The sequence below is a fragment of the Dermacentor andersoni genome, chromosome 5 (genome assembly GCF_023375885.2).
Source record: "Dermacentor andersoni chromosome 5, qqDerAnde1_hic_scaffold, whole genome shotgun sequence".
In the NCBI taxonomy this organism is placed as follows: Eukaryota; Metazoa; Arthropoda; class Arachnida; order Ixodida; family Ixodidae; genus Dermacentor; species Dermacentor andersoni.
The window spans coordinates 106,662,437-106,714,747 of NC_092818.1; the positions used below are offsets into that span (position 1 = coordinate 106,662,437).

General features: G+C 44.7%; 1 protein-coding gene across 1 annotated transcript; it reads left to right on the top strand.

Moving 5' to 3' along the window:
- The first annotated feature begins 34,237 nt into the window (after positions 1-34,237).
- Positions 34,238-49,915, top strand: LOC126531002 (solute carrier family 2, facilitated glucose transporter member 8-like). Its single transcript, XM_050178358.3, has 3 exons — positions 34,238-34,456; positions 39,826-40,095; positions 46,858-49,915. Exons 1-3 carry the CDS (start codon positions 34,387-34,389, stop codon positions 48,042-48,044), a joined length of 1,527 nt encoding a protein of 508 aa, XP_050034315.1. The 5' UTR covers positions 34,238-34,386; the 3' UTR covers positions 48,045-49,915.
- Positions 49,916-52,311: the final 2,396 nt, after the last annotated feature.

The following is a 52,311-nucleotide window of genomic DNA, read 5'->3' on the forward strand; positions in this document are numbered from 1 at the left end:
GCATTAAGGCACGGTCGCCAAGTCCAATCATATTAAAAAGTGCCGCAGGAATCTACTGACTATATGCGCATATGTCGGCACATCGCACTTGAATAATGGAAAGCCTCTCCTGCAATAACTGTTGAGGTTAAGACGAGACCACAGCACATGTCTATATCTATGGGGGGATCATTTCTTACGGAATTTTTTAAAATTGCCAGGGGCAAATATCATAATTCTTGTCACTGAGCTGGATTATTCGAAGAGGCGGGCATTACTAGCACGAGAAATCGATACGTATGCTCCGCTAATAAAATATTGACTAAATACCTTAATTACTTTACGGCACATATCGCAGTGTACGAATTGTACCGGTCAGTTTGCAAGACTTATCCACTTGAAGTGTATTTCATGGCTGACACCAGTTTTCAGATATAATTTCCCAAAGTATGGCACAAAATACAAGGGCGTTCCAGTTACTTTCATGCTTCAATGCATAAAAGAGCGTTTTGTTAAAACTGTAAGTGAAACAAGAGTGTATTTTTACGTAGAGTTTGATGACGCATGTCTCCAAACTGGTGTCATTCTAGAAATTCATTCGAAGTGGATTTGCTTAGCCAAATCACCGGCTATAATTCGTAAACTGTAATATGGGCCACAAACTAGTTGATTAAGAAGATAATAAGTGAATTTTTTTTATTACTTTAAAATCTGTTTCGATTTCTCGAGACAGTAATGTCCGCCTCTCTGAATAATTCCGCTCTAGGACTAGAAATATTTTATCTACAACAGGCGATTGTTAAAAATTCCTTCATATTTAAAAATTATTAGTGTGCATACTGCCTTTCTATTGGTTATAAGATTTGGAGATTGCGTACCGCTTTAAGCCAACTAGGCGGCAGAGCTTTCACGTTGGGACTATGCACTGAACTACGACAGGAATGGCTATCATTTAGTATTATTTGGTTTGATCACATATATACACTTGAAAGAGAGGAAAAGGAAAGCAAGGAGCAGGCTCGCAAGAGCTACCGGAAGGGGCACAATGCCTCCCTACTAATCAGAAAGCAGAAGACAGAAACATAGAAATGGACGATAGGAACAGAGGTAGAAGGAACGAGAGAACAAGAAGACAAATCTCAAATAACAAAGCAGAACAATAACAAAAAAAGCAGTATGGTCGGTCGTTGCGGGTCAGGCTACTAAAGGAATGCTAAAAATAGGAGCACTAATGCCCGTTCTTTTATCACTCGTAAACAAAGAAAGATATATAATGAGCAGGAAGCCAAGTTAGTTTTTTTTTTTTTCTGAAAAAGTAAGGAAGACTCGATACGCTGGACCATGCCGAGACACACAGCCACTGGTCGACAGACATTCGTCGAGTGTCGTACACCGCAGGCGAAGTAGAAGATATTCCCTCACTGACGACGTGCGCCGCGCATTAGAAGCGGGACACTCTAATTTCTTGTGCTGAAGCATCTCGCAGAAACCGCTAGACGCACATGACGGACTGTATACACACGTCCTTGTCGGCGTAAACAGTGAAGCGTGCTTGACAAACGCCACATGTGCCTTTGTGAGCGGGTCGTAGCCCTCTGCGGCAAGGAGAGCCCATAACCACTGACTGTGGCTAGAGTTGGGCGTGGGTGGCGCTAATTTCGAGTTCACAGAAGGACAGAGCAAAATTAGTTTTAAAGATAGACTAAAGAACATAGATGAAATGAAATGCAGGCTAAATTGGGCGAAAATGTGTACCTCAAAAGTGTGGACATTGAATGAAGAATGAGGTCAAGAAAGCTTGCGACGAAATGAAGGGTAATTGAAATTTTAAATAGACATCCAGGAGTCATGAAAAAAAAGAGTGAGAAATATAAAGGCCGTAAAATGAATGCAAAGGATGGAAACAGAAAAAAAGGGCATGGAGGTTTGCAAGAACGGCGAGAACTACATTAGGACGGAAGATTTGTATGATAAAGCAAATGGCAGTGCCTTGCTATTTGGGATCGGGGTGATTGTCTGAGGACAAAAACATACCACAGCAAATGCGCGCAATAGGATGAGACATGTGTATGCTGCAAAAAAAAAAAGAAAGCTTGGAAACGGCTTGGCACGTTGTAATGCAATTGCTAAGATATTCACCCAGCAAGACGCATAGGGAGTGCTTACTTTCCAGAAGCGTTGGGTTTCAAAACAGATGGAATGCTTAGCTGGTCAACCGTCGAGATGAGCAAGAGACGGTTAGAGTATCGGTGGCAAAAAAGGAAAGGAAGAGATCCATAGAATCGGAATAATCACGAATGTAGGTAACGGTATAACCTTGTGAATGAAATTTTTACAAGAAAAGTTATAAAATGCTAGATGGCGATAGAGGTAATGAACCATTATTAAATCGAGCTGGCTAAGTGATTACTTGTCTCCGCCCTGTTTCGAAGGGGATACCAACAAACATCTCATTCGTCACGTGGCAAAAAAAAGACTTTCAACTTATGCCAAAGTTCATTTTGCGTAACAGTGCCTGAGCAATGTGCCGCTGCGACTGCGTGAACTCGTTGCAGGAGATCGGAACTTGCTGCGTCGTACAACCAGCACTCACCTTCTTCAATATCTCCTTCCTCATTCCCTCGGTCATGTTAAGGCACTCACGAGCGTTTTCTATCTTCTCGATGAACATTTCCGCCTTGGCTTTGTCGGGAACAAAATCCGTCACCATTTCCTTAAACTTGTCGATCATGGCCTCCACTGCGCAGAGGTAAGTAATTGCAGTATAATATGAATGCTGCTGACGAAGTAAACACATAAAGTGGTCGTAAAATATAGTAACCCTAATTACCACATCATCACATTTATGGTAATGCGACATCGTCTACAGACCTCTTCACGGGCTAGGCGGGGAAGCAAGGCAGAAAAAAGCTGCCGTCGCTTTCCTCCTTTCACCTGACTATGCGAAGCGAGTACGGCTGGCTGCTCGTACGCAATAATGCTTCGCGATGCTCAAAAAAAACCAAGCGTTTTCACTCAATTTTAGCGAAGAGTATGAAAGTCGTTTTCTACGAATGTTCTTGCAGATGACGTCTCATCGACAATGATACGCTTCACTGCAATTTTCTCAGACGCCGAGTGGAAGCCGATGAATACCGCGATGCTTTCGCTTAGCTTCGTCTAGTTATAAGATTAAACGGGGAGGCTCGAGCAGTGTGACCTAATTGTGTCTCACCATTGTAGCCTACCATAATGAACACATCCATTGTATCATGGTCTCTTAAAGCCATTTCCGAAATGTCCGTGGGGCGCTCTACGCCATGTCGCCCGGCACCGCACACACAATTTTCAATTTCGCACAGATTGTCTGCAGACGGTTAGCCTATGCATTGAAGCAGCAGTTACGAAGGTGCCTGAAGGCCGGAGCAAGGAAATAGCGTTTAAGCTTCAATCTTGCTGATTAAAAAGGAACAATCTACCAGCACTGTCTTTCCTTTGTAAAAGTTTACGTGTGAATTGCTTAGTGAGAAACACTTTTTTGTGGCAAGAACACACAAATGGGTCACCTTTTCTTTTGCCTAGTGATAAAGATAGTTTGTTTAAAATATGCGTCGACCGTGCAAATGCTTAGGAGGACTTGCACTACATACTTTACACATGCAGCCACCTTGAATTTCTCAGAATTATTTCGACAGCAGTATTTCCTGCACGAACGGCAGAACGTGAAATCTTATTTCGTTTTGAGTGTGTTTTATTTAGAGGGGGGGACGTAAAAAGATCGTTTGTTGTGAATCCATAATCAGAATGCGTATGAGCCACGGAAGTCCTTTTAGTTCTCATTAAGATTTCATGCTCTGAATGCTATGAAGCAATCACGAAATGCATTGGCACTAAACATAATCATTAATGCATGCTTGCAAAAAGTTGTTAAACAGAAAGAAACCGATCACGTTGTAGCCTCACGATGATCTGGAACATTTATTTCTTGAACGCAGAACAGAACGCACATGAAAGAAAGTATATCGAAATGCTGGCGCACTCACGGAAATAGAGCATTTTTCTATGTCGCCCCACACACAACGTAGCTTCCCGGAAATCCGCGTGTTTGCTTACTGTTATGCAACCGTGGCACACCTTCTTAGGGAAAACCTTTATTACAGAGCGAATGCTCTACTACGCGAAACTACTGGCAAAATAGGTCTCGCCTGAGGTAGCGATCTATATCTGAATGTTGTTGTCAGAGGAGCCGCCACGCAAGTATGCACATGAACACACATAATATTGCAAAAAACATGCAAAAGAGTCCTTGCATAGTCACGCGCCGCTTCAGCTCGTCGTACAGCACAGCATGCCGCCTAGACCCGACCAGACTCGCGCTATACGATGCCCTTTTGTCAAGTTGGCGGCGCCGACAGCGGTCTTAGTGAAAAGGTTTAGCAGCTTTGCTTTTAGTTTCCTTGGCTGCATCCAACGTCCGCTTCACATGGGTATTATTTGCTTACAGATCTATCTCCGTGAATTACCATATTATTCTCCGTCATTGCAGATCGAAACACTGTAGCAGTCTTGGATCCTCAGGGTATAGCATGAGCATAATGTATTAACGAGATTTCTGCTCCTAAGGTCACGGACTAAGTGGCGCCAACGGCTTCATGAATTCATCAAAACGGTCGCAAGGAGTGTTGGATAACAGCAGTCCCACGGCTTAATTGCCAATACTTTGTCATTGCACCCCAATAATTTGGAGGGTGAGGCGACCACGCTTCGTCGTTTTCCTACGCCTTCTTTTTTGCACCTCACTGATGGGCTCAATGCACATGTGTGGATCTCTGCGTGGAAGCTATATAGTGACCTTGCTCTTTTTTCACCGACTGAGTGTAATATTAGTTTGGGACTGGGTTTTCTGGCTTGCAATGAAACAAGTCGCTTGGGAGCACCCAAAGTTAGAAGCTGCTCTAATTGGCATTGCCGCTCTAGTTGGCTGCAAGACAGCGGTGGACAGGTTCAGCAGACATTACATTATTGTGCCCGTAAAGTACGTATAATGCTACGGATGTAATTTCACCTTCTTCCTTTCTTCCCTAACGTAGACCAGCCTATATTCAGACTGTATACCAAATATTACAGACAGTGTTTTGCAAACCACGCCTGTGAATTATAATTGCCTCATTAGGTAAGGCACCAACTGTTGCTGTGATAACCACTTTTGTTTAGAGAGCGTGAAAGACATATTTGCAAAGCCCAGATTACTAAACGAAAAGAAGTAGGTCTACGTACTACTTGGACGTGATTCCTCGCGTTTTGGCGCTACTTTGCATCATGGGTCTCCTGCGCTGTCTTTAATAACAATTATGGGCCTAGCATGAGCGGCATATTTAACTGCTCTGACGTTGACTCTCTAAGAAACCTAGAACCAAAATTTGGTTCGTCTGAGAACGCCTAGTCCTTCACCATTGTCGCATTTATAAACGTCATTGTAAGCTACGCACTAGTTTTCATATTCCTGTTTTTCTCATTTTGTCTATTTTTTTTTTGCCATCTTCTAGAACATATTGTTCCCCGAATTGTGAGACATCGCCCAGCAATTCGTTATACTTCCCTCCGTGAAATGATTTTGACTCTATGGGGCAAACTGAATCTTTGCTGAAATCGATTGTTCGACGACAATTCGTCTGATCGGGAGGAGGAATCATGAATAGGAAGCGGGTACTCGTATGCGGGTACCCTGTTAGTTTTACTCATTCTGTGGAAGGCGCACGTAAAACGGCGCTTCATCGCGCACGGTACAGCTCCCAGCCCACGAAGCCTGGCGATGGAAGACTATGCGCCAGGGATCAGTGAAGCGTTGGCACGGCTTCTGCAGATATTGGAAGTACACGTGGCGCTGAAGCCTAAAATGATGCACAAGATAGACCGGTTCAAGAAAGAAAAGATTGCAGGCGTTGTTTATCGAATTCACTTTGCGGGCTGTGACTATGTTTACATCGGCGGGAGCGGTAATTTTGAAAGCCGGCTGAAAGACCATATGAATGATGCCAGAAAGAAGAATGTTGTCTCCAACGCACTTGTGACACGCGTGGCAACGTCTAATCGTGAGGTTGACTGGGCCAAGGCAAGCACAATCGTGAAATAAAGAAACTGGTGTTCCGGTCAGTATCGGAAATCGCTTCTTATCCAGACTACAAGAAAAAGGAAAATGCTAAAGAGCAATGATGGCAAACTTCCACCTGCGTACGCTAGTTGTCTCGGGGACGTACTCAAACGGTCATAACCTCGGCTCGTCAAGTCCCCCCTTTCTTTGTGTGTGAACAAGGCTTCCGTACGAAAGCCAAAACGTCTTGAAGTTTCTTAAATTAATTCATTTTTGGGCGGCGTTTCTGTTTTCCTTTTCATTAGTATTTGTTCCAAACTAATGCTTCACTACCGCTTGCCATTAACCATTTGTATTTACTCCGATATCGACTGTTTCATTTTCATTTAATATTCGATATTTGTTGCTATCATTGGCGATTTAGTATTTGGATTTACCTGTGCGAACACTTGCAGTCATGCCGTTCTTACAATGACATATTACAAGCTTTAATAAAAAACTCACCCAAATTGCCAAAGTTATATGTCGCAACCGTAAGCTCTTTCAATCACCGCAAAAACTTTTCATAGCGCTTCAACAATTCATCGTCAAAGTAAGAGGTCTGAGCGGGCAGAAGAGTTCCTGTCTTTGAATGCAACATTCGTTTTTTTTCCCGCTTTTAACGCTTTCGCAAGTTGTGTGCTATTGGCATAGACACATGAACTAGTAAGGCTGGAGAAGTGCTACTGTTTCGCTTCATTCACCGGTCGAATGGCTGTGGAAACGACTAGCGGGAGGCTCCCATTTGAATTAACGTCATGTGATTTAGTTTTAATCTTTCAGGGGCTATCTTGGAAGCGCGAGCACTGCCTCGCATGTCGCCTAATTATGTACGGATTTTACTTTTAGCTATAGAGTGCAAGGCTATCGAAGAATAAAGACTCCTATACCAGCGAAGCTGTCTATGGCTAGGCTTCCATGCAATTTTGTTCTGCGACAACAAAAGCCATGGTCATCAGCAATGGCTCATCGCAACATATATATATATATATACAGAGCTTGTGTGTGTCCCAAATTTTTCCATGTCTTTTCAAACAACGCACGTAATCTCTGAGCCTGAAAGTGACTGATCTGGTAAGTTGCAATCACGTGACGCTGCTTGTTCAAATAATGTGAAACATGAGCTCGCGGCCACAGTGATGCAATTCGTCCTTGCTGTCTCATGTCGTCATATTTTCGAAGAATGCTTCGTGAATAAGACACTGAGTTTACAATTGGCGAAGTCACAAGTCTTATTTTTCACACATTAGGAATAATGAAATCTTTGTCTCGATTATTTCTTGACAAAAATGGCCAAGGTATCTTTTTTTACATAAGGGGGGGCATAAACAAACACAACTTTAGTCCATTAAATTAAAAACATCATATTTACCAGCACCAGCACATCTTGAAACTTCACTGCACAGTCTTTAATTGCTATCGGACTGCAAAACTACCTTCAAAGTTGCCTTGTCATTACAGTTGTAGCAGGTCCTATGTGATCTGTACTTGTCGAACCGACTTTGGTCATCGGGTGCTTCAGCTGATGTGATTCCAAAGAGATACAATACAAAGACCGTGGAGTTTCTCGGGTTACGTAACTGACCTGATAAGGATACTGAATGGCCTTGTAACACTCACACAGGCATTGATTGCGTTGATCTCAATAGAGAAACCGTACGGAAGAAACCTTACAGCGTGTGGAAATTCCGTGTACTACCACGTCAAATAAAACAGCAGGCGTTAACATGATAAAAGAGGCATCGAAGTGTACAACATTACAGCAATCTTGGGGATTTCCTTAAAGTTAATATAATCCTGTCAATTTGGTAATTGAGTTTCGGAGTTGATTCGTAAGTGGCTTGCAAAGCTTAAGCAAACCCATATATTCCACCACAAGAAAGAGTGTCAGCGCAAGGCGTCAAGAAAGCATAGATAACAATGGAGTTATGTAAACCCTGTCAAGGCCCTCACGGCACAGGACACCCGCCTTAGCTCGGCTTTCGCTCGCTCTCTGATAGCGGCGAAGACGTCTCTGCGAGTTCCATGAACGCCTAGATCAAGCCCTTAAACTGAGCCACTGTTGGAGAATTTATTCATGCGAAAATTGTGCAGACATCTAACAGGACGTCTATACTTATTAATTCGTTGCTATTTCCTTGAAGACTCTACAAGGAGCTGTTACATAACGGATGTAAACAATGAAAAAAAAAAAACTCATCGCCACGCGTTCTCAGTTCGAAAGATGCTTAGGCGGGCTTTCAGCAAACTATAATGGGCTGGTGATGGCCACGATTTCGTGACGAAGGACATTTCAATATTTAGCAGCATGAGAGGAAAGAAGGATGCTGAAAAGGTAAATGTTCACGTGCGTGGGAGGGAAGGTTCCATGCCGTAGGTCGTCGGTGTGGTGAGGTATGTTTGCGAAGGCACAATGTAAGCTCGTTATGCAATAACTAGGAAAACTCGTGAAAATAGTAACAGTGGTTAGACGGCGGCTCAGACAGAGTGGTTGTGAGCCTGATGCCGATTTGATGGCTCAAACACTGGTGTCAAATGAATATGAGGGATGAATCGGGTCGCACAATTTTCAACGATTTCAATCAGGCACGTTTGGCAGAGCACCAAAAAGCTTTCCACATGTCTACTTTGTGCCGAATTAGTGATTTGTAGGCAAGCAATTTGACACGTATGGAATCGTGTCGAAGGTGATTCAAGAAACTCAGATTCCGTGTTCTGACGAAATAAGGTTAATAATGGGCGTGTTTCATGTCAGGTCACTAGTCAGTGTGGGGCCTAATATTTGAAGAAAGTGAATGTTCCTAGGAGATGGTTAGTAATGTTACAACTTAAGATAAGAGTTGTTTTCAGTGGCCTAATGAGGGTTATCTACTAGTCAGGCCATTTTCCAGCAAAGTATATAGATCATGCTGGAGGGCAGCTTCATTGAAAATTTAATGGCTCAATGGGATATTATGCAATTGTCTTTGAACATTTTAGCACTGTTCACTGATGTGGTACTCTACAAAACTCCTCAACATAAACCACATCAGTTTGTAGATTAGTGTCGAAATTATTGTGCAATTCATAACGAAACATAGCCAGTTGTGTATCGCACCTGAAAAACCCTTATGGACACCGTGCTATATGCTCTTGATAAATGAAGTTACTTGAATCGACAAAACCTGTCACCTAGGAGTAGATTACATGCTCTAACATCTTGCACGGTGCACTTGTTAACAATACGGACCTGTAGCTTAGACGCAAATTGTTGTCACCCGGCTTGAAGACAGGAACAACTTTCCCCATCAAAGAGTTGTTTGGCGTAGCAATCGCGGCAAGCGAGTGTGAATATAACATGTACAATTAGGCGGCAATGGCACTTCTTGTATTTCTGAACTTGTTAATTATTTCATCTACACCAATTGATAAAGAAAGTTCTAATTTATCTTTTTTAGGAAGGACGAAACTCAATCACGAGAAAGCAGGAACGCAACCTTTGTTGACTCCGTCCTACTAGGTAGTGCAATCAAGGACGTAGATCATCGTTCTTTATTGACTGAAAACGCGGTCTGAAAATATTTTCGGAGACAACTTCTGCGTCACTACTTAGCCTGCGAGTGCTCTTCTTCTCTTTTTTACTATAGACAACAAAGTCTGCAATGCGACAACGCTGAAGTCATATGAAGCGTGTATAGAATCTAAATTTTTTCGGCGGCCAGCTTCGTGAACATTATTCTCTTCTCGCCAATTTCTTCTACTATTTTCCCTCAACAGTGCAGCAGCCACTGCAAGCCTACGCGCACAACGTTACGGTGTTACGACCGGAGCCGCTACTTTTGTAAAATGAAGAGAACTATTATCGACTGACGCATTCATTCAAAATCTCGCGGTACTGTATTCTTCATCCAGTTACATGGTAATGATTTTGGTAACGTTTGGTATAAAAAATAAATTCTGGGGTTCTACGTTCCAAAACCACCATGTGATAACGAGGCATTGATAACGAGCATGGAATTTCGGGTTAACTTTGACCACCTAGAGTACTTTAACGTGTAACCAGGGCATGGTACAAGGGTAGTTTTTGCATACAGCCTGCATCGAAATGCGGCCGCCACACCGGGATTTGATCGCGCGACCTCGTGATTGGCGACGCAACGCCAAGGCCACTGAGCAACTACAGTGGTTCACGTCACTTATAGCTCATTCGTACCTCAAAGCAGTGTACAACTTAACCTAACAACGTACCTGCCAGGTTCGTAGTTGGTAAGATTATTAAGAGGTGAGATACTGTTTTACGATTTTATTTTGCGACAGCATTATGCGAACTCCGTGCAGTGTCTTTATGCAAGAAACGCATGTAGATGCTTTTTTGCCAAGGAGCTCTCATATACTATTTCGAGGTTGAAAAAATCACCAACCTGTCGACGGCTCCTCAGTGTTACCATCGGCTGTGACTGATGTGATGCAGAGTATCATGACGACCACCAGAACAGGGCCCATGGTCCCGATTTACCGAAAAAGACAGCTGGTACGAATGTTCAAGTAGACATAAGCTTTCACTGGTAAGTGAAACTAAACGACAGACTGCACTTAAGCACGTGCGCTGCACAGGGCTGCTTGCTTTTTGTGATCTGGTGTACCTCACGAATTGCGCTTTATAGAGCGCTTCAAAAATGGTGTTTTTCCCAGCTGCGTCCACACCTACAGCCACGCCTCCGCGACGGTGTTGCTAACAAAGTGCATTCTATAGAACTATGGAAGCGCAAGCGAGCGTTAGTTTAGTGCTTATTCTTGTTACTCTCTTTTTTTTTTCTGGGTATACAGGGGAGGCCGCCGTGTTGTCTACTTCATTATATTCTCTTACAACGACCCGTATGCTGTGTGGCGGAGCAAATAGTTTCATGGCCACCACCATATCAGCAGCTGTCTAACCGAGGAACAGTAGCCAGAAGGCGGTCGCACAGAGGTTGAACAGAGTCTCATGGCAGGCTGCTGGCAAAGTTTTTCAATAAAGGCAAGCAATAAAAAGTACGAGGCACCAGGCGCGACTCTCCTGAATAGAATTCCAGTCGAGCAAGGCACTAATAATCGTGTATATATATATATATATATATATATATATCAGTGTGTCCCAGCTAATATTAGCCAGAGTTTAAAAATATGCGAATGCAACGTAGCTGGACAGAACCAAGTTATTGTAGTTTGCAGTCGCTTGGAGATTCCTCAGATAATTTTTTCGTTCTAATTGCATAATGTATCCTAATTAATTAATCATCTACTCAAATATTATAGTTAGATGAAAAGTCTCAATGAGAAAATTGTAGAGCGACATGAAAAGCTCCCGAAGCAGCTTTCTGTTGCTCAATACATGCTATATAAGAGTGTTTTCTGAGCGTGAAAAAAGCCCGCGAATACACGCGAATACACGCGAATACACGCAAAATGCCTCGAGCGGCCAGTCGAGCAGCAATTTTGCTTGCATTTGCGGGCTTCTTTCACGCTCGGAAAAACACTTTTATGCAGCACGTATTGAGCAGCAGAAAGCTGTATAGGGAGTTTTTCATGTGGCTGTACAATTTACCGCTGTACCGAGATTTGATACCGACCATTACCGAGGTTTTATTTTTTTTTCTGTTGCAATTACATGGACACTCCAGACGCATTTCTGCCGTCGCCCTGAGGTTCCGTATAACGCCCAGGGGAGATAAAGTCGTCGCCGCGAGACGTGTGCTGTATGTGCGAGTGAAAGCATGCGAGGGTGAGCCGGCGATCGCGGCGCAATCTCGCCCACGCAAGCGAGGGAAGCGGGGAGGAAGCGCGCCGTCTTCCGTGGTGCGCAAGGATCCAGGGGTATAATAGGGATTGGGAGCGCTTTCTACTCCGGGCGCCCCGGGTGGCCGCGCGCGCGCACCCGGGCGGGTTAGTTCGTGTTCATGCGAGACGCAACACGAAGGTCAATTCGCTCGCTGCTGCTGCCGCGCCTCCTCGTACCAGCGTTTTTGACAGCGAGTTTCCGCGGTGATCGAGTGAGATGTGTTCATGCTTGCTTGTGCGCGCGTGACCCCATGCTTGCTAATTAATTAATTTGTTTGTTTATTTTTTATTTGAACGTACCTTAAAGGCCTGATGGGGCACTGAGTAAGATCGGGAGGGGGGGGGGGCTTAGTGGGAGTTATATAAACAGTAAGTGTGCAGATTTTATGAAAACATACACAAAAATGGTAAACAGACAAAGCATGCCACTCAAAAAAAAATTAAATTATGGGGTTTTACGTGCCGAGACCACTTCCTGATTATGAGGCACGCCGTAGTGGGGGACTCCGGAAATTTGGACCACCTGGGGTTCTTTAACATGCACCTAAATCTAAGCACACGGGTGTTTTCGCATTTCGCCCCCATCGAAATGCGGCCGCCGTAGCCGGGATTCGATCCCGCGACCTCGTGCTCAGCAAAGCATGCCACTCAGTATGAGACTCAGTATGTTATTGTGCCTATGCTTACAAGTTTATATGGCCGGCAGAACTACTATCCTTACTTCGTATATTTAGCTCTCCACTAATTGGCTATCGCAATCGATGCTTCGCCTTTCGGGTGAAACTGCGACCTATCTTTTAGAAAGGCCGCCGGAGTAATGGGTCTAGAAACACAATACAAACAGCAAAATGCAGGGCAGAAGCTAAGAATGCTAATCGCATTAATAAGAACCTAATTGAAAAGCGATTACATATAAGAGAGTTCTTCTGGTCTCAGGAGGATATAGGAGTGTTTACATGATCATTGCTCACGTTTACCTGAATCCAATCGGCATACAATACACTATGCAAAATCCGTTAAATAGTTGCTGCACTGCAACTAAATGTCCTAAAATGATACATGAACTATGCTAGGCACCGCGTTAGTGATAACGATTCAGATTGATTTCTGCCTCCTATAACCGGGTTTCTGTTTCTTTACTTTTCGTGAATTCAAATTACTGTGTGAGTGAATTTTATAGCAATAAATATACACAAATGTCTAATCACCTTGCAGTTGTCAGAAAGTTTGTACTTTTACATTGGGTTCTGCTCAACGAAGCTGAATATTTGCTTTGAGTGATACGTTCGCACGAAACTGCTTATGTTATAGCTTACTAGTTGAATCGGATTATGTGCTATATGTGTGTCATATTTCTGTATCCTTCTAGTAACGCTGCTCATTTCAATTATACTTATAGTCAAGGTCAATTGACACAGCCCACTCGGAGCACGCTAGAGCAATTCCTGGACGAACCGAGGATAGTCCACGAGAGCACTATTTTCAAATACATTTATATTTTTTTGACACCCCACTTACAGCAGTGGTACAACATATTTTTTGTTGCTATGGTTGTAAGCACTATAGGGATAGCGATTCAACTGTCCACAAAAAGCTGCTGCCAGCACAACCACTCCAAAACACACCACAACCCAAGCCTCAGTCTTCCCCCACAGTCTACATCGATATTGTCAAACCACTGATTCCCGTTCATTTCTAGTGTTTGCCTCAGACCTGTTTGCTCACCATTATTTCAGGATACTCTCCCCCGATCTGCTGGACAACGCGTTGTCCTTGAGTAGATGCCAGGATTGGAGTCCTTTACTTGACGCACTATCAGGATCGCTGTTTATGTAGCAGACGAAATAGAAAACGGTTATTAAAGTATTTAGTGCATGCAAGCTAACAAAAGGAAAAGAACAATGAAAGAAGTGACAATGAGTGTTTTGTGCCATGTTCTACTGAGTTCGAAATATGTAGTTCGGGCTACCACGCCAAGTTTTCTTGTTTGTTTTCTGTGCTTCAACATTCGGGAAAACATGCACGCTTGGGGCATAAAACTGAAAAAGGTTAAGCCAACATTTGCAACCGTGCCTTCTAGATGACGCTAAGCATTTCTTAAGAAGCACCAAAATTACACATGGACACTTTGTCCAAGGGGGCTTGCACGCATTCTCCTTCATTTCAAAATATATGTGATAATTTTTTAATACTCTTAGTGCTTTATAGCACTACAGAAAGCCGTGAAACATGGAAGTAGTGGATGACATTTTCAACAATAGTAAGGCTCGGCAAACGAGCTTGATATAATGCTCCTTGCCCCGATTGCAATTCAAAATTCCTCATTTTCATCGGCATTCTCTTGAACGATTCCAAGTCTTCAATATTGCCAACCTGGAGGGGAAAAAAAAGAACTGCTCCGCAGCAGTGCATGTGAGCCTCTTCTCGGGTAGGTTGTGCGCGTAAGTGTGTACTAGTGCTGCTGCGACGTTAGGAAAAACTGGACATGAAGAATTAGCTCTGGCTGCACTGCAGTAGGTCATATGAATGTCCAACGTCATTTCTTCTGCTTATCCTTTTAGGCCCGACTCGCCATTCCTGCTCGTTTAGAAAAACTTTAAGCATTAACTCTAAGAATGCAGTAGCAATCTCCACGCACTGGAATCTCGTTAATACCAAGACAAATCAAAACACCTTTTTATATTACTCAGCTCACTGTGCGAAATTACTTTGCTCTGACAGTATCAGACTTCAAATAGAATTACCCTAAATATCGAGATGCGTTCATTGTCAGATACTGATATTCCGTCCTGAAGAGAGAGAGAGAGAAAAAAGGACGCATAGAAAGGCAGGGAGGTTAACTAGAGGTAGTTCGGTTTGGCTACCCTGCATGGGTGGAAGGAGTAGGGGGACAAAAAGTCAAATACAGTGTTAGTGGGAGATAGAAAGATCGGTGTGCTTGTAAGCAATAATGCAGCGTAAGCTTGAAGAGAGAACAAAACGTCGGACTGTTTTTTCAAGATAGCCTGCGTGGCACTGCCTGCCCATATTATGGCCCTCTTGAATCAATCAGTTATTGAGGTCTGTACAGCCTTTCTCATTAGCGTTCAATGAGAATAGCGGCGCGAAGAAACCGCGGTACTCTATAATTGATAAAGCTAGGAAAGTTTCACTCTGGTTGAGGGCTTATATTTGCGTGGTTCTGTAAGGACAAAAGGCATTGTTCATGGAAACCTTAGTGTTAGAAAGCGGTCGTTCCTTTGTTTTACTGGGATGTTTGCCCCATTTTGCCGCCATACTCTAAACGCTGCCTGTCTGGTCTTTTTTCTTTCTTTCTTTCTTTAGTGTATACTCACCGAACTCTCAAACATGTAAGCCTCCTCCGTTAGCTTCACCAGACATGAAGAATGATTATACATGACTGTATTTCTACAAAAATTGAGAGTAAGATGTTCAAAGAACAAAGGGGCACCTTTGAAACTTTGCAAGGATTGACTGACGCGCTAGCTGCTTCATTATCACAGAAAACACAACGCTTCAAGAAGGGACACAAGGGGGAGAACCACACACACGCGCGCTTTGAGTGTGTGGTTCTTCCCTTGTGTGCCGTCTTGAAGCACTGTTTTCTTTTTTCTGTGATTCGAAACCTTCCATGAATAACGTCGGACGCCCGATTGAATGCATTCTCACGGGTTAAACTTCCGTCGGCAATGACAGGGACGACAGTGTGCCCTAATTACGGTTCATTGTGAACGAGTTCTCTAAAGAACTTCACTAATTATCTCATATTTCATGGTTATACGCCGTGCAACGACAAACACCCATTGTGAATAGCTTTCCATTCTTCATTCGGTAAAAGCAGGGTTGGTACTCATTTACGCTATTTCGCTGCGCTGGCTCATTGTAATTTTTTCTCAAATATGTTCCTTGGTTTGTGTGAGAATTTACGGCAGCTTAAGCAGTGTCTAGATTTTTGTCGAAGCTGAAAATTTTTAACAGATTTATTATATTTGTGCCCATTGGCTGTCGCATTCGATTTCGTAAACTTTATCCCTCTTGTCAAAGGTAACGCCAAGGACAGAACAACCATTTCAGATAATGCGAGATAGATGACTGAAGCACTACTCGCTACGGTGGCTCAGTGGTTATGGTGTCGATCGGCTGAGCACGAGGTCGCTGGTTTTATTCCCGGCCGCTGCGGACGCATTCCTATTGGAGCGAAATAAAACGCTGCCATACTTATTTTTACCCGCACGCTAAAGAACTCTGTGTGGATCAAATATGTGCTGTCCAAACCCACGACCCAGCGACGGTTGCCTCAGAGTACCAGAAACAGATCTCGAATGCTATTCTCTTGCACACTGCATGCGCCAGCAGTGACTGTAGAGCCGGAAACACGTCACAGCCGCCATGATTTAGACACCGCCAATTTATCTAGAGCCATTCACTATGGCGGCCCTCTTAACCGTATTGCTGCCTTGGGACATTAAACCCCACTATTTCATTTAGAAGTGAGGTATGAAAGGAATAGGAAATTAAAAGGCTAAACGAGATTCGACAGTAAGAGTATTTAACAATGCTTTACGTTGTCCTTCTTTTTTTTGGTGGGGGAGGGTGGCAGTTAAGTTTCACTGTTTCCCACGAACAATTTTTCAGTTTTTTTTTTTTTTTCAGTTTTCACGCTAAACAGCAGTGCTGATGACGCCAGTCAGACGTAGCCGATTTCCATGTAACATGGCGTACTTGTGCGGTGCCTACGCTGCAAAAGTTCAGTAATGTGGGCAGGTAAAATGTTTCTTTTTTCGAGCTCAGTGTTGGACTTTTTTTCTTGCAATCTTACATATAACCCCGAGCAGACGCTACAAAAATGAATCGCTTCACACTAAACTGATGCGGGAACTTCAACACAGCGTCTACACCCGTCATCGTGCCTTTTCCTCATTTCTGATCTAATCTACTTCATATTACGGTGACACTAGTCTACTTTGTCAAGCAGCCAAACAAGGAATACTAAATAAAGAACGAGGGTCGAACAAGGAACAGGAAAAGAGCGCAACTCTGATGAAGGCAGCTCAACTTTGCGGAACGGTGGTTCCATCGACATCCATTATTGGGCCACAGCTAATCACTGCATCTCCAACTCTCCATAGTCAACCATGTTGTTTCGCCAACTTTACACTCTATAGGTGTAGTCCATCAATCTATCTTAAGTTCTTAACTGAGTGTGTCGCTTCAGGGACCGTTCAAATGACCCTCTAGCCAATATAGATTATGGCGACGCCGTTTGCTTACCAGAGGCGCTAGATTGCAAGAGCACGCGTGTAAGATAAGTATCGGCATATTGAGGAGCGCGAGGTCGTCAAAATTAGTTCTGACAGCGACGGTGTTCCTTCAGCTGGGTTCAACCAGGCAGCCGGGTACCCCAATTTGTCCGTCGGTATGTCTCGTTTCGACCACGATGATGGGTGGCCATGTGTCAGTCTATTCAGTTGCTCGCTGAAATGAGAACGGAATGCGCTCAACCTCGCTACGCAGTATTCGCGGAATGAATAAGACATTTAGTAGCCCGATGACTTAACAGTGCTCGTACAGCTAATAGCTCCCAAATTGCGCCTTGAGAAAGAGCATCTACCCTCCACGGTAGCTATAAGTGGATATGGTGTTCTGCTGCTGACCTCGAGGTCCCCGCATCGATCTCAGCAGCAGCAGGCCGCATTTAGATGGCGGTTAAATGCAAAAGCACTTGTGTATTCAGATTTAAATGCACGTTACAGAGCTCCAGGTTGTCAAAATTAATTTAGAGATCCCCACATATGGTGTGCCTCATATTCAGATGGTGTTTTTAACACGCAGAATCCCGATAATCTTTCTTAAAGAGCACCTGCTATTCAGTGTCGTTAATAACAATTAGGGAACTATCTCTACAATGTAATACATTTTAGTGTTCCCAACAGCCATCTTCCTCTCACAGTTGCGCATATTGCGACATAGTGGTCACCACAGAGGACCCACTCTGATATTGCAAGCTCTACAAGATCGAGAAAAGGAATGGCCAGTGTTCAGTCTCGACCTTCAAGGCGAGATTTTTAAGCCAGTAATTCCGTACTCTGAAGAGCAGAGGGGCGCCTTTGCAATTAAGTCACTTCAGAACTTGGGGATGGTGAGATAATGCGGAAAGTGATTCCAAAGTGACAGCTTCTTACTAAAAAGTTGGTATCCAGTCGGTGCTCTCGCTCGTGGTAGCCGTGAAAGCGGTTCTTTCAAGAATGCTTCTGATTTTACATTGCCCTTAATACCAAAAGAGCAGGTTATTCCATTAATGGTACTTTAATAATTTCTTTTCGAGATCATTTATCAGAGCAATTCAGTGGGGGCTAAATTTGTTTCAAAGCATGTCTTGTGGCTCTTTGGCTCTTTGTACGATGATGGAAAACGTAAACTTTATTGTCACACAAACATTTTAGGTTGTAAGCCCGTACTAAAGCCAAACAAGGGCTTCAAGGGCAGCACCCAGTAGTTAGGCACATCGAACCAGTAACGAAGTTAGGCGCCATGATTGACCTACGCGAAACATGCGAACTGAAGTTACTTTGCTCCGCATACGCAAGACGCCCTTTACGTATTCAAATGACGTACTCCTACCCCCTTCGAAGACTACCCGCGCTGTGTAAAGCCGCTTACGTTGTCTGTAAGCATCCCTTGCGCCCAGTTGGTACCGGAAAATGAAGGCTTCCCGAATTAACGTGACAAAGAAAAAAAAAACTCGTCGCACCGATTTTCGTCGCTGCAGAAAAACATCGCTCGTCGGAAGCCAATCAGAAGGCGGGATTGCGAGAAAATGTAAGAGGTAGGGGCGAAAGCTGCTCTCGGGGGTGTAAACAGCAGGTTAGCCATTATATGCAAGTGGTGGAGGCAGGGCCGGTCACGTCTCTTTATATATTTGCTGTGTGTATTTGCTATGCAATATATTTGCTGGTGTTTGGCAATTTGTGCCGTGATTCCTGTGAGCGGAAGTCTGCTGGACAAGTGCACTGTGTCGTACATGGACGTTGTGCGTATTAGAATATAGCTGTAGATTAAGTGTTCATATGTGTTTCCTGCGTTGGTACGAGTCGAATCAGGCTCTCACAGTGAGCACGTAGCACTTTTTTTCTCTGTACTGTTGCGTTGAAGAAAAAGAGCGTGATCATTCAAGTTCGTTGGAAAATTCATCGGTCAGCGAAGCAAGAATTGTGTTTATTGTGCCCCATGCATTTGTAGGCATGCTGCAATGCAAATGGTGAGCGCGAACGACGTCTTGCACTGCGTAGCGTATAGTCGAGGCCGGCAGTACAGTCAGTAGCTGTGAGCACGATCAACATGGTATTCATGGTTATCATACCGTCGTTATAGCTACAGCGCAACTGTTTGCGATGGTAAAGTCGCACGGAGCCAAAGGAGACGTGAGTGCGGTTAGGAATTTTTTTTTCCAGGAGCACGTTAACGCGTTTTCCCAAATAATGTAATGACTGCGTTTGTAGCGTTTGCAGTGTATTTTTATAGACACAAATTCAATGTTCCTGCACTACAACCGTGAATTCAAAACAAACCGAGAAGAAACTATCTGGTGAGTTTGAGCGCATCCCGTGACAGTTTGTGGGGGGCTAACGAACATTTCATTGCGCGCGATGAGAGATTCAGTCTAAACAAGAACAATTATGTTGCCGCGGCTGCTTGCACGCTAGAAAGTTTATCGGTGTAAACGCGCTTTAAACCTCATGTCGGTGTAATAAGGCGATCGCAAAATTGCCATGGACAGAAACGACACATGTTTATGGAGGAGCAGCCACTTTACTCAAAGATATGCACCTCCTCGAAGCAATATCTCGTCGGAAGACCCGTACTCATTATGTCATGCTGCTGTCATAAAAATACTTTCTGGGATTATTTGCTGAACACACAGCTTACTCTGAGCAGAATAACTCTTCTGTTTACGGGATCACGTTCGTGGGTCGTTCTCCGATGCTTACTTTTAATCCTTTCTACAAGGGTCATCACTGCAACTTAGGTTGCTGTCAATGGTGTTCTGCCTTATACATATAAGAACATTCGTTAGGGACGAACAAGAAACTCTAAGCTTAATTCTACCTGCCGCTCTGAGACACCTGCCACTTATGTTCAGGATTAACGTTTTCCTTTTTCTTCTGCTATTGCTTACTGTCATCCCTCTGTTACCCCTCCATGCGCCTCTCGGTAATTCATTCGGGCTTAGCACCCTCTTCAGTTCTCCTTCATTTGTTGTCATTAGCTTGGATGGTTGGGAACTACAGCAACAATCATCGCGTTACGTTTTGCTTCTGAGCCAATTCGGTGGGTACGCTATCCCCGTGATGTGAGAAAAACGTATTTGGTAAACACAGAGGGTATAGGCTATTCAGGAACAAGAAAAGAGCGCGATAAGAAAGGTGGAACGCACATTAGCTCAAAGGAAATTTACGGCAACACGAGCCATGTGTGTACACATCCGGCGATGAGAAGCACTATGATACATGAAAAGTAGACGGAAGCTTGCCTGTCAGCGTTAGAACATCCCTAATCATTCCTTCGAGAAATGCGAATGCCGCAGCATCCCTGTCTTAAGATGTGTTGCATCATTGGGACGCGTTGGCCCTGCGATACGCAGGGATCCACAGCGCCACTGTATAACCGGCTTCTGCACCTCAGGGCCGGGGACGATCACCGACGACGGCCTGTGAATAAGGCCAGCTGTGATGTCTGGGAGCAAAGGCGTCGCGCTAAATATATATTTTTCTTCATGCAAGTTTTGATAAATTTAATAAACTGATTTCCGTCCGACTGGAATCGAGGGCGGATAGCAGCAAGAGCGGAGTCGCAGCAACGTTTATGGCCCCAACCAGCGTACAAACTCACCTACCCAGCGATGACTTGTCTCGAGCACAATTCACGGGTTTATGTGATAGGAAACAGATGCTCTAAACGAATGACAACAAAGCATGGCAAGGCACGATTTCTACGGTCGCAACTAAAGAGGAATCACCAGAGATACGCTGCAAGCCATTGGGCAAATAAACAGAAAAGTGGGAAGATTACAGCGTCTTAAGAGATCGCCCTGCGAGTACATTAACCTTGTTATCCTTCTGCATTTGTTGCGCCGCCTACCGAGAGATGAGTTCGACCTTTAAGGAAGTGACGCCGAAGACTGCCCAAGTGCCAGCAGATTCTGGCGCCAATCGAAATTGATGATGTTGATACACTTCTTTGATACTCTTCGCAGAGGAAGAGTAGGAAAAATGCCCACAGAACGGATTCATAGTAAGAAGCAGGGTTTTAGATAGTTTGGATACGTGCCTCTTAATCCGCAAGCGATTTGCTTTACGTTATCTTTCTTTCTGCGGGAGAAGGCAGCCAAGGCAAAGAAAATTGCCAGCTTCCTCCCAAGTGCGAATGTGTTATCATGATAGCTAACACGTTATTACGCGCTGGCGATTCACACTGTTTTCTGCAATATCAACAATCGCAGCGGCGCGTCAACAATCCGCTCTCGAAAAAACGCAACTTTCGCCTCATCCTCTTAACTTATCTCTCTTTCCGCTTTCGATAAAGCCCATCATCAAACCTGGTTTTGCTTGACCTCTTTCTGTTTTATTATTTGTCATGTAACGTAGTGGCACGTGATTTCGAGGTGCGGGTGCCCAGGTAGTTGTGCACAGATTGTGACTGTGCTGTGTGCGGAATGTCTCAACAGCCATGTCAGCGGAAGTGACGAGGAGTCCTGCAAGCTCCTGAAAGGAGTATTTTAGTATGCATCCCAATCACGTTCTAGACAACTAACGTTGCTCTTAGCTCTCGTGGTTTGTCCTGGTGGCGTCAAAGATTTATTTGAATGTATAGCTGAAGTACTCCGTCTCTGCGTGCATAATTATATCGGAAAGTTCAGAACTAATAGGAGTGCCTTACTTTGCGTTCTTGAAACAGCGTTCTTTGTTTTTAATGTGTCGCATTACGATGACTGCCATAATAGAATTACTACCACAACGACTGACAGGAAAGCCACCAAAGCTGGCGAGTCTCTGCGAGCGGTCTCGCTGTGAAAGAAAAGCTATCATAGTGCGGAAGAGGGCTTCTCATAAGCTATTGTTAAGGGTTGGCTAGTGGCGCCGGTAATCGTAGTCGTGAGCATGTCACATTTAAATTACTCTGGCAACAAAAGAAAAAAAAAAAGATTTCTTCCATTGGGGAAATTGAAGGCGCGGCCTGTACAAAGGTATTCTGGAGCCAACCATTGAGTTACGAGAAAGCTGAGCGAATGGAAAAGGAGAGGAGGGTGGTTAGAGGATAGAAGCTGATGCACGGTAAAAAATAAGAGAAAAGGCTTGGAATAACTTAGTCGAAGATCAAGTTCGCTCTCTTTCAGAAAACCTGCAATGGCCTTCATATTCTCACAGACACCAAGCATTTAGGAAAATAACACAAAGTATTGCTACTTGGAAGCGAATGATTCATCACACGGACCAAAACGAAAGTAATAGACTGTCTTATTGGTCCCCGATCAATTTACATGGAATATTCTTCCATTTAGAGAGCTAGTATAAAGAAAGATTAACAACCCTCACGTTACTGCCTAGCCAGGCACCTTACGTCTGTGGTAGTTTAAAGCTTCTATATATTTATTTAAATGTTTTAAACACATATATATCAGTAACAATATTGAACTGCATGATTTATTTATACTATTAGCGGGAATACGCGAAGTAGGGCTTTTTTTTTTCTTGATTTATGTCTTCTTGTCCAAGTAGGGCAAGCTCTTCAAAGAAAAAATGAGTAAAAAGAAATCATCATATCGACGTTTCTGTTTTTCATGTCTGCGTGCTTTATTTAAAGCTAGGTCCCCAAACCTACCTTCTGCAATCTGCAAGATGGCAATTTCACGAAGTGCTCCAAGAAACGGCCCACCGTTGCAAAAAACCCCTAGACTTCATGATCTGCTGACACAGCGCAGTGGTTTTGACCTGCATACCCTGGCCACTTCAGTGCAGCCTTACGTTGTATTTCACCTGCTTATTTTTCCGTGCTCATATCAAACCCACACGGTCTTTAAGTTGCGTGACATTTACGTGCCCTAGACATAAAAAAAGAAGGAGGCGCGCTGATCTCTTGACTGGCACGTGCAGGCAATTCATGTGCCTTCGTAGTGCCGGTAGAACAGCGTTACTATTCGATGTGAAAAGGCATATAGAGGGGAGGCTGGAAACTGCCACCAAAAGAGACACAAGGCCTGCTTACTCTTTTTCAAGGAGAGGATAGAACACGAGTTATTCGGAAACGAAGCCACGAAGTAATATTTATTTAGCTAATGACACAGCCTTTTCTGATGCTAAGGTGTCAACGAGATAGACATCTTCGATTCCGCGCACATGGCTACCTGAAATAAGGATCCATCTCATATAATAAACCGCTCAATAATTATGTTTTGTCTCTCTCTCCGCGAGGAAGGCCGACACAGTTCCCCGAAGCAAAAGCCGTGAGAGAAAATTCGCCGAAATTATCGTGCGGTGGGGGACGTCCCATTACGATGACAAAATTCTCAGCTCTCACGACAAAACTGGCATTGTCGTATTCTGAATATAGCAGCACGTCTCCAAAATACGACGAAAAAAATATTCCTGTTACAGCAAGAACTTTTCTCAGGTTATAGAAGAGTTGATGTGTAATGTGCCCGATTGCTTCTATTATTTTTATTCTTTTTATTTTTTTTTTATTTGCGTGCACGTTATTTGTGTATCTCGGCGTCCCCCAGGTCAAATGGCATAGCGAAAGCGTCCTCTACTGCGCAGACTAGCTATGTCGACACTGCATACACTACGATTGGCAGACGCATAACTTCAACTTGGATGGTGGGCCAGATTGCATAACAAGCGCGCAGAACAACGGGCCGTTGGTCGCGCCTGCGTCTTCCCGAAAGGAACGCGCCCGGGTGTTTCATTCGAAAGCGGCTCAAACTTTCACAAGTCGTTTCGGGAGCAAGCTTCCGCTGAGCCCCGAAGAACGTCCGGGCAAGGCGGGCGTCGCTGCGCGAAAAACTTGGCGGCTTAGTCGTGTTTTCCGGAACGGAAACTTACCTCGGGATTTGCTTTCGGAAGCGACCAGGCTTACTGCATGCAGTGCGTGCGCATGAGGTGCAGTCGTCTCAGGCATACGTACACGCATGGTATAAACACGCAAAGGAAATGTTGCAGCAGAATGCCTGTGGTAGGTGGCTACGCGAGGACAGCTTTTCAGGTTCTCGGATAACTGAGCGCCTATAACATCCGCTGTAGAAGCGTAAACTTCCTCCTTCTGGCTTTAAATCGCTCCGTTTCAGAGATCGTCGGCAATGCAGCGAAGCGTCTGCAATTTTCTTTCTGGGCTTGGCGACGTTGCCCTAGAGTTTCGTACAATTACTAGAGAGATCTGTGGCGCTATTTTCTGTGGGAGCTGCAAGCAGGGCAGTTCAGCCAGCATGAGAATGATGAGTAAGTACATCAATTTGCGTAAACTTCATCCTTTTGGCTTTAAATGACCTCGTATCTTTGCAAAGTGCTCATTTATAATGAAGGGATGTGTTGTATATATATTTGAATCGTCATCATCAGCCTGGTTAAGCCCACTGCAGGGCAAAGGCCTCTCCCATATTTCTCCAACAACCCCGGTCATGTACTAATTGTGGCCATGTCGTCCCTGCAAACTTCTTAATCTCATCCGCCCACCTAACTTTCTGCCGCCCCCTGCTACGCTTACCTTCCCTTGGAATCCAGTCCGTAACCCTTAATGACCACCGGTTATCTTCCCTCCTCATTACATGTCCTGCCCATATGCCCATTTCTTTTTCTTGATTTCAACTAAGATGTCATTAACTCGCGTTTCTTCCCTCACCCAATCTGCTCTTTTCTTATCCCTTAAAGTTACACCCATCATTCTTCTTTCCAGAGCTCGTTGCGTCGTCCTCAATTTGAGTAGAACCCTTTTCGTAAGCCTCCAGGTTTCTGCCCCGCAGGTGAGCACTGGTAAGACACAGCTATTATACACTTTTCTCTTGAGGGATAATGGCAACCTGCTGTTCATGATCTGAGAATGCCTGCCAAACGCACCCCAGCCCATTCTTATTCTTCTGATTATTTTCGTCTCATGATCCGGATCCGCCGTCACTACCTGCCCTAAGTAGATGTATTCCCTTACCACTTCCAGTGCCTCGCTACCTATTGTAAATTGCAGTTCTCCTCCGAGACTGTTAAGCATTACTTTAGTTTTCTGCAGATTAATTTTTAGACCCACCCTTCAGCTTTGCCTCTCCAGGTCAGTGAGCATGCATTGCAATTGGTATAACTGAATAGGCGTTATTAAAGTTGTCCGATGACGGGATTAGCAGCTGTAGCACAGGTGTCCGATATTGAAACCATTCCGCCATAGACGCATGGAAAAGCGGAACCACTGCAATTAGAAGCAATTATGCGTTTTTGAAGAGCATCATTGCCCTCTGAATTTAAAAAGAAAGTATAAATTGCTTTGAAATTTGGGCCGACGTAGGCCTAGATAAAGTGTAATAAATGAAGCCACAAGAACGTTTTAAGTCCCTAGCACGCACATCAGACAAATCCGTGTACTACTCATAATTCTCATCATGCCTGAATGATAGTACGCCAGAGTTCCCTCTAGTAATTCCAGAGAGAGAGAGAGAAAATAATGCAGAGAAAGGCAGGGAGGTTAACCAGAGGTAGTTCCGGTTGGCTACCCTGCGCAGGGGGAAGGGTTAAGAGGGATAAAAAGAGAAACAGAGTGGAAGGGGAAGATAGAAAGAAAGGGAGACAAGCACGAACAAAGCGCGTACACTACAGAACGGTAGGGGGCGGCATTCTTAGTCTGTCGTGAAGCCCCGTAGACCGCAAGAACGTTAATAGCGCGAGTAAGGCCTTCAACGCGGATGTTCTTTCGGAGCATTGGCCTAAAGCTTTTAGTTCTGAAAGTGGACGATTGTCCAGCTTGTCACTTGTCTCTCAGCACTGTATCGCGGGCAGACACAGATAATGTGTGCGAGCGTCTCGTCGATGTTACATGTGTCGCACGTTGGTCTGTTGGCCATTCCTATGAGGAAAGCATAGGCGTTTGTAAAGGCAACGCCTAGCCACAGACGGTAAAGCATGGTCTGTTCACGTCGTGGTAATCCAGGCGGGAGGTACATCCGTATGTCCGGAGACAACGAACGCAACCGACACATGGTGAAAACATTTGAGTCCCACAGGGGCAAAGTATACTCACGGGACATCAATCACAGCTCAGCCGCAGCGTCTGTTCGTGAAAGCGGAATGAAGACTCGTTGACCACTTTCATGTGCAGATCGGGCGGCTTCGTCGGCTTGGTCATTCCCGCTGATGTTACAATGTCCTGGAAGCCACTGAAAGATTATGTTGTGTCCCTTATCATAGCTTTGATGATATATGTGCCGAATTTCTGAGGCCAGTTGTTCATTGGGTCCGTGGCGCATTGGGCTACGTATGCACTGAAGGGCTGCCTTGGAGTCACTGAAGACTGTCCATTGTTGCGGTGGTTTCTGCTTAATGAAATCAAGTGCAGCACGGAGCGCCGCGAGTTCTCCACCCGTCGATGTGGTCACACATGAAGTTCTTAATTTGATTTCCTCAGATTGTGCCGGGATGATGACTGCAGCAGCAGCGCTGTTGAGTTTTACTGAGCCATCTGTGCATACATGTTTCCGGAATCTGTGCACGTTGTGAATGTGCTCCAAAGTTGCTTGCTTCAAAGCTTGCAATGGCGCTCCAGCTTTCTTTCTGACTCCTGGAATTGTCAGTTGCACTTGCGGCCGGTGCAGACACCACCATGGATCTGACAATCGTGAAGCGGGCGTAAATTCTGATGGCAAATACGACTGATGTCTTACAATAGTTTTAGCAAAAGTTGAAAGTGGCCTTTTTGCTGGCAAGCAAGCAAGATGGTGTGAGGGAATCCGAGTCAGGTGTCGGATGTGCGCTCTCAGGACATCTGTATCAATGTAGACTGTCAAAGGCGCGTCTATGGCTATGGCCACTGTCGCAATCGATGACGTTGTTTTGGGAAGACCGAGACAAGTCCTGAGTGCTTTGGCTTGCACGCTCTGGAGTCTGCGAATATTCGTAGTACAAGTATTACCTATTACAGGTAAGCTGTTCCGCAGGAAGCCCAAAAACAGTGCTTGATATAGTTGCAACATTGACGGTACTGTTGCGCCCCAGGACTTCCCGCCGAGAAACGCAAGAAGGTCCACAATGGCGGCCAAACGCTTTGTCATGTACGAGATGTGAGGGCTCCAAGACAAGTCTCTATCAATGATGACGCCAAGAAATCGGTGCGTTCGTCTATATCGTATGATTTGGTCATTAATCCGCAAAGCATACGGGGACATCGATTTGCGAGTAAAAGCAATGACTGCACATTTCTCAGCAGAAAGCTCCAGGCCTTGTCTTCTTAGGTATCTTGACACAGCCGTTGAGGCTTTCTGAAGTCGTGCGCGCACTTGTACACGTGTCACGCCTGAAGCCCATATGCAAATGTCGTCTGCATATACGGAGAGCTGTGCAGTTTGCGGTAACGAATCAGCGAGACCAACGAGCACCAGGTTGAAAAGGGTAGGGCTGAGTACTCCGCCTTGCGGTACACCACGACTGGTATAGCTAGATGGCGTTGGTCTGTCTTCAGTCAAAATAAAGAAAGATCTTCCATGCAAATAGTTGCATATCCAGCGAAAGGTGTGTCCACCAATCCCTACAGCTTCTAAGGCGTCCAGAATTGCCTGATGATCTACATTGTCGTACGCACCTTTAACATCAAGGAATAGGGCCGCAGTGATTCGTTTCAGATGTTTCTGGTGTTGTACGTATGCTACAAGGTCGATAACGCTATCTATTGACGAGCGGCCACGTCGAAAACCAGCCATTACCTCTGGATAGACGTTGTAGAATTCCAAGTACCATTCTAGCCGTGCAAGTATCATTCTTTCCATTACCTTGCCGACACAGCTGGCCAGTGCTATTGGACGGTAAGATGACAATTCCAACGGGGATTTGCCAGCCTTGAGGAGTGGAACAAGCCGGCTGGATTTCCACGTTGTAGGGACCAAGCCGACACGCCATGATGCGTTGTATAGGCCAAGAAGGGCATCTCTGGCCTCTTGACCAAGGTTTACAAGCGCAGAGTATGTGATGCCATCGTGTCCTGGTGACGAAGATCGCCTGCAACCAGCAAGTGCGGCCTCCAGTTCTTCGATGGGGAAAGCAGCGTCCATACGAGGATCCCGGGAGCAAGGGGGCACAATGGGAATAACTGCGCAAGGTGAATACGTGAGCGCCGGTCCCGCGATCCTTGCGCAGTAATCTTCGGCTACCTCGACTTCTCGGCGTCCTTGATGTAGGGCTAGAGACTTAAATGGACGACGCTGTTGAGGAGCTGTTCGAAGACCACGGATTGTTCTCCAGACAACCGACAGAGGTTTAGGTGGGTCGAGAGACTCACAAAACGACTTCCACCGTTGATTGTGCAGCACAGCAAGGCGACGCTGAATTTTCTTTTGAATGCGTCTGGCCTCTCTAAGGTCGTGGAGTGATTTAGTCCGTCGGTACCGTCGCTCCGCTCGCCGGCGGATTGCACGGAGGCTTTGTATTTCCGAATCAAAATCTGTGTATTTCTCTAATGGCCGAAATGAGCGCATAGCATCCTGCATAGCCTTGGCGATCTCAAATTCTAGTGTGGACGAAATGCCTTCGTAGCATGCGTCTTCCATAAGGGATTTAAACACGGGCCAATCTATTGTTTGTTTAAAATTTGATGGAGCGGATTTGGTGAGGCCTTTTATCTTCAGGTAGGTAGGAATGTGGTCGCTTCCGTGGGTTTCTATATCTGCGAACCAATGGACGCAGCGAGTGAGGCATCGCGAAACAAATGCTAAGTCTAAACAACCACGGTATGTCCGGCCGCGCAGAAACGTGGGACTGCCATCATTTAGACAACAAAGTTCATGGTCGCAAGCAAAGGACACGAGGTTTCTTCCTTTCGAATTTATCTTGTTGCTTCCCCAAAGTGAATGATGCGCGTTGAAGTCCCCAACAACAATCCATGGACCAGGTGTCGCATCTATAATGTCACTCAGTCTCTGCCTATCAAAACGAGTTGATGGAGAAAGGTAAGCGCCCACTAAAGTAAACGCAAGGTTTTGTTGTTTCACGGTCAAACATACTGATTAGTGTCATGTGGCCGCACTGGATGAACAACATAAGTCAATTCACACCGTATGTAGATGGTCACTTTGCTAATGTCAGTACAAGTCGATGACACATGAGGTTCATAGCCTGAGATCCGGACGGGTGTCTGTAGCTTCGGTTCACAGACGACAACAATGGGGAATCGATTGGTGAAAACGTAATGGCGAAAATCACTGCGGGATTTCAGGCCACGGGCATTCCATTGCATAATAGATGCTTCCTTGACTTGTCTGAAGAACGGTTGACGCGGTAGAGCCATTGTGCTTGCTACTCGAGGCTCGCAAGAACCGGATCGAGGCCGTCCAGCACTTGTAGTGCACCTCGAGCAGATGGCGTCTGCATGTCGTTTATCAACACGCGAATGACATTCATTAGAGATCTTATTATGGGGATTACTTGCTTGTCTTGACCTCGCACGTGATCTGTGCCCTCATTGGTTCGTCGGTAGTCCACCGTCGACCTTTGTTGGGCTGGAGGACAATGTCGGAAGTGCAGGCCAGTCGTTTGCAGCAGAGGTATTCACTGCGTCATCAGATACCGTGTTGTTAGTGTGGGTGAGCGCCTTGGGAGCACCAGCCTCAGGAAGTATCGCCTCTCTTGCGACGGTATCAGTATTTCTAGTAGACTAGGATCGTCTACGGTGACGGCGGACACTACGCCCTCGTACTTTGGTGGCGGCCGCTCTGTGAGTTGAGTTGTCTCTCACCATTTGTTTGAGGACTTTCCGCTCTGTCTTGTGTCTCGGGCAGTCTTTCGACGATGCTTCATGGGGACCGGAGCAATTGGCACATTTGAAATGAGTCCCACGGCAAGCATCTGCACTGTGCTGCTCAGAACATCTCGCGCACACGGTCGAATTTTTGCATATGCCGCTGACATGCCCGATCTTCAAACAATTACGACACTGAAGTGGTCTTGGAACGAACGGTCGCACTGGACGACGAAAAAATCCAACTTTCACGTGGGACGGCAAGCTACCTCCCTTGAAAGTTATCCTCACACAGCGTGAATCTCCTAGGCGACGGATTTCAATAATAGGAACATCTGCTGTGGCGGGTTTGACCAAAATAGGCAGATCGTTGTCGTCGATTGACTCATCGACATCATAAATCACACCTGATATAGTATTGCTGTCCTGTGGTATTATGGTGCGAACATTTATCTTGCCCAGCATTTTCACTGTACTCAAGATATCCAATGCTGCTCTGTTCTTGACATCAACCGCAAGAATGTTCTTACGGGTGTTAACTCTCATATCCGTGATCTCATTTGGAACAACAGCCTCTAGTGTTACAGATACGGCTTGCCTGTTTAGCCGATTCAGGTTGTCGGTCGGCGTCACGGGTAAGAAGAGGATGGTATGAGCCGTGTCACGGGCCTTTGCTGCCGCCGTCGTCCTTGTTGAAGACGAGGAGGCAGTGACGATTCTCCTCTTTCCTTTTTGCCTCACAACTGTCAAGTAGTCGCCGTCATCCGACAGATCTTCTTCTGAAGCAGAGTAGTACAGCAGGGTGTCCTCGCTGCCTGTGTCGCTCATCAGGTGATTGCGCTTCCTCGGAGCGCTCGACGCTGTGACGTCGGTCTCCTCCGGACGTCTAGCTGACTCCGCTTCCATCGCCGAAGGTCTCGGAAGCGGCGCCTCCCGAAAACACGCAAAAATACTCGCAAAATGAGAACAGTAGAAAACGGGGTTCCACACAAGAGCCACTTCTTCGCCTTCCTCTCTAGTAATTCCAGGAAACTCTATGGGCGATGCGCAGCCCGGCGAGCTCGATTTACAGTCGGCAGATGAGAAGCGAAACGCACTGAGTGCGACAGTGGGGCTCATTAAGAGGACATTATTTGTATTGAAAAGCATGCTTAACTTCTTTGAGTTCACATGCCATGAATTAACGTGCACTGTTTATTTTACCTTTCTCGGCTATTTTGACAATACCTGACGAGATTTCTCATCCCAGCACGTCAACCTCTACCCCCATGCGACAAAGTAAACATGTGTGATAGTTTTATGCAACATAAAATCCCTGCGAATAAGTAAGAAATATCTACGAACTGTTACAAACGTAGTACTCATAGTCTGGCTCGGCATCTTAGGAGTTTAACAGCTTATATTTAGCATCTCCCGTTTTGTATCGGTCACTTTTCTTCTATTACACCGCCACGTAAGGTGCTTGCTGCCATGTAGAATCGTGTATGCTACTTTGTAGCTCTTTTTGACACCATTGCATTTAACTCCCAAGTCATGTCACGACCTACACACAAACAAAGCTACGCTCGGTGCGGTTCAACGTCAACTAACACATACTTTTAAGCTGAATATCGTCTTCGCCGTTATGGACGTCGATTTTGAATTTATAGGTGAAATATACAGCTCCCCTACACATAAACGCGCGCACGCACACGCGCATGCACATGCGCATGCACATGCGCATGCACGCGTACACATTGTCGAGCAGGTGCCAGTTTGCTCAAACATTAAATTCTGGAGTCTTACGTGCAAGAACCATGGTCTGTTTGAGAGGCGGGCTACTGTGGGAGATTCCACGTTAATTTTGACCGTCCGGGTTCTTCAACGTACACACAAAAACACGCACGTGCGTGCGAACGCGCACGTATGCTCGCAGCAGAGCAGCTGGTCAAAAAAATTAATACTGCGGTATAACATGCCAAACCTGGCACACCTTACATGCGCACCGTAATAGGGTACACCGGATTGATTTTGACCACACGGGGTTGTTGAACGTGCACCTTAATCTAAGCACATTGGCATTTTGAATGCGTTATCATTCTTAGGATGCTTCGCGTACATTCGGAAGCCTACACATGCATGTTTATATCTATCTATATTTTTATCAAACCGTTTTTCCACCCAGATGGCACATTAGGTAGTTTGTGGTCGAATGGGTAGCGCATCGAGCTGCTGTGCTGAGGTAACAGGGTTCGAAGCCAACCATCGGACAAGCTGGGGTCACTGCGTATGTGGCAGTGCATACATACGTGTCGCTCCTCAACGAACCTCTTTCACGCCGACAGGGGTCGCTTTGGACGCTTGACTGCGTAGGCACCACTGTGAGAAGACTGTGCTGGTCTCCAATGAACATCTATGATACCAGATCGGGTATCTGGGTATGTGGAACTTGGCCTGGGGCCGCTCTTCAATGAACCTCTTTGACACCGACATGGGTAGCTAGGTACGTGTCACCGGTAATCTGCCACCCTACAAAGTAAAACAAATCCCTTAAATTTCGTCGATGCCGAGAGAAATCGAACCCACGCCTCAATTTTTCTTCGGGGAAGGCAGTCCGACACATTAGCGGGCTGCGCCACGAACACAATGGGCATGTGCTGCTCTTCAAGGAAGCTCTTAGCAACTTGGGTCACTGAGTATGTGCCCCTTAGTATGCGACAAGCTCCGAGGCCTTCCGTAACGCTTCTCGTTACGGAGGCCTCGCATGTACTTCTCAGCAGCGCCAATAAATGACGCAGCGTCTCCGGAAAGAAGAGAGAGAGAGAGAGGAACCCGGTTGCCTCATAATGAGTTTCTCAGGCCACGCATATTTCGGAGGCCGCATTTTGGAGAACGTATTACCGAGGGCACGCGCAGGCTTCGCGTCGGCGGCGCTAGATGGCGATAAATGTTCATAGCAAAATGCGAAAGAGCAGCCTCGCTTCAGTACACGCGTCCTACGTAACTCATTTTGATGGTGGCAAATTCGCTGTGTCGATTTATTGATTCAATGCTGACACATTGCCATCCACAGTCATCGTGAGACGATTTCCGCCGTAATTCTTGCATTTCACCCTCATTCGAATGCGACCGCCACTACCGGAATAAAACCCGTGACCTAGGGCTCAGCAGCAGTATCATAGCCAATAAGGTACCCCGGTGAGTAGAGCCGATGGTTTTGTAAAGGAGATGGCAAAACGCATTGTAAGAAACGACGCTACAGCGGCCGGGGTGACGTGCTGTCGTCATTACATTTATTAACAAAAGCCAAGTGGAATCGCAGCTGCGGCAATCAGTTCTATCGAAGAGAGAGCGCGTTCTTCTAGCTAACTTGCGACGCGAGTCACATGCACACGTGATGCGCTGATAATGATGTCACATGATGAGAACGCGTGTGGTCAAGATGACGGTAGAACATTAACATGGCTGTCAGCAGCACGTTCATTAATGAAGCACGAACTTCCACCTAGAATTTCATTGATGTAGTCGCATAGTGTCATGCACGGAAGAGGCCTGTGTAGGGTATAGCAAGACCAGCTATAAAGATACTCAGTGAAGAGCCATTCCTGATACTCTTCAGGCACTCTACAGCTCCCCACTGTGTTCTCTCTCCTTGGCATAGCCCCAACCTTGTTCGTTTCTACCGAAATTGTGAATAAACAGGTAATTGCGTTACGGATTGCAAAATAGCCATAATCAAGTGAAAGCGTCTGCAACTTCACGCTCACTGCACACATTGAATTATTCCTATGGGGGAGCTGCGATAGATACGAACATGAGGCGAGTCAAACAATACATGGGAAATAAATATTACAGAACTTCAATATTAGGGGTAATTAGTTTGGTCATAACTGTTTCCTAAATCATACGCAGGCACAAACCATCTTTGGCCGTCCACCGCGGAGTTTGCGCGAACCGGCCATTTTCAGCATTTCTCTCGCAAAGACATTTGCTGGACATCGGCCACAACTGCACTGTGCAAAACGCGAGTTCAGATAGTGTTGTCGTCGTGTCGTCTTCTTCGTGCCGCAGTCATCAATGTCATGCCGCCAACTGCCTAGCCGAGTAACACAGCTGACGATGCCAAAAGGAGATTAACTCAGTCTCCGTTTTTCTTCTTCAGATATATTTGTTATTTACCAGAACCTTCCTAAGAATGACCTCTGATCTGTGCACTCAGATTACCATTTCTTCGGCCTTACTAAAAGCGGTGACGGCTGCCCGGGTTTATCTCGAACGGGCAGGGAAGGAAAAGGCTCTCTTCCTCACTGGAACGTCGCGCGATTCCGCCACAAGAGCACTGGCAATCAATGTAGAGATAAGCCTTCTTCTCTCATTTGATTCGATGTTCCTGGCCTCAAGAGCACAGCGCGCAATGTGTCTTCACCGCGGGGACGACCTACACTCATTGTGGAGTCGCGGAGGAAACTGGAAGCACCTGCCAAAAACCAATCGCGCAACGCATGTACTAACGTGCTGCCGCAAAGTCGCGGAGAAGGCCAAGATCCACCATGAGGAGCGCAGAAAAATCTCGCAAACCTTCTTGGGTGACCGAGTACGTGGGTGTCAACTTCCAGAAAGGTGAGGGAAATTACCATTCTGCATTGTTCAAACCGTCGGTGGCAATCTTCCAAAAAGAAACTCTTCCTACTGGAGCGACCTTTAAAACACACTTAGCGTAACCTGAAGTGGTTTCTAGGCTGCCAGAAGAAACAGTAAATATAAGAAATTTATGAAAGGGTATATTATTGCGCAAACTGTAATACAGTACGCATCACTAGCGTAAGGTTTTGGCTTTAAGAGTGATACACTTCTCCCCTATCTGCGATTTCTTTTGGCGGCAATAGAAGAACGATTCCGCCGTACTGCAGATCGCAAGCAGAAGAGCCTTCCCGCGTTAGAATTGATTTACTCCTCATGAAAATGAGACGAGCACGCTTCCCAAAGACACAAGATAGTTTTGACAATTTTACATATGTGTTTTGTAGGAGCAAGTTAACCGAGGAACGAATTAGTCAAGCACTTTATATCGGTCGAATGCCGCGTTTTAACAGAAATGAAGCTCGCTTACAGCGCTATTTTTTTCGGCCAATTAAAGGATTAGTTGTGTGCTCTTGTAAACAATGCACTTACGAAAGAACACCACGGCACCAACACTCCTTGCTTGCTCTCGGTTAAGGAAATAGAGAGAGGATTATTTTTGAGGAAAGGCAGAGAGATTGACATTAGCTTGTGTTTTCTAAAAGAAAGAGAGAAAATACTGCCATCCTCCGGTTAATTAAAGGTCTCACTAAATCAGAAGCAATATTGTTTTCTTTTCCCTGTTGAAGACGCCTTCTTTGCTGGCTTCATATGCATTTGGCGCATCTGGGATCTGCTTGTAACCACTTCCAGAAAAAGGTTGGTTTTAGGGGACTTGTAGAAATTGTATTAACATGCGAAGGGTACCAAATGATACCTCCTTAAGCCGACAACAGGTAGCAGTAATAAGGAATTAAGGATATAATAAAATAGAAGTACAATTAGACCCTAAACATTGGTAGGGGGCGCTGTATTTTCCTGTTAGCGCCATCTGCCGTGTATAGGATAATTCATTGACATGCGCGTGGGGGGTATCCCGGATGTTCGCGCACGCCTCACGCTTTCATCTCACGTGTTCAGTTTGTGTGCTTTCTAAGAAAGCTTCCTCTTTTGTGATTTCACGGCGATTTGCCATACCTGGGATCTGGCTATCTCGTAACCATTGCCAGAAAAAAAGAAAGAAAGGGTCAGCCAAGTTTCGACGCTAATGAAGCCGAAGAATACGTTATAACGGGGAAACGATATGAAAGAGATGCGAAACGGGTGAATAATGAACACGCAAGAGAGATAGAATGGAGAGATATAGTAAACATTTGATCTTTTGATCTTTTAAACAACCATGTGCGTCGACCTTGTCTTTTTTAGCTCTGACACTTCAGCCCTGAAAAGGACTGACTTTTCGTTTTCTCACTATTATTTGCGACAAATCCTCTCTATCTAAAAAAGAGTAGGTTGGGCATTCGGAAAAGTGGGCTGCCTTAAGGTAACGTATTCGTTATTCCATGTGCTAGACATGCCTTTCATTCGTTTTTTGTGTAATTACCTTGAATACTTGACAACGCAATGCCTAAGGCGTTGTACTGTTCCGCGTCCCGAAATCCTTCGCTATAATAGCAATTATGACAAAAGCATGGGCCAACTCTTTTTGACAAAGAAAAAATTTACGCTAATCCGGTCTCTTCTCTCACAGAAGGTATCTCATTATCTTCTTTCTAGGGTTAAGTTGTCAAGAGGATAAATCTTACACCTAAGTTGGATGCTTTTGCTTCCAGGCACGCTTCATTTCTGTTTCCGTTTAAACTTCCCTTTAACTCTTACTGGATCATCTAGGAAGTTGCCCGACTGTATAGAGTTTGGTTGCCGCTTAGTAAGGCAAGCATTTGTTTCCTAATATGGCGTGCTCATTTTTAAGGTTACCGAAATTTTCGAAAAATGCCTGTGGAAAATAGCATACTCTGTGTCCTTGAGCTCGATTGTTCGAAAAGGCAGACATTACTAGCAGGAAAAATTGTAACATATTGAACGAATTACGAAAAATACACTAATTAACTTCGTAATTAGTCACTTCATGGCAGATATAGGAATTTACAAATTGTAGCTAGTGAGCTCGCAAGATGTGTCCGCTTGAAATGCGTCTCCAGGACGGCACTAGTACCGAGATATTATTTCCCAAAATGTGTAAGGAAGTACATGGCCATTCCAGTTATACTTTTGTGCTTCAGTGGATAAAAAAGGGTTTTGTTGTAACATTCAGTTGAACAACAGCGCATTTTCACGGCAAGTTTGATGGAGCATATCTCTAAACTTGTGAAATTATGAGAATTCCTTCCAAATGCATATGCCTTGCAAACTCACCGGCTACAATTCGCCAACTGGTATATGTGCCGTGAAGTAATTATATAAGAAGTTGTTTAGAGAAATGTTGTTAAGTAGTTAAATATGTGTTTGGGTTTCTTGTGCAAGTAATGTCCCCTTCTTTGAATAATCTAGAACAAATACTAGAATTGTATTATCTGCCATAGGCCATTTAGAAATATTCCTGATGCGCTACGCCTTTTGTCTCCAACATGATATACCAACAATCCCAACGTACAATTTTATGCACTGCGTACGAATGGGCATTGAAACCAATGGCAAAATCATGTATCTATAATTCAGGCGTTGTGACTGCATTGTAGTAATATAAAGCCAACCCACCTGTACGTGCAGCCGATTCCTTGAAATACAATATCCTTCTTGCTTAAACTGCCGAACTTAAATAAATTTTTTCTTACTTGTATAAGCATGCCACTTACATTAAGCGCTAGAAAATTAATATATCCTGAAGTCTCCGCCCGAGAAAGTTACATTTGCATACGGCTAAGATTGCGTAAACACACAGGAGCTTCTCGAATCTGCGCAAGGCTCAACTATTTGCCCGATAACCTTGCCTCTCGCGCCCATCATGGCCATAGAGGCTCATTTGCTTAGTTCAGCTTGTACACAAACAATAAAACATGATAAGTCGGTCTCGCGAGTTTTCAGTGGCTCCCAGTGAAAGTTTATCTGGCAATCCCATCTCACTGCACGCGAACCATCTCAAGACAGAAGTAGCGCAATACTAACAATACAGGAGGAGTGGGTAATGACGAACACGTGAGCATTGTTTTCACTGTCACCGGAAGCGAAAAAAACGTGGTTCATTCAGCCCTCTTTATTGCCTTTTCTGGACACAGCGATAGCTGTGGAGTGTGCTTCAAGTCAACATGCACTTCATTCAAGAAACAAAGCTTGCAAACCAGTTTGCCACAGCAGCTGTCCTTTTCGACAAACACTTTTGCAGTGTTAGCGCTTTCAGATTTCAAAATCTGCCTTGGTCGTTAGGAGGTCCACCACTGACGTTTTCTTAATTCCAGTGATATTTATACTGCCTAAGGGGGTCCTCTGTCGCGGGTGAATTGATGTTAACAACAGTTTATATAGCCACCTTCCTCAAATGACCAAGTTCTCGTATTTCTATTGCAAAAAGTGTAAAATGCTAATGATGATAAAGCCTCACGTGTCCTCTTTAAGCACTGAAGGGGCAATAAAATGTGACCACAATAGTTACACTGCTTCGTCCCACCCGCTTTGCAGCCTCGTTTTGGGAGATAATAGAATGCGAAAACATTACCTCGCTATGCGTCGCAACTTTCTAGTTCTACAGTGGATGCGCTATCTCCAAAAAAACGTTGCCCCCTGGAAAAACTAGGACGGTAAACTTAGCCAGACGAGGCATTTTTACGGCTTGTTTTGCTTTGCTCAAAAATATGGCGTGCTTCGCTTCTCTTCCCGCCTCATGTTAGGGTGCATAGCATTACCGGAGAAAATGCTCACGTAAGAAAATTGTTTCGTCCTTGAAAATACGACCAGGGAAGTTCTATTTTTTCTTCGTAAGCATTCATTTACGATACTGCATTGTATTCTCCAGCATGTGTAAAAACACTGTCTTCCGTTAACACATGTCATTCTTTTGATGGGAAGCGTGCGAACACCAAAGCTTTGCAAACTGCAACCATATCAAGAAACAGGCAAATTAATCCTGAGAATGCACGGGATAAATTATTTGTTATATTTGATTGAAATGTAGATATACAAAAAATAAGGCAAATACAACGCGCACCTTAGTATCTACGCGAAGCGATGCAATCGTGAAGCGGTTACCTAAGTACTAGATATATAACTAAATACGATGCGTGCAATTTTCCTTTCTTTTTTATAGAACGCGCAACCTCATGCAATGTATATGCACCACGCAGGTCATCACTTTAGTGCCATGCCACACTTGGGTTTCTGCACTAAAATACTTCGCAGGCTGCGCCGAAATTCATGCACCAGCTCAGGTGGATGCCCACTATGTGACGTCGACAAGGTCTGATTTTTTGTCAGGAGATTAATTGTTTGGAGAGGTGTACCCTGAGAGAAAAACAACCCATTTGCAATATACCCCTTATGTCACATTGGAGACACACAAGTATAATTAAGGCTTAATAAGCAATTGATGCCCGTTTGTCAGAGTGATATACCCGTTCTGGGGGATTTGCCAGGAATTGACACATACGCAGTGGCCCGAGAAAAGGGTAAGCCAAATATCAAAAAAATATTAAAGAAATCCTTCGCTACCATGCGCTATTACATTAGGCGGTCTGTGTGCATTAGAGGTACCTCTGAGACAAAAAGTGCTGCTCTGCGCCACTGTGATTGCTTAACAATATGAGCATGCTGTTTTACGTCGTCTTTTATTGTGTGATCACGCAGAGTGGAGGTGTTTGCACCTCTGCTATTGTGCGTGTGACATGCAGTTATGCCGTCTTGTATAGGCAGCTGCAACCGTAACCATGTGTATATATTACCTTATTGTTTAATACATATTCCCTTAGGTTTCGTCTAGCTTCATTCTTTGTTTCTTTACGTGGTTGGGACGAACACCCAGTTGAGCCGCTCGGGTGCTCTTATTAGAATTCGCATCGCTCATGAAGGCTCCGTGAAATTTAGGCAGCATTCAGGCCTCATCAAACAGGGGCACCTGCTACTGAAGTATTAAAGTGAATCATAATTCTTAATTGTTATACTCTGCTGAAATGTCTTTGAAAGAGCTAAGTCCGTATGCAAACGTACAACGAACATAAGTAGCGAGTGCGTACTAACCGAACTGAAGCATGAACGGGGTCCCGTCAGATTAATATTCAATTATTAGCCTGCAAAATCCGGAAGCACAACGTGTACGCGGGTCTCGTTTAATTAATGCTAATAGAGGCGTCTTTTGCCCCGCAGCGTATTTGAATCGGCTGCTGGCGACAATGTTTGGTGAGCCGCTGAATGAATGACGCCGTTCACGCCGTTTCGCGCAGTGCCCAGCAAGCCGGCTGATGGCTTCGCTCCTGCAGCGGTCGTCGACACCGAGCCTGCGGTCCACAAAAGCCCAGCTGCTCCGACGAGACGGCCGCTCTACTTTGCAGTGTTCGCTGCCTACTTGGGCAGTATGGCTTTCGGCTTTGCCATCACCTACTCGTCGCCGGCGTTGCCCGACATCCGGCCTAAGATGAACTTCACCGTGGAGGACAGCGCCTGGTTCGGCTCGCTCGTAAAATGCGGCTCCATTTTCGGCGGCCTGCTCGGAGGTAATTCATTCGAAGCAAATGTAGTGAAATGACTGTTTATCGGGTCCATAACTCCCTTTTATTGTGTTACTTTGCTCTACAGGAAAGCTCTTTAAGTATTCCCAGTGAAGCGTGTTCAATATGCGAGCGCGTTTAGAGGGAATTACTCATCCGTGGAATATAATACTTTTCCAAAAGCAAGTTAAATATCGAAGCTGCTGTTACTCGAAAAAGAAGTTACCAAGACGAGGTCTGTACCTAGGGTGTTTGATGTGCTCTAGCTGCGTCGCCAACAGGATTGTTCTGAGGAAGTTGGCTTTTTTCAAGACGACATGGCTAACGGCTTAGACGATGGGAAATTGAGACAAACGAAACCCATGCACTTCAAGTGCGTGCAACGCTTGTATATTTTGCCTCTCTCGTTTGGACATCGGTGGTCTTCGCCGTGTCTGATGCAACCTCATTAGGATCGCGAAGTTCATCTCCTTTGCTTTAGCGAAAACAAGTCATCATCTATGATGCATGCAATGAAGTTACTAACGCTGTCTACGCGAAAAATTCTTTAGATGAATGGTCAGATGGACAAAGTGGTTAATGCCTTCATTTCCGTGCTTCGTCCTTGTTTTATTTATGCTGTGGGATTATCCGAAAAGAATTTTATTTAAGCTCGCTTTTCACATATTGTGCGATTCACGGTAACAGCGAGACCTCAATGCTCTACATACCCTTATAGCACTGAAGCGACCCTTTTTCTTTTCTTCTGCCTTTCACTGCCGCAAGAGACTGCGCGAAAGAAAAAGTAACAAGGCTGCGTGATAAGTGGTCTGTGCCTCCGGCTGGCAGCGACAAGCAACCCTCGTTTTGAGCTCAAGCGATATCGAAGTCCTTGACACAGGGCATTCGCTCGTACGAGTGCAGCCTTGTCCTCAGTTATTTACCCATGTGTGGGCAAATGAGTTGTTGCTGGCTTCTGTAAAGATTACTAGGAACGAAGCCAGGAACCTGTAATAACCATATGATACAGTTGCTAATCGAGGACTTGCGTTGCAAACATCTGCGGTTTTCGGCACTAAATACATATTAGAACAACTCTATATACGCCTAGGAGAACTCAGACAGGGAACCGATTCGCCGAACAACCTTTGCAGCTTATCTTACCTAACGGAGCGGTTTCTTATGAATCTGTGAACACCTGCGTATAAATTTTGTAATGAAGAAACATTAAAGAATATATAGAGCCTGGAGATATAATGTCACCTCACACGCATCTCTACGTCACCCCAATCTGTTAATGGAATTGTGAAGTATATTTGACGGATTCATTGATTCACTTTATTTTCTTTAAGTTAGCCACTGAGAATATGCCACTGAATGCGTGCGCGTTAGTCAACAACCCTCCAGAATGAGCATGTCCCGCTGTGATTCAAGCAATAAACCTTAACATATAATGTTGGCTAACAGATAGCTTTCAAGCACTTTGATCTCATTTACGGATTTATTTACAATATCTTTTATATATAACCATTTGGTACGTGCCACTGAGGTAGTGCTCGTTCTTGGCCAATCCTCAAGAATGGGTATGCTCCGCTGGGCACAAAAGATACAGAATCCCTAAATGTTGCTTGATACGTGTCGTAGTTCCGTGTGCGTGCACTTGGCATGACCAGTCCTCCCTCGACAGGCATCATAGAACGCTTTCATCATTGTGACGTCGCTGCATATAGGCCTGATACTATCCATGGGTCTGATTTTGGAGTTTGTATTTCGGCACAGTTGTGAGCAATGTAGTGCATAAATATATAAATTGCTTAACAAAGATTCTGCTACCTTTGCGATGGATAAACGTAAACATTTCATGAAAAAAGAAAACATTTGACATAGCGTGAAAGTAGACAACATTGTACGCATTCCCATTACTTGTTAAACGTTCAATCAACCGCTTGTGTAAAGCTTCGCTTCGCACAGATTCCAACATCTGCGTTGTATGTGCATATATATTTTTAGCTTCAAGGTTGCTTGCGTGCTATGATGTATTTGTAAGAAACTTTTCATAGCTGGGCGCATACCGAGTTCAAAGCGTTGAAACACTATATGAAATGCAAGTGAGAATTAGGTGCAATGCTTCCAGCGCAACTGTACCGCGACATTCCGTTTTTGACGCGCTAACTCTATAGGTTACAGCTAACTGTGCGCCACTGAAGTACAGTCAACACATGGTGAAACGTGTTTAATTGTTTCTTTTGCTTTGTCCACAATTACACGTCTTCTTTTCAACACTTAACTCTGCTTGCACCTCCAACGCTCTGCGCGTTCCAACACAAAAGCAGGTTGTGGACATCCAAAACGGATGTGTGCTTTGGCGACGGTTTATCTGTAAAGACTTTGCCGGCAATCTTTAAATTCGATTGCGATCCAATATCGGTTGATTGAGAACTCCAAAACAGCAGCCGATCTTTACGTTATGCATACATCTAATAATAGGTATGTACGTTTAGGATAGGAATGTAAACCAAATGTCAATATATCTTGAAACTTGTGCAAAGCTAGCAGGATGGACTACACGAAAAAGCAAAGAGGCCACAGATCATGTGATTCTTCTTGACCAATTACTACCTTCAAAAACTACTCCTTTATTGTATTTTTCAACCATTATTTTTTTCCTCTTGAATTCGTCGTTAGTTGTTGACTAGCAACTTTTCTTGCCTGGTTCGGTCTTCACAAGCAAGGGTTACTTAAAACACAACGAGGTCAAAGTATATGCATGTAATAAAATCTCTACCAAATACACTTAGCTTCGCTGGAGGAATGTCGTGACCAACGGAGGAAGTCGAAACATGACCCCCTTTTGTACAGCCATATAACACAACTAGGAGTTCCACTCCAACTTCACTTTCTCTGAATTTGTTCTTTTCGGAAATCTTTTACTTCTCGTCTGCAAGGACGTCAACTACTCGTGCATATTGTTGGCCCAATTGACGCACAACACGTGCGTTAGTTCAATGTGTATTTGCGGGGCAAATCCGAAATAAAGAAAAGGTCTCTATTGAGCATGACGAGAAATTTTGTACAGTTATAACTTCTCCAGAAGACTAGTCTCAGGTCCAAGAAAATTACTTCACAGGTTAGTCACACCGTGAGAAAAAAAGAGCTACAGAAATAAGAAACAAGGTGCTTTCGCAAGGCGTTCTTGCTATACTTTTTATTTTGTGTATACCGGGTGTACCACGTAACTAGAGCCAGCCTTTAAAAACATGAAAACACCACGTATCTTGACAGAACCGTAGTAATGTTGTTTGCCGTGTCTTGGAGATATTCAGTATTTTTTTGTGTTCTGTCTAATTACAGAATTAGTCTTAATTGGTGAATCAACTTCTCACATATTATAGGTAGATCAAATAAGTACACGAGAAAATTGCAACCTGAAAAACTCCCGATACAGATTTCTTGAGCTCAATACGTGCGACGTAAAAGTATTTTTCCAAGCATGAGAGTGGGCTGCGAATACATGCAACATTGCCGCGCTACTGGCCGCTCGAGGCACTTTTACAAAACACCCTGTATATATTGTGTGCGTAACACGCTCCTTAACAATTGTATCAAACACAAAATCTCGAGAAGGTGATTAATGGAAAGGATAAACGAAAAGATGACCATCGCTAGCTCTATCTTTCGCCCTACTCCTATATCTCCGTGTTACGACCTAGCTTGGACAAAAAAAACGTTTTCTTCCGCAGCAGGTAACATTAAACGCGAGCAATGCTTGGTGGCACACCAGCACACCTCCGATGAACATGTCTTCCTGAGGGTTGAACACAGCATTGATGAAGGAATATGCCTTATTGACAATTTCCAAGCAATGCAGAGCCAAGCGTGCGCATGATGCTGCTGACACACTCATACACAGAGCACCTTACCGTTACACCGGATCCTTGCGCACGTTGCAAAAAGCCATGCACATCGTAATCTTCCACAATCTGCCAGTAGAGCAAGTGAAACATTCTTCTGTTATCCTAAGGTCAAGCACTTGGCTCCTGGAAATCGATAATCAAAGAGCGGCAGCCTCGCCTCTTCTTCTTTTTCGAGTGCCTAGTTGCGACAGCAGCAACAGGTCAAGGCTACTTCGGCACAGTTAAGCGAAAGCACGCTGAGCAGAGCTAAGCTAGCATGAAGGAGAAGAGTTAAGCCTGCTCATGTAATTAGCATGTGGCTACATAACTTTCGTATAATTTTTAGCGATTTCATTGAAAACTGCCACAGTATTGAAAGAACTGGACGTAGCTGATTCATCAAGCATATTAACGCTGACAGCTGCAGTAGCACCCCGCCATCTTTTCAGGAACAACCTCTACGGCTTATATAGACTGTTTTTCTCCACTACGTTATTGCCTGCTGCGGCATCCCAAATTCTTGAACAGACACTACTACACGAGTCTGCGTAACGCACTATATCCCTTACACATTGTCAAGCGGTATGTTGAGGACACTGTGTTGGGCTGCAAAGCATGAGGTCGTGGTATCGAATCTAGGCCACGGCGGGCGCATCTAAGTAGGGCCGAAATGCGAAAACGCCCGTGTACTTAGATTTAGGTGCCATTTAAAGAACCTCAGGTAGTCCTAATTTTCGGAGTCACCGCATTACGGCGTGCCCCAGAATCAGAAAGTGGTTTTGTCACGTAACACATCATAATCCATTTTCTAATTAATTTATGTTGAGGACAACTTCGGTGTTTAGCACGCCTTGCTCCCAAACCACATTGTAGCGTCAGCACGAAGTTGACCTCCTGTGGCGGTAGTGGACATGAATATTTTCTTTGCCACGTGGTCATGGTTAACGCTGCAAATGAAGATTTAGGAGGTGGCTTGGTGACATCGCCAGAATAATAATGACGACGATGTAATCGAAAGGATGGCTGGAATAACATTACAAACGATTCAAATTATTTAACTAACTGGGCATCAAAATCACGACTCGTGGTAGGCTACTTACTGTCACATTCTATTTTTGTTGAACATGTTTTAGAATATGCGATTTAAAACTACCACACGAGGCTGAGCAGTCGCATCAACAGGCACAATGTCCCGTAGCCTCGAAATTAAATCTGATCTCAAATCAGTTTTCACTTGGCGCCAACAGTCGTCAGCGAGCATACAAGTCCACGGGATGACAACGCTGTTACCATGGCTGTAATCAGTACATTAGTGCCTCAGTTTCTACCACTGACCGCAATAAACGCATTTCAAAGATATTGTAGTCCGGTCTTCCAAAAACGTGCAATTGACATCCCTGTGTCTAACGACGCTGCGCCTAAGATGCTCTTGAAGTTCGCTCTATACGGCAGCTTTTGTGGCCCCCCCATTATATAGAGTTGTTCCGGCTGTGAACATGTCGCTACAATGCATTGCCAATGTAGTTCCATAGTAGCATTGCCTATTGTCGCATTTCGTATTTTATGCACCAGTGATTCACTGTGAAATGTTTTTGGTGTATTGGCAACAGGGCGGCGAACGCACGCATTGTGGGAGAAAAATAGCTACATGCTCCATCATGATCAACAGAGCTGGAGGCTTTAAAGCTTCGGAATAGGTGTGTTGTATGTCAGCAGGAAATGAGGTATATATATGCATACGGCCAGAGAGTACCTGACAAGTGTTTGCCTGCAGCTGTTTGTGGTTGCACGAAGTGTAATCTCAATGATGCAGAAGGCCATTACGGATGCTAAAACGGTGAGTAGTGCGTAGAAACGAGTGATGGCTGGGAGGCAACGACAACTCAGACAAAAAGTACAGAGGAGTTGGAGCGCAACTATCGTTGCTTTGTTCGAAGAGCACGCCGGCATGGGTAAGGGTGGACAAGCCGTAGCAGAAGATAGGCGTAGCAAGGTCACTTAAGGTGACCGCAGCAAAGACACGGAGACAAGAAAGAAATATTACAGCTGTCACCTGAAGCATGGCCTCAGTATTGTGGACGCAGTTAACGAGTAAGCAGTTCACCGATGCAGGGGTAAGAACAAATCGCTAACCAGAGTAACATATTAAACTTCGAGAATACATTCATGTTGAAATGCTGAACGTAAGTGTTAATGATGGCGAAGCGAACCTAGCTTAGAACGGTTTGTGAAGGAGTGCATTGTGCGAAATGTCATGTGCATCTCCCTTTCCTAATTATATAGCCAGCGGCATTCAATCCTGGTTTTCTGACCTGACCTATGGTGAAAGTGTGTTTTCGCCATTTCAAGCAAATTGCGGGCGCTTTTCTTCATACTCGGTACAGTTTGGGAAGTTTGTGCTCCCCCCAGCACAAAATCAAGTTAAATTAGAATTATGAAATTGTCGCACATCGGCTTATACTCTTAAACGAGAATTCTGTATACGCTACATTTATTTTCGAGCCCATTTCCCTACGGCAGCATGATGTACATTGTAGTGTCATGATTGGGAACCTGGTTGTCAACAACTAGAAATAACAGTCCTCAAGTATGCAGCATGAACTAAGCATCAATCATTGAGTCGTTATAAGCTAAGCAAACTTACATTGGTTTGTTCATTCACATAAATGCTCCCTCGGCAACTGCCTGCTTTTTCCGTTTGCCGAATGTAAAGGCTCCTGAACTAACGTCCAAAGTAAGTTGGGACTATCTAAGATCTACCAATGCTCGCAACGTCGGAAAGATTTATTGACGCATAGAAACCTTGCTTTGTTTTAGATATAAAACGGAGATTTGCCCACAAAATGTAAGTGGTCGAACAGTAATCGAATGACCCTGTTTTCTTTTCTCTTCCCAGGGCAGCTTGTGAACATGGTCGGTCGACGGGCGACTCTCTTCATCTCTTGCGGCTGGTTTCTGGCTGGCTGGTTGTGCATCATCTTCGCCCAGTCAATCCCCCTGTTGTTCTCCGGACGAGCCCTTACAGGTGTTGCTGTCGGCATCGTGGCGCCGGCAGTGCCTGTATTTATATCTGAGATCTGCCCGTCGAACATTCGCGGTCTACTTAACACTGGGAGCAATGTTGCCCTCTACTGCGGCATCCTGGCCACTTACGTCCTCGGGAAGTGGCTTGCTTACCAGCACCTCGCCATCGCGCTCATGGCGCCAACGGTCCTCATGAGCGTCCTTTTGTTCTGGACGAAGGAATCTCCCCGCTGGCTTCTTCAGAAAGGCCGCCATGAGGCGGCGTTGGAGTCAGCACTGTTCTACTACGGACCAGAGGGCAAGAAGGAGTTAGATGCCATTGAAGAAAGCCTTTGCGGAACCGAGCAATTCCGCTTACGGGACCTAGCTGTGCCGCATGTCTACAGGCCATTCTTGTGCATGCTGATGGTGATGTTTGTACAACAGTCATCGGGAGTGACCGTCCTCGTAGTTTACACACACGACATCTTCCGCGAGGCGGGAACGTCGATTCCGTCGGACGACTGCAGCATAATCATTGGTGTAGTGCAAGTGGTCGTGGTAGCGATCGCCACAGTACTGACAGATCGCGTCGGGCGCAAGATCCTGCTCTTGGTCTCCACCTTGGCAACGAGCATCTGCTTGTTCCTGTTCGGATACTCTTTTTACCTCAAACAACACAGCCCGGAGACATTCGCCACCTCATACACATGGCTTCCGATTGCGTCCGTGGGACTGATCTTTGTGGCATTCAACATCGGCATGGGCCACCTTCCTTGGTTGCTTCTCGGAGAGATGCTGCCGCTGCGCGTAAAGGGTTTTGCCACGGGATTCTGCACAGCGTTCTCCTTCGGCTACTCGTTCCTTCTCATCAAGGAGTTTTACAGGCTACAGCTTGTTCTGGGGGTAGCAGGGTCCTATTGGCTATTCGGTATTTTGCTTCTCGTGGGCTTCCTTCTCTTCTGGATTTTTCTTCCAGAAACAAAGAGAAAAACGTTAGAAGAAATTGAGCAGCTTTTTGGAAAGCAAGCGGTTGACTTCGCCAACGAAACGGTGATCAGGAAAAGCAATCGTGTGTAGCAGTCATGACCTTTCCACATTTCAGTTGCATCTTACTGCGCGTTTCTGCGGCTGTTCACGAACTTGAAGCTTCGTCAGCCTCAATGTCTCAAACAAATCCTCTACAACAGGAGACATTCCATGGTAATACTTGACCGCTATGCAATATAATTTTTGCGGAAAGACAGTTTGTGAGCATTTCATGAGGGGAAAGTCGGTTCATACTTAAAGGATATGCACAGTCTATAACGAAAGGACAGAAGCAAGACAAGGAGACGTGTGCTGCACTCGTGACTTGTTTATTTAAGAGGAAAGGGCAATAAACAGGTATAGAGCAGTCATGCGCCTACGCAAAGGTAGTCACGAGGATATCCCATTTTGACATTAAAAACATTTATTTAAGCATACCATAGCAATATGGATCAACATATACATATTGCTATTGCGATCATTTTCTCGCATGTTTGCTCTATATCCTGTATTCTGATCTCGCGCAAACCGTGGTTCAAACAGCCGTTGTCTTTTGTGTGCATCATCTCATAAATTAACATTGTTTCACATTGATTAGCGCATTCTGACCGGCTGTGACACATGCATCACTAAATTCTGACAGCGCGAGACCACAATATTTGGTATCCGCAAAGATACGACACCACGCGAATTGCTCGAAATATATCGCATAAAAGAACGAGATGCTGCCTGCATCAGTGAAACGTTCGTATCGCAATAGTATGCTGAAATGAATATCTCGGACGTCAAACTATGAAACCCGCAAGGTTTTCCACCCGATCTCAGAAAACATTAATTTAAGAGCAGCCTCTAACCGTATTCAGTAATATCGAACATCACTATGTTGTTTACATATACTAGTAGAGGCTGTAAATGCGAATATAGGCTGCCCTGCGAGGCTGCGCAGATATTCAACATTTTCTCATCTCTCGTGTTCCGTAAAATTTTATGGTTGACTGTACATATACATTGCCTTGTTCTTCTGACAAGCAAGCTAGCTAATCGGAAATATATCCTGAGTCCCATTTCCTATCTTGTGGTAGTATGTTTTACGCTGCGTTTGTTCATTATCCCGTAGAGGGAGTTCTTTAGCCAGGCATTCGCTTGAGGATCAAGCTACTGCTCGTGCTGACATTGTAGAAGAATTGTAAGAGCCGGTCATTCTTCATGGCTTCATCACTTATGTGTAATATTTTAGTATTTTTAAGATTTATATTTGTACCATCTTTACGTCACCCCAACAATTCCCATGGTATACAACGCAATGCAATTTGAAAACAGGTGCTAATCAACACTAATCAGCCACCACTACTCAAAACCTAGTAACACACGTCGTAAAGTACCAGGCTCTCGAGTAGCATGCTTCCAAAATTCAAACGTATAAACGCGAGTCATGCTACTTCGACTTTTTATCATTTGTACGCATGCTGGTCAAGGGTGTTACACACCAGTTACATCTTCAGAATAACCAGAACAGCCACTAAAGGAAAAGTCGTCGATTATAATCTGTCGTTTACGGAGGCATTAAGCCATAACAAAGCATCTAACCGTCTTCACGCGCATTATGTACAATTTCGCACGCTAAGGCAGCGATTTAAAATGAAAAACACTGAAAAAAATAATGCCATTATGGATATGCCACAAGCACCTTGAAACACTTCTGACATGATCTGGGCTACGTGTATGAATAATTAGTGCAAGGTTAAACCAGTTGGTAGGCGGGCGTCTGGGATTATGATCATAGTAACAGTATCTCATCATATAGCGGGTTCACTTCTTTCAGTGTTTTTTACAGTGCTTCAGATTCAGCATATTGATATAGTTTTTGGATGGAATGGGAGCGTTCCGAGTATTATACCAATAAAATAATTGTTTTTGTTTTATATGTGACATCCCTGGAGAAACACTCTGTAAACTTGACAAATCTCATTCCGGAATCCTATGTTTCTAATTTATTCTACATAACCACGCTTCTCGTAACTTAGAAAACAAACAAAAATGCATCGTAAATAAATTTTCAGTGCGCAAAAATATTTGGCGTCTGAAGGGGGTAGCCTGTCTGCGCCAACTTTAAACGCCCGCGAATGTTGCATAGTCTTCCCAGAGCTGCCACCGGCCGCTCAGAATTTGTAAGAAGTAAAATTAGATAACAGTACCGTTCCTTAGCTCGCCTGCTACATCGATCACCAGTTCCTGTGTCGGTAATTATCCTCACCCGACCGGAGAGGTCGTCACATAAGTTTGCGCAGATACACATTTGTACAGCCGGATCGCTGCTGCCTCGACTTACATGGTAACACTATGTATATGTAGGGAACACCTTCTGTTGTTAAACTGCGTCCTATAGTGCAGCAGGCTTATATGTTCTGAAACTCAACTCAACGTTAACAGCTGCCTTATGCGATCACTCTAGTGTATTTTGACACAAGTTGCACGTGACCTGGTCATGTAAAGAATATCTAGGGATGCAGTAACGCCAAACACATGCCATTCCCTCGAATTCGCCTAAAGTACCGCTGTGTGCTTCAAGTTTCATATTGTTTATTTCATGATAATAAATGCATTTTTTAATTATGCTCTAATGCAAAATACTACTGGCATCAGGAACTGGCCTTATAAACGTAATTGCAATTTTAGCGAGGCTCAATGAAAACATTTTTCTATTTGACAATCGTGTTAAAAGATAAATCAAAGGCGTATCACGCTAAAGATTCCCGTTAGAAGCTAAACGCAAACCAGAAAGGGGTCTCTGAATAAAGCCTCACTTTAAAAAAGATTTTGCACACAGATAACTGCATGCTATATCGCTAACTATCGTTAGCGATAGGAGCACGAACATGCCCATGCGTGGAAAATTGGCTCAAAACTAATATTATTCAATATTTGAGAGCAGGATATGTAGTATTCCACGACGAATCAACTGATTTACTTGAAGTGCAACAGTGATGACAGGATTAGCATGGACTTGGTGGAAATACCCACCCGGCGCTGTTGGAAACAATTTATGTCCCGCTTTACTGATGGTGCACTCGCCGTGATTGTGCCTCTGCGGATTGGCAGTCGAAGGCATCGCACCAATCGTTAACGATGATAAGGCACTTATGCATCGCAGGAACTCGTAGTCTGGTGCAGTTTAGCGAAAAATACAGCATGTCACTCTCTGGTCTTTTCGTTCGTGTTTGTTTTACAAATTTTTATTTACTATCCTTTCGGGGCAGTTAGACATGACTGCAATATATTGAACTGTAACTTAAACCGGTTCCTTTAACATCAAATTACGTGATGAGCTGTCAATCACAATTAGCACTTTGGGGCATGGCGGACGCGGATCATGACGACGAACGACAAAGAATAACAATCTTAAAAATGATTTCTAAACTATCGTTTATTATTATTACTATTTTTTGATAATCCCTGCATGATAATCCCTGCATGATAATCCCTGCTTGATAATCCCTGCTTGATAATCACAGCCATGCCTTCTTGAAGTCGGTAAACAGGTATACCCGAGCTAGCCGAAAACGACGCACACACGACCGATGCACTGCACACGAGACCACTCCTTGGCACTTCGACTGACCAAGACCTGTGCATTGTTATTGCAGTTAATGACAAAGCATTCGAAAGTGCGAACGATGTGCGCAGTGCTTTTCGCGTTGACAGAGCAGAACTGCAAAGTTGTGTGGTGACTCGGAAGCCCATTCTCTTCGCAGCCAACAAAGTAGCTTGCCTAAAGTTTGCTGCTGACCACCGCAGCTGGAGTGTGTAGTATTGGAAGCTTGTAATATAACTTTGAATATGCTTTCTCCAGCCTCTGGGTCCAGAAGAAGAGAGTGTGCTGCAGAGACTGCACATTCTGTAGTTCGCAGCAGACGCACATCCATAAATGTGTCTCTGTGTGAAGGGGGATGGCTTAGTCCAGAGTGGACGCACGTCTATAAACAAGTCTCCGGGGGGGAAAGAAAAGGGCGATTTCTTGCAATGGTCTTGGTTAACAACTAATAATTGATGTGATTTACCAAAGCTGCCTATTTCTAATTGATAAATTACGAAATGTGTTTCACGCCTTCAATGAACTGGACCGGGATGGGTAGTATACTTTCAAGCTGGACTTGTGTGTCATTCATACAGCGTTGTTTGTGGCACACATCTTTAATTATGGAGAGGTAATGAGACACGAATGGTGCACGAGGAGTGCTGACATCAGCATTTAGAACATTTAGAACTTCTGGGACGATATGCAAATTCATCTTTCAAAGCTAATCTTGGATTTGGCATC

Bases quoted from the DNA above. Each gene is read 5' to 3' on its own strand.
- LOC126531002 (XM_050178358.3), top strand. From the start codon at position 34,387: ATGAGGAGCGCAGAAAAATCTCGCAAACCTTCTTGGGTGACCGAGTAC. The intron at 34,457-39,825 runs GTGAGGGAAATT...CGTTTCGCGCAG, and splicing joins GGGTGTCAACTTCCAGAAAG to TGCCCAGCAAGCCGGCTGAT. The intron at 40,096-46,857 runs GTAATTCATTCG...TTCTCTTCCCAG, and splicing joins TTTCGGCGGCCTGCTCGGAG to GGCAGCTTGTGAACATGGTC.